We start from the raw sequence: 58,624 nt of genomic DNA, 5'->3' as shown, positions 1-58,624 counted from the left end.
AACAACCGGGATAAAAACAAAAGCAAGACAAGAACGGGGGCAATTTTCATTTAATAACTGCTGACCAGGCCTCTTCTGTGGCTGAGGTCCCACTAGCTATATATTTTTTTTTTCTCTTCGAAGTGGCTTCAAAAACAAAATAGTTGCTATATTTGCCTTATTCATTTACCTTAAATTGGCTTTAAGACTGCAGCGCTAACCGAGGTGCAGACAGGAGTCTGTAACTTCATTTTTTGGTCTTTCTTTGCTGACCACACCAACTCAAAATCTGCCGAGGACGCACACCGAGTCATTTAGGCCGCCAGAGACCATGAACTGATCACCTCGTGATTTCCAACAAAAACACTGCAAGTGCCAGGAATTCAAACTGCCCAAAAAATTTCGATACAGTCGTTTGCGGGGACGGGTCGCTTTGGAGCAAGACTTCAAGTAAACGACGTCAGTACCTGCCCAAAGCGACAGAGGTCGGGAAGACAAAGCAGAATTTTCATAATTTAAGCGCAAAGCAAACGAAGGGCATTTACCCTGCCCCACCCAAGGACTGAGGTTTGATTTCGATCACCTGGAGATTTTTTTTTTTTTTCACGGCGCCTTGTCGGCAATAAGTATGCGTAGACGAGGTCTGTGGTTCCCTCACTCACCCACGGTCGATACGACTGCTGCAGCCGAATGAAGCAGTGTCCGGCGCACGGTGCGAACTGTCTTGTGCACACGAGCAGAAAGGAACTGCCTAGCGTTTAGAACAGCCAAAATGAATGATAAAGCACCCGGGCTAACATGTCGGGGGAAAAGCACACACGCAGCAGTTTCTGAACATCAGGCGACACAATCAAATTTCAGGAAGTCGCGCTATCATTCAACGTTGACACGAAGTTGCAGTTAAGACCAGTTTGGATGATTGACCCAGTCGATGTCCAGATGATACAGAGACGATCACACCTTATCCAGAGGCAACAAACTACAAACACCCAAGCCAGACATTACCATACCCACGACCGAAGCTACTAGCAGTGTTGCCAGATGGTCCCACCAAAAAACCGCCAAATAGTTGGAAGGTATAGCCCAAATATAGCCAAAGAAATAAAATAAATATAGCCCAAGATAGCCAAGAGTAAAAATAACGATTTGTAAGCCTTTTATTGACAATTCTTCATACGCGTAAAAAACAACACGTTACATTCTCCTTTTCAACCCTCAGACGCGCCACTTTTTGTGTACATTAAGTCTAGGGGTGTCGCGAACCGGCCGCGGTTCGAGTTCGACCAGGTTCGACTTTTTCGAACTTTTAGTGGAAAGTTCGTCGAACCTTGTATTGAGGTTCGACTCGTGTGCGCATGCGCGACAGGCTGGCCAGTTGGCTTCGGATTGGATGGTAATGGCTAAGAGATGAATTAAGTGCAGCGCTGATCGGCTATTTCAGTCAATACAGTACTAAAATTTAAGTTATTAAGTTCTTCAGTGAATAGAATTAGTTTCTTTTAATTGCAGCTGTTAACAGAATAAAATAACCCTTTACATAAAAAAAGAAATTCTCCAAACCTAGACATGCTTGTATCAAGGTCTGGCCACTCTGTCCACAAAGTCGAACCGGTCGAATCTGGTGAAAAGGTCGAAGGTTCGTCGAACCGGTTCGACCCAGTCGAACCCCGAAAGTTCGACCAAAAAATCTGGTTCGACAAAAGTTCGCGACACCCCTAATTAAGTCCCCTGATAAAAAGAAAAAAAAGCTTCAGAAGGATGAAAATTTCTGCAACAATGACCCATCTAGAGCACTATATAGCTCCTACGGAGCAGAGTAGCGCAATCCTTTGAACCCCGTGTTTTGCCGACAACATGGCCGACAGAGCGGCTCGGCGCGAGTCACGTGGTACTCAGGGTTCCAGGAGGCGGCCCGCCCTATGGGAGAATACATGGAGATCGACATAACACGGCTGATTAAAAAACTAATGGCGAGTTCACATTTTTCAAAACTAGCCTGTCGTGAAGTTAGTAAAGCGCTAAACACTTTATCAAAGTTTTCATAATATCAGATGCGTGTGCAAATTTTGAGAAGGCAATTTCCAAGGCAATGGCGTTTGAAGCAGACGATTTTTGCTCGCAGCGGAGATGGGCTTTTCGGGTTGGCCGGAGCGGGTCACGTGAATGGTGTGACGTCGCCGTGTCGTCTGCTGCATGATGCCGCTCAGGCAATTTTTTAAAAAAAGTTACGTCCTTGTATGGTACAAAACTTATCGCATATTATTCTAAAATGTTTCATTATTATGTCAAAAATGATTTCCATTCCGCACATCCCCACAAAACTGCAGAAACAGCGATTTTCCCACGTTCTCCATGCATTTCTGACCGCAGTTGGAACCTCCGGGCGTTCGCCGCAAGTCGCCGCGAGACGGCGTTCTAGATTGCGCTACTCTGCTCCGAAGGAGCTATATAGTGCTCTAGACCCATCCTTCGTACGTTTTCAGAAGTGGAAAACATACATGGACAGCTGTATTGTGACGCCCGGGAGATATGATCATACAGTAAAAGAACATAACGCAGAAGCAGAACAGTCAGAACTGGGAGTTTCAAACCAGAACCTCCTATATCTAAGGTTCTTACCAATAACTAGAGGTGTCGCGAACCGGCCGAGGTTCGAGTTCGACCAGGTTCGACTTTTTCGAACTTTCAGTGGAAAATTCGACGAACCTTGTATTGAGGTTCGACTCGTGTGCGCATGCGCGACAGGCTGGCCAGTTGGCTTCGGATTGGATGGTAATGGCTAAGGGATAAATTAAGGGCAGCGCTGATTGGTTATTTCACTTAAAGGGACCATGAAATGACTTTTTTACTTTTTCCAGATAACTTTTACATTAAACCGTCAATGTTCACTGAATGCCGAACAGGCATCCGTTTTCGTCTCGGTTTATTAACTTTTACACAAAAAATTATTGAAATATCGACTTTTTCATTCTCTCCAACTGACCGCAAAAGAAGCCGTGACGTAGACCGTTTCCGGAACTGGAAGTTCTCTCGGCAGTAGGAGAATGGGAAACCAACGCTTCTTTTTGCGCCTGTAGGTCGTGCGGCTGCGGATGTGACGTATTTTCGTGACGTCGCGCCGCTTCTTCGCTCCTTCCGGGCGCGCACAAAAAAGTTGGTTGATTTCAACTTCTTTCTCAACGCGCACAAAAACGCGCGGTGACGTATAGGGCGCTCCTGTGTCCCGGCCAATCGGTGGAGGGCAAGCTAGTTCCGGCTCCGCGTTTCTCGCCGTCTGGCTGCCCTCTCCTCCCCCCCCCCCCCCCCCCCCCCCCTTTTATTCTCTTCCAACATGACAACGCGATCTCTCTCTCTCTCTTTCTCTCGCCGTCTGGCCGGCCAGTCTGTCGCAGTTGCAGTTTGCTTGTGCGCGCTCGCCCCAAGTTTCGCCCGTCCAAACCAAAGCGCACGGTTCTGACTCAGAAAGCGCGCCCGGAAACAGCAAAAACGCCACGAAATGCGTCACATCCGCAGCCGCACGACCTACAGGCGCAAAAAAAAAGCGTTGGTTTGGATCGCGCTTTAGCGGCAACGAGTTGGGGTGCGCCGGTAGGTTTTACTGCGCTGATGTCACCGACGTATTTCCTGAATCGGCGCCTCTCATCGCCGCATCGCAGCTGAGCGAAATTCAATGAGATACGTTGCGCTACAGCGACAGCATGGGACTAGTCCCATACGCCGGTATGCCTGTTGGGAAGTGCAGCGAGTCTTGTCACCACCCCGTCATTGTTGGCAGAAGGGCCGGCCCGTGTCAGTCGTTTGCAAAGCGACGTAGATGGCGTTTTTCGCGGCCTCGGAGATATGCAGGAGCGAGCCGACGTTAAAAAAGATACGTTTGAACTACGAGTGTCAGCAAGAGCCACGTAAATACCTGTTTACACTCGGAGCGGACGCGCGCGCTTGATGGAAGTCTTGTATTCGCGCTGTTGGTAAGCGCTTCGGGACCGTTCTTTTACGATTGCAACTCGATACTGACGCGACACTCGGCAAAGAAAGGTTGGACCGGGGTCGACAGTGACGTGCAGTCTGTCAGAATAAAAATGGCATACCAATAACAAAGTGTACATACCGTGTTACGAAGGCAATCCATACGGCGTTTATTTCAGCTCTATATCACACAAAACAAGAAGATAGAATCGACGAGAGTCCCTTTTCGACGAGTGTTCGTCAACGCTGCCTCGGAAAACAAGGGGAAGAGATTGACCTCCTCACCTCTTAATCTAGAATTGAGGTCAGTGATCAAACTATAATACGGGAAGGGTCCACAAGGGTCGCGCGGGCATATTCCATTTAGCACGCCAGCGGGTCGTAGGCAGACGGTCTTGCGACGAAGCAACGCAGCGCCGAGTCGGAATGCCTGCTAGGCCTATACGCTTCGTCGGAGTCGGTGAATCCAGCGTTCTTGTTCGTCGTGGTCTGTTTTAAGTACTGTTTTCTTGCTGCTTGAAGTCGGCACGCGCGGGAAGAACACGTAGAAGAATAAACGTTCAGTCAGTCAGAGTTTTGAGAGGAAGGAAAACAAAGAAAATAAATGTTCGTCGGTCGCCGTCACCCAAGTAACTGGCGGCCCTGCCCTACTGCGCACGCGCAGTAGTTGCAGTAGTTGCTTCGTTTACCACACGATAGATGGCGCTTGGCTCTCAGCATTATCAAATTTGGCAATTTTCGCCACACATCTCTAATTATGCTACAAAATGTGGATCTGAATATTATTTAACAAAACTTTTAGGAAACATTCGCCGGCTATTTATTGTTTACGATCGCGGTGCTGGTGAGGTAGGCTCTTACCCAATAGGCGATGTGGATTTGGCTGACGTGCACCGATTCTGCGTATGCATCGTAGTGAACAGGCGAAGGAAGGAAGGCGCAAAAGAGTCCAGTTTTCTTTTAAAAGTTCTATAGCAAATAATTTTTTTGGGCTCCCTATTTTTGTGTTTTTGTGTTTCTTTTCACACCTTTTACGACGTGCGGTGGATGAAACTCGATTTTAAAATCATTTCATGGTCCCTTTAATACAGTACAAAAAAAATTAAATTATTAACCTCTTCAGTGATTAGAATTAGTTCCTTTTAATTGCAACTGTTTATAAAATAAAATAACTTTTTTCTTAAAAAAACATTCTCCAAACCTAGGCATGCTTGTATCAAGGTCTGGCCACACTGTCCACAAAGTCGAACCGGTCGAATCTGGGGAAAAGTTCGAAGGTTCGTCGAACCGGTTCGACCCAGTCGAACCCCGAAAGGTCGACCTTAAAATCTGGTTCGACAAAAGTTCGCGACACCCCTACCAATAACCCACCCGTCTATTTTTCTTTGTGTAAAATATGGGCGTCCACCGTTCCGGTTCACGCTACTTTTGATTGTGTTTCTTTTCTTAAAGTGGGCGGTGCCTAAGAATTTTAACAATGGGCACCAAAGCTGCGTTTGGAGAGTTCAGTCTAGTCCGGGTAGAAGACGCGCTACCAGGCCTGTGGTAATAGCGCAATTTGTTTGTTTGATTTGTTCCACTGCGCTGTGAGGAGACCGCTTGAACTCTGCTAGCACTGCTTCTCTGCGCATTGTGAAAACCCCGAAGTTTGTAGAAGTTTGAAGCCATTCTCCTTCCTCTCTCTCCTCTCGACTAGCCAAAAAAGAAACATTTCTTTTTCGAGACTGATTAAAAGTTCGAAAATTAACTAGTCGAACCTCAAAGTTCGACGTCGAACCTGAGGTTCGACAAGAGTTCGCTGCACCTTTAAAAATAGCCCAAAAATAGCCACATAGCCAACCACGAAATTTTGACGCCAACTAGAAAAAAATGTAGCCCAATTTGGCTATATATAGCCCAATCTGGCAACACTGGCTACTAGGAGTTCCACTGGATTGGATTGGATGATAATGACTTCACTTATACTGGTATCCCTGGTGGGATAGTTTTTGCTCTCAAAGTAATATTCAGTGCTTTATAATACTTATATAAAATTCCAGTAAAAATTGGATTCTTTATGGTTTACATTCGTGTCACAAAAAAACGTTGTTTTTGTTGTATGTACGGTATGCATGACGGTTTCAGTTTCGGTTTCTTTGTGACGTCTGCGGAAAAAAGCGCACCAGGAATGCGACGGGAAACGTTTTGAGCGGATGGTTCAATTTCTAACGGTCTCGCCATTAAAAGGGATGTGCAACGATATTCAGTTGGAATGTTTTTAAAAAACGTGCACCACGCAGTGATACATGACCGAACGCCGCTACGATGCTCATCCGGATCGAAACGGGCAGGGGTGGGATTGAGACCAAGATCCTTGGGTTCTGCAGCGCGAGCTATCACTCCACTTACTAGCCCTCTCGGCCACCGACCCCTGCCCGTCACGTCTGCGCTACCGGCGGTCGCCCTCTGTACGGAGGCGACTCTGCGCGTAACAACGTCGGAAGCTGAGCGCTCGTTCTTTTCAGTACGACGGTTCAAAAACATACCTGAGAGCGTCCACTTCGAATGAGCGACTGCTCGGTCTAGTGCGTTTGAATGTTCACCGCGACATTGAAGTTCAAGTGGTGGACATCCTGGATATTCTTTGCCGTGAACGCAGGCGGCTGTATCTTAAAATGTAGGCGCTTGGCATAAATAAAATGATTCAGAGAGCCTGTAAATTGCTTTCTGACATAACTATAGTCACAGATACTCTTTTATTCGCGGCAATTTCCAGTCGAAAGGACGTCTGATCAGTACACAAGGTGTGCGTGAGCGCAGCCCCTCTCGTTGCTTACAGCGCCGTTGTGTTTACAATTTATTTAATATTCCTTACATCACTGACATTGTTTTACATTATCACAATGTGTGCGCTTTACTATGTTTATTTTAGTTTGATTTAATCATGTATTTCACTGAGCATAGTCCGCCAAATGTTTCCAAATATTCGTCTTTTTTTATATATGAGATCAAGTTCCGCATCCCGTCAAATGAACATGAATGAAGTGATATTGACTATTTCATTTATTCTAGCATTTTCTACCTCACAAACATTCTTGTTGGAGATAGTTTGCGCTCCTCCTTTGCTCCGTGCAAGACATTTGACTTTTTTTTTTTTTTTTGGGGGGGGGGGGGGGGACTGCTCAACCCCCCCCGAACCCCCCCCCCCCCCCCCCCCCCCTCTGCCTACGCCACTGCATGCCAGTATTATAAACGAGCAGGCCTGAACACTTGCTTTAGCTTGAATAACTCCTCCAGACTCCAATGTTCTGTGCACTGCAGACCGCGGTCAAACGCTTGTGCCCCAGTTCTACCGGAACCGCTGGGTGATAAGACTGCAGGGAACGTTCTTTTGAGTTACCAAATGAAAGCGTGATTGTAGCAAGTTCCATTAAGGACTCTCAGGAGCGTCAGGGCAAAATACGATTCGACTGCGCTTTGGCAAGAAATGTCGGCGAGGGCATGTGTTTTCCGACTTATGGCGTATCCCATTTCAAAGATATTAGTGATAAGGAACCTACACAGAATCACGCGCTACTCTGGGATTGTGTGTTTATGCACATTTAAACCCCAGCAATTTAGAAAAAAAAAAGTGATTCTTTACAAGTAGATGTATTTTTGAACATGGCAGATTGGACATAGCAGATTGAATCGATTTGTCCGATCACTGATAACAGTATGGAAGAAATTACTGTGAGTGTAAAATACATTTTAATTAACACGTTTTCATTGCTGCGATTCCCGACGTACTAGAACGGAAGCAACCAGTTAAAAAGTTTTGTAGCGTCAGCTACACTGGCCGAGGTTGAGCAGTTTCGCGTGGCTCTCATAATGAGCCGTGCTCAATATGCGGAGCGCGCGGCGCCGCCGCCGCCGCGGCCGCCTCGCCGGTCTGCGGATTCCAGAGTGACATCATAGCCGCGGCAGACGCACTGGCGCAACACCACCTAGATGGAAAGCCGGAGCGCTTCCCTCTCTCCCTTCAAGGAGCGTCGGCATGAGTAGGCTGAACTGGTAGTGCGCTTCTCCGCAAGGCTCCCCTTGACAGTTGGCTTCTTTGCAATGCACGTTCTCTTTTACTTTTCCTTTCCCTCTACGCCTGACGCCCCGTCAAGCGTAGAGGAAAAAAGAAAAAAAAAAGAAAAACGCCACGGCGTCGCGTTTTTTTTTTTTTTTTTCTCTCCCAACGGTTGTTTGTCGCGTTCCTTTCTTCGACGGCTTTTTTTACTTACTCCTGCGGGTTGGGTCACGTGACAATAAGGCTGGAGGAATCAACTAGAACAACTCTGGAAGCAAGTAGGTTTTTGGACGCCGAGGGTCAGAGGTTCAACTCTCGAGTGAGATCGAGCACATTTTGGAATGTGCTCTCGCGGCCTCGTGTGTGGACGTGAAAGCTGCCTTTCGGTTGTCGGTGCCTGGTCGGTGCTGTCATTCGGTACAGATGTTGTTTTTCCGCGCTTTGACGGAAAACTGGATGTGAAAGTGTCCATATCTGAGTTTCTACAAAGATGACTACGAAAGCGTGGACTATACAGCGAATCGATGGGACGATCTCGCTCCTTGACGGCATGGCAGGGTGAGAACTTTTTAATTTTTATCATCGTGGTTTCGTTTTTTTGTTTTTACTTTTCGCTGAATGCATTCTTGGGAGTGATTTGGTTGTGGCCTGGAAGCAACATATTCAAATGCTGGCGCTACTTGCAGGTGCAGAATTAAATAAAAATGACGATTTATGAGCTCAGGTTGGAATGTTTTCGCAAGCTACGCAAGTGATAGGTTATCGCGGTTGCAACCAGCACATCAATTAAAAAACAACAACAACAGGAGTACATTGTGTCGTTTCTGCGTATCCTCATCGGAGCGCAGAAATGATCCGCTACAGCTAACTAGTAAGACCTATATTTCAGCGGGTCTCTGAGCTGTAGTTTGGAGTGCACGCAAGCCGGAGTATGGTTCATTGATCAGTTTACTTATCCATACACCAGGGGGGCTATGTTGCGCTTTTTGCACTCCCAGGCAGAGGTCGGCATTTTAGGTCGCCCTCACTCCCCCTCACCCTCACAGCCACACTCACCTAAGCCCCTCACTCACCCTCACCCTCACAGCTACACTCACCTTGAGCCCCTCACTCACCCTCACCCTCACACTCACCTTCAGCCCTTCACTCACCCTCACTGAACCTCACGGCCCTCACGCACTCACCGCCCTCACGGCCCTCACGCCCCTCACTCACTCATGGCCCTCACGAAACTCACCGCCCTCACGCCACTCACCGCCCTCACGGCCCTCACGCACTCATAGCCCTCACGCCACTCACCGCCCTCACGGCCCTCACCGCCCTCACGGCCCTCACGCCACTCACCGCCCTCACGGCCCTCACCGCCCTCACGGCCCTCACCGCCCTCACGGCCCTCATGCCACTCACCGCCCTTACGGCCCTCACCGCCCTCACGGCCCTCACGCCACTCACCGGCGTCACCGCCCTCACGCCACTCACCGCCCATTAACAATACTAATGCACCTTTCTGAAACAGTTTATTTCCAAAAACCGATCGATTTCAAACCAGAACCAAGTCTTTCGGTGTCATCATCACCGGCACGAGGTATCACGTGAAAATTTTGCGTCCCTGAGTGGATGCAGCCGCTTCGAACGTATTCGAATTGCTCCGAGTTGCTTGGTTATTTCGAGCCGGACCCGATCTCAGCAATTGTGTCGATCTAGGGAAAGCTAGAGAACAACCCGTCATTAACACCAAAATTGCTGAGAAAGATGCTCGATCTGAAGGGGGCCTCTCGCACTCACCGCCCTCACGCACTCATGGCCCTCACACCACCTCAAGCACTCGCCGCCCTCACGGCCCTCACGCCACTCACCGCCCTCACGCCCCTCACGAACTCATGGCCCTCATACCCCTCACCGCCCTCATGGCCCTCACGGCCCTCACAGCCCTCACCGCCCTCACCGCCCTCACGGCCCTCACCGCCCTCACCGCCCTCACCGCCCTCACCGCCCTCACGGCCCTCACTCACCCTCATACTCATGAATTTTCCTGGTTCAGAAACTCACTCACCCTCACCTCACCTGTGAGGATGATGGTGAGTGAGGGTGAGTGAGGGCCCTCATGAGTGAGGTTTGCCGAGGTATGCTCCCAGGAGACTAGGGAGAGGGAAGTGACGTCAACGACACAGCAAACGCAGATTGGGTGTTGACATCGTTTTCTTCTGTCAACATCCAATCTGCATTTGCTTTGTCGTTGACGTCACTTCCCTTTTCCAAGTCTCCTGGGAGTGCAAAAAGCGCAACATAGCACCCCAGAGCCATATACTAACGATTTAGCTGGAGCCGCTTCAGGCTCCCCAAAGAATCCCACCACACACCAGGAAGCTCTATTAATTATTATTAATTTCTCTACCTGGTTCTATGTGCTCGTGCAATAAGCATTGTTATTATTATTATTACTAATATAGCGCATTCGGCACATCAAATTCAAGAATAATTTTGATGTTTGTGATCCAAAATACCAGATCGAAACACTGCCGGTGTTTTCTGTCAAATACGGAACCACTTCAGCTTAAAGAAGAGCATTCTTTCTTCTTTTTTTCTTTCTTTTTATAACCATTTTTGATTACATTACCTTTCTTTAGATTAATATGATTTCCTCCTTTTTCGTTCTATTTCCTGCAGAAGCGGTCACACATCCCGGATACTGCTTTGACGAACTCTGGCTACTGTACGGCCTCCATGGGACAAGCTGAAAACTGACACCTTAGAAGAGTACTTTGGAGTGTATAGGCAACTGGCTTGCTTCTAATATCAGGTGTCTACAAGGCACATTTGCGAAGATGAAAACAGAATACTGCTGTGGAGCACAATGTCAACAGTCACTACAGCTAGCAATGGAATCTAGAAAGACATTCCCAAGCGAGCGGATACTTGACGCCCTACCTGCAACGTGGTATACCTGCAATGTGGCCCTGGGCTGTAAAAAAAATAAGGCACAGCCTCCCGGCCTTGGGCTATGTGGCCAGCTGTGCACTCTACACCACCTTGAAAAACCTAAGGGGCGAAAAATGCAAGGCCGCATCGACAACACGAAACAAGTTGGCTACAGTTTGCTTGCACAAGAAGACAGAGCTGGTGTAAATGCTGTAGCGAAATGAATGTTTGCATTAACGCCAAGAATGCCAAACAGAAGAAATGAAAAGCTGAAACTCGATCAAAGACACTCGCTGCCAACCGTCACGGATGTCAAGAAGCGAACTCGGACCAAGGAAGAGTATGTCTGACGCCTGTGATGATGAACCCATCGTGAGTTCGAGCTGAAGCATGTGTTGGACTGCAGTGAAAACTTTCAACTGAGAAACCTTTGTTGCAAGATACACTAAGAGGTCAAGCCTAAACAAATTAGTTCGTGTCCGGCCAGCAACATCCTTGCGCTTCATCCTCATGCAAAGGCAACTGCTTCCTGAAGTCGGTCGATCTGTGTGTGTGTGTGTGTGTGCAGATAATCGGTGTCCTTGTAGCAGTCTGTTGGGTATCTTGTGGTGCTACAACGTAAATGCCAACATGCTGCACAGATATTGTGTGTCTCGGTGTCACATAATCTACAGCATCTAAGATGCATGTGTATAAATGGTTTTGAAGACGGATATTTTCAGAACTTATGGATACCAGGAGGCTCGTTTCGCAGTGTTCAAAGGTGACCAATTTCTTCTTTATGACTCTTCTGCATTGTAAATGCAAGCAACTTTGAATATGATGCTCCCATGCCCACTTCTGTTTGTGTACAAAACTTGTTTTTAGCTGTTCTAAATGTGTCGTTTCACAGACTCGGTACTGTCGAAGTACATCTGCATATGGGGCAACGCTCGGGTATTGCGGCACTTTTTTTTTTCAAATATAAAGTTTTCACATTATGACATTGCCAAGAAATAGGTCACAGGTGTTTTTTGATGTAGTAACCAGATAGGTTGCTTGCTGCAAAACAAGTACTATATTTGAACAGGCAGAGTGCTTTGAATTGCTGAACCTATGCAGGTTGATCACAGGTCTAAGAAAAGTTTGCCAAAATGTGTGGAATACATTTTTCAAAATATGTGCAATACATTTTTCAAACCAGCACATCACAATTTTAGAATGTTATTACTTTTATACTTGTCTGGCAATTTGGGTCGCGTTGCTGTTGCATCAGATGTCCCTAAGGGTAGTGTACTCGGGCCTCTATTGTTTCTAATATATATCAATGACCTACCATTATCAATTAAATCGACAATTAGACTGTTTGCTAATGCACGAGTTATTTACCGGAAAATTAATACACCTATATTAATCACAAGACGATTTAGATACAATATCATCATGGTGTTCCCTATGGCAGATGAACATTAACACATATAAATGCAAAGAATTGTCCATAATTAAGTCCTCCACTAAAACACTAACCCAGTACTCGTTACTTTCCAAACCACTAGAAGACTCACTGTCGTACAAGTATTTGGGCGCGTATTTCACAGACTCATTATCATGGATTGAGCAAGTAACAAATAGCGCACTAAAAACACTTAATTTGTGAAAAAGCCATTTGTACGAGAAAATTCTTGTGTTCAATAAACGCATGAATCATGCAAGATATATGATAACCATATAAGAACTATATAAGATATATAAGAAACTTCTTACAAATTTCTTATATTATTCTAATCTACTTCTTATAGGGCTCTTATATGTTCTTATATATCTTGCATGATTCATACGTGTTTATTGGACACAGAAGTTTCTCATACAAATGAGATTTTTAGTAGGGATCTAGCTCTTATTAAAGCAAAACTACTCGCATACAAAACATTTATCCTCCCACCATTAGAATATGCGAGCATAATTTGGAATCCACACCTAAGTTACCTATAATCTAGAGGCTCGAATCTTCAGAACAAAGCAGACAGATTTATATGTAGTGATTATTCATTCGAAACTAGTGTCTCCGCTTTAAAAGCTAGCATAAATCTTCCTAATCTAGAAAGAAGACGAAAAATAGTCTGATTGTGTGTTTTTTTTTTTCCAAGATGTATTTTACTCAGATTATAATTTTCAATCTACTTAGTGCTGGGCTGCCAATTTCATATCATCCATGTTAGATAATTCCTTCAAGATTGAACCATTTCAGTGCCATAATTACACTTTTTTCTTCCTTAGTACCTTGCAACACTGACTAGAACAAACTACCTGACCATATTGTAACTGAGAGATATCCCTTTTCATTGAAAAAGTGCATCAATTTGTGTAACTGAACTTTGATTTGTAAAACTGCATCATAACAATAACATGCTAATAAGCGGTTTTGTGTGTGTGTGTGTGTGTGACATTTTCTTTTTGTTGGTGTCTCTTTTATGTTCAATTACTATTGTGTCTTTTATTTATTTGAATTCCCCCTGATGTAATGCGTCTTTGGATGCCTTTGAGGTGAATAAAATTAAATGACATGAATGCCTCTGCATCATTTATTCAATTGTGACTTTAGTTCATTTTATCTGGTCCTACTACCTCGAATATTGCCATTTCATAGGAATTCCTTTTTTATACAACTCCCATGTCGTTCAGAGATAATTACACCACCCAGTTTATCGCTTAAAAAATAACACATCTGTCTCAAGATATCACTTTCTTGTATTTCACTACAATAATTTTAGGTTATATTAATTTTCCTGCGTTCTAAAATTGGTTCTTTAAATCACTCGGCGTTCACAGCTCTCATGTTAGCTCATAAAAAATAAATAGTGCGAAAACCCGCGTTTCTACGACGTAAAAGCTACGCGCGAAGCCTTCAGCTCAGCTCTATAGCGCGGCGCTCGTCAGCCTGCTGCCGTGGCGTCACCGGAGGCGTGTGCTGGCCTTCTCCTCTAGGTGGTGTTGACTGGCGCCGCCGCATGCCCAGCTGTGCGCCTCCGTTGCGTAGTAGACAAGTCTGACGTTGCACCGGAGCCGCTTGATAGCGCCTCTCAATTTGTGCGCATCAGCTCGCGCTACGTATATCCTGGCATAGCCGAGCTAAGCCACCGCAATTTTTTCAGTAAGACATTTTTTTTCTAGTTTTGACTTTATTGCAATAGGGCCTTACGTTTCACGTCTTCTTTCCTTTCTCTTGCGTTCTGCTTTTGTTGCAATGACGTCACGGAGCTAATAAACAGAATGGAAGGTAGAAATGAAACTCAGCGCTCCGATTTTCCCAGAAGGGCACTTCCCTTTGCTTGTGTTCAGTCTTAGATAAAGCTTCGTTTTACAAATTTTTGATTTATATACAAAACAAATGCACATCAAATGCCTCAAATAATAGACAAACTCTAAATAAAAAGAAATATTGTTTCGGGAATAGTTTTGTGAGAAAGCCTGGTTGGCTTAGATCATCAAAGTAAAACTGATCTGATTCAAGATCACAATTAAAACCTAGCTTTGAATCACCGATTTTTATTCTTCACCTTTACTGAAGGTTATTTCGAAAACTACAACATTGATAAAGGAAAGGTAGGGGGAATTTCCTTTAACATTTGGTTGGACATCTGGCACGTCACCCTTTATCATTCGCAGTGTTCTTCCATTCGTGCGCCATTTTGGTGCCACCAAATACCGGCTTTTCCACTGCATCATGCGCTATCGAAAGGCGACGTTAGAGCGCACGTGACTTACCTAGCAGTGTGCCATTCTTTGTGGTGGCGTAGCTAGGCCATCCTTAGGTCTTTTGTAACCCCTCCCTCCTTCCCCCCCCCCCCCCCTCCAATTGACTCCCCGAGGTCGCAACCAGTAAAGCGGGGGGTGCCGGGTGCCGCCAGAGGTGCCTGACGTTAGGACAGAATAAAGGCATAACGGTGCCTTCATGCTGTGACTTCCTAGGTTCTTGTTCAAATTCCAGGTTCGAGACGTGATGGCGGGGCGAGTCTCGTGAAAAAGGTGGACCTCCGTAACTGTTGCAGTCTGTTCTTATCATTTCTTAATCTAGACCTCAGAGGACCTCGCCTCCCGTCACAACAGAAATCTGTAAGAATCGGCAAGCGAGCCCCTCCAATCCTGATGCGCCCTTGACGTTTTGCAAATCCGAAAGACAACGTTCTGGAGGCGTGACCGTGCAGTACCTTATTCACCGTGGTGCAATTGACATGGCTGGTATGCTGTCTTCTATGCAGAACCTGATTGTGGTTCTCCTTTGGAAAGAGAGCTATCATAGAGAGAAAGGTGATATTGATGCCGTATTATTAGGTCGCAGCAGCTATAGAATTGAACTAAGTGATGCATGGAGTTCCAATGAAAAACAACGCAAGGACAGAGTAAAACTGGACAAATGCAGGTTTGTATCTTTTTGGCACTTCCATTCTCTCCTTGTGTTTGTTAATTTATTCAGTAAGCAAAAAAAAAAAAAATACACAGCGACAAAGTAAAAGAACTGAAGATATGCAGGGTTGTATTTGTCTGGCACTTTCACTTTCTCCTTGTGTTTATTTATTTAGTTACCTTCAGGTCCAAAAACATTACAGAGTACTGTGGTAAGGCACATAAGAATAAAAATAAAAACAAAGACCATGGCAACATAACAAGAACAAAGAACAACTGTACAACACTTTACCAAAAACAACTCAGACCCATCAGCTCAAAAACTCGAGTTAACAAAGATTTGGCTCTAGCCAAGTGATTCCACGTTACAGAAGAGCTGTGAATAAAAAGAGCATGACAAATGTTTTGTTTGACAGGACTAAATGGTATGATGGTAATCAATGCATACTGAAATTAATGGTCTTGATAGAAGCCACTTGTTCAGAATTTAGTAGTTACCTCACAAAACACAGACAATGCATTGCTCTGCAAAGTGAAAAAACAATAATGATAAGCATACCTTAACCATACTTGAACAAAACAAAAGGTGTCAATAATTGGAAACTATAAAACAAGATCTGTGATTTTGCATATAAGATTTTACAATTTCAATTCCAAGCATAAATGTTTGCTTGTCATAGTTCTTTCTTAACTCGTCTTAGCACATTCCTATGCTGGAAGGAGGTTTATGCCACAAATGAAAGATTACTAAGGAATACTAAGACAATATTTACTTTCTTTTTTTTCATGAACACAAACCTCTGCTGATCTGCTGTGTAGCATGCAAAACAAACACAAAAGGTTACATCAAGATACAAAAAGCTAATGAAAGATAAAAACTAATGCAAGAAATACAACACAAATGCATAATAAGCATACTTACAAGGATAATCATTTACATAGGTGAATGAATTTTAGATGGCAGAGCTTGGTTCACATAATCAAATAATATTGTTATTTCAATTACATTATGATGAAGGAGTTGTTGTGAGAGCTGGTTGAAGACCACCTACTGCACAAATATATATCTGGTTTTAAAATATTTTATGGAAACTTTCTGGTTTCATCTCATGCTCTACATTTGCTTCAGCACGTGCCCAGCTGCTTGAGTGCAGTGTCACGAAATGTGTTCAGCCAGAAGTATCCAGGAATGGTAGAAAATAAAGCACTCTGGGGCATGGCAGAACAAAAATGCACCTACCGTATTTCCTAGTGCAAGTCACTTTTTGTTTTTAAAAAATTTCCGTCAGTGCATTTTTACAAGGATGCAACTTATATGGAATATTTTCTAAAACTAGGGGCCTCAACTATGAAAAATTGCCACAGTGGTCATATTTCTCATACGATTTGTTGACATATGCGGGCTTTTCAATTCATCTTTGCCGTGCCAATCAAGCATTACAGGACTAACATTTTGTAACAGTAAAACACTCCCAGTCAATGTGAAGCTATTAATTTACAATTCTTTATTTATTTTTTTCTCCCCTTCACTACTGCAGCTTGGTCTAAAGTAAAAACAATGTTTACAAACTTCCAAAATTATTTTTGTTGCTGAAAAAAGTTATAACAATAAAATCTAATGTGCCTTATGATTTTCATACAGATAGTCTGTTTGAGAATTTTAAAGTGTTAAAAATGTCTGACCTCAATGAATACAAATTATGACAGAGTTTAAAACTAGAAACAAAAAAAAACACTATAGATTACTCTCAAACCTTGCGGTATTGACACCAAATCAACTCGTCTACTTTACTAGACACATGGAATATTGAATTGTCATTCCTTGTCATACTAAATATGGTACTCAAATGCTACATTATATTATGCCTAAACTGTTAAACTTCCTTATAGAAAAAAAACATGGCTTAGAGATTATCTTTTACAAGGCCCTGCGATTGTTTTTTCTGTACTAGCAACTTCGGCAACTCACTTCAACTTTTTGTGTATGCTAGTGATCTCTGTTAGATAACATGTATTCCCGTATTTTTCTTATTTCGTGTTTGAAACAGCAGTGCATGTATTTGATATTGTTACCATGTAATAATTTTTTTTTTTTTTAGCTGCTAAGCCAATGTATAGTGCTAAGGGCTAGTCAAGCCTCCACTGAGGTTCTTACCCTTTGCTCCACCATTAAACGTGGGAATAAACATTATTATTATTATTGTCATACAAATATAAGGTGTGACTTGTACAAAGGTGCGGCCTATATACCAAAGTTTGAATGTAAACAGCCGTTTATAGCTCAGCGTGACTAATGCACAGATGTGATTTACATATTGGAAAATATGGTATATGCTCATTACAATGGTGACTTAATGGTTCTCTATTAGTGATGGTTCCCTTTGCAGTTCTGACTTTTATAGTGTTAAAAGGCAGCCAGTACTGGCAGGTAATAGATGATTTATGAAACAATCAGTTACAGGTGGTCCAACCAAGATGGTCTTGAATAAAAGGGTAAAACGACACTACAAATAAGCCAAGCTACACTTCCCTTTACTACATGACGGATGTCCCTCACGGATGATGCTCCTTTTGATGAGCATTTAAATAAGCTTGCTGCACAAATTTTTCGCCACACTGCTTGCAATGGAATGGTGGGTCTCCACCGTGAAGTACCTCGTGACACCTCAACTGGCGCCGCCGGATAAACGCGGCCCCACACGTTCCGCACTTGTATGGTTTTTCACGCGTGTGGACTCTTATGTGACGCTTCAAGTCACTGCTTGCCACAAATGCCATGTGGCAAGTCTGGCACTTAAACGGCCTTTCCCCCGTATGAAGCCTCACGTGAGCCTGCAGGCTATTTTTGTGTGAAAATGCCTTCTGGCAAGTCTGGCACCTGAACGGCTTTTCACCTGTGTGAATTCTCTCGTGAACCTGCAGGTTACCCTTCAGTGCAAACACTCTGTGGCAGATGCGGCAGCTGAAGGGCTTCTCGCCCGTGTGCGTTCTTTCATGCTTCTTGATGCCCGCACTTTGACAGCTGGAGAAAGGGCAGAACCGGCACTCATACTTCTTCTCGTGGTGCGGGTGTGCCATCGGCTGCCCCACGGTGAACGAATCATTCTCAGAAGCGTGTTTGCCCTTGACGTCTTCACAGCCAGGAGCCTCTTCTTTGACTTTAATGGCTTTCGTGACAGACACTGCGAGAAACAAGACATTGTCTTCAACAGGCGTTTCTTTTACCAAGAGTAGCAGCTTGAAGACCAAAGTCTATTTGAGTGTCAACACAGGTGTAGTGGGAGGTGGTTGTTCACTAAATGGGTGCCACACTCCACAAAAAACATTGTTCTTAGTGCCTGGATAGGACACATCTGTCACAAAATAGACTTCGAAAAAACAAACAAAAACATTTAGCATATATTTATTTTACCAGACTCATTTTTGAGTTAGGTGCTTTTGTTTCAGGGTCAACGCCTCGAAAGCAAACCACGTTACAAAATTGTTCCGAACTCCAAATGTGTCTTGCAACATCAATACTGCATTTATATATTTTCAGGAAAAGTACATTTCCTGATGTACATACTCAATCCGGGTACTTAAGAATTGTTTTGTGTGAGTTCAGCATCTCTTTAAAGGGGCACTGACAGGTCAAAATCATATAGTTTTTTTATTATCCAAAATGATAGAAAACGATGCCTGGACATTACCCTCTAATTCGAAACTTGGGAACTCAGCACTTGTGAAGTAAAGAAACAATTCCCAAAATCCAAATTTGAGGTTCCCGCACGATCCACGCCAGTGCAGTAACATCAAAGATTATGTCGCCCTGCAACTCGAGTTTCTCTCACGCCCGAGTCATGTTCGTCCTTGTCCCGTGATCAACCGCTTTGTGCGTGCCGCCCCTCGCTGTGAGCAGACAACGCTTCACTTTCGAGTTTGAAGTTTCAGCAATCTCAAATTCTTTGAAACCGTATGAGCTCGAAGAGAACGCACAGTCGACTTTTGTGAGTGACTTTAGGGGCCACATTGCGCCGGTGCTGCGTAAAAGGCTGCCACAGCGGAGTCGCGACCAAAGCTACAGTACACAGACACCAAATCCAGTTGTTTTGATCGTTTGACGATTTTCTTTTCGAAGTCTGAGAGATCGTCAAACACCTAAAAAAAGATAACTTTGTCCGATGCCCCGACTCGCGGATCATTCTCAGTGCTACATACGTTGAGCGCCGCCATGTTTTCTGACAGAGGAGAAAAAGACGTGGGGCGACATCACTCAAGACTCTGATTATCGGTATTTCAAAAAGATGGGCCACAGCGCGTTTGCAATTGCGTTAAAAAACATGTTTTATGAATGCCGTTGATAAATATTGTGGAAATGTCGCTTACAGAGCTTCTACATTTCATAATCAATTATGCCACGAATAAAAAAAAGCGAGGAGGTGAAAAGCGAGAGAGAAGGGCGCACAATAAATTTTTTTTGCTTTCCGGTATTTTTTTTTTGCATGTCTGACTACAACCTGCATTGTTTTTGACAACAAAATTCAAATACGACCTTTGTCAGTGCCCCTCTAAGGTCAGCAGATTCCATACATAGATTGCTTTAGGTGTGTAACATCTTCTCCACACTAAGGCTAAATAAAAGTCAGTAAATATGGGGGTTTTATGTGCCAAACCGACGGGCATCTGGCACGCCCCAGCGGAGGACTGAGGATTAATTTGGATCACCAGGGGATCTTTTGAGGTGCAACCGAAAGCTCGGTTACACGGCGCCTCCTCTGCAATAAGCCTCCGTCAGATTGCGGGCACCTCGGCTGGGATTCAAACCCGCCACATGGGGATCCGTAGGCCAGCGCTCTCTCCGAGGCGGCTCTAAGACTAATTAAAACTCAGGCTAGCTTTTCTATTTCATGCTTGATGAATACTCAAAATCAGCAATTCCTATACCCACTCCCCCGTCGTCTAACTAGTAAGCTGGCAATGAAATAGTGCTTGCAGCCTCACTGAAACATGTTATACACAACTAAAACATATTGGTGGATCCTGTGTTGAAAGTGACAGGCCTCTCTGCTAAAAGAAAATGCAACGATTTTAATGCAGCACTTTCAAACTGGCTTCATACACATGAACACTGCTCTAGCGGACTGGGTCTAGTTGGCAGTTGGGTTTCAGGGAGAAAACAGTTGTGTGTAATTTTCCATGCTCTGGCCACACACAATCCTAATGCTGTCACATTGGTGGCAAGAGGGATGGTTGCGAAGAACTAGTCGTGCCAAAAGTTGGCTGGTGGAGATGCCCTCCCTATTGTATGGATTCCGTAGGGGTGTATTCCCTAGATTTTCTTTAAGACAGCGGCAACAGATTTTAGCACAAGGTTTAAAAGAGGCTGAATAGACAAGCATGGTAGATCTGAATGCAACGACACAGAACACTGTCCACATTTAAGGCCATTTTCAGCAAACCAAGCCCAGGGCAATGTCCAAGAATATGTAACAGAGCAAAAAGCGCTCCAGTGATAGTCAGGTCCCACCTATTACAGAACATTTAAACCCAAAAGTGGTAAAGCCGGAAAAGCCTGAACAGAACAAATAGCATCATCACTGAATATACAGAACCATTTTGTACACTGGCAACACAAAATGAAAAGAAAAAAAAAATGATTGGAGGCAATGTAAAAAAGCTTGGCATATTTTCTGTTAGAGGGACTGGTGTAGTATGGCTGTACCCCTTAATATAATAAAAAAATGACAGCCCGGATGAAAATTCCAATTAAACATATTTGGAATTCCAACTGGTTTTAACTGGAACCAATCGGTTTTAGTGGGTTCCAACTGGAAACATGCTGGCCAAGGGGTCTCACCAACTGGAATTATTTCTCTATAGTGAGTGACAGGTCAAGAACAAAGTGGAAGCTCCACCCGCCCCTTTCCACTTTAGTGGAGCAAACGGTAAAGAGGAGGTCGCCTCCTCTTCAGGGTTCGCTCTACTAAAGTGGAAAGAAGTGGGAGCTTTTACTTTGTTCTTGACCTGTCACTGAGTATAGCTGAAACCTAAGTGGGTTCCAAATGGTGGTCCGTTGGTTCCAATTGGCAGTGACCAATTGGTTGTCCAAAAACCCAATTGGTACCAATAGAAAATTCCACTTGGAACCTAATGGGAATGTTCAACTAGAAGGGTACTATCTGAGGTTGCTGAAAAAAGCTGCAGTCCTTTAGGAAAAGTCCTTAAGGGGAAGTTATTTAGGGGAAGTCCTTTAGAGGGCTACTGCACAACAGTGGTTTTGTTTGCAGAGATGTGACATTGGTGGATTGGATCAGGTGGGTCAGCTATTTGGGGTGGAGAAAACGGACAATAAACTGGACACAACTGGCCAAAGCACGGCAGCATCCAATGTAATCCAAGTATGTCGTATCTATGTGAATAAACATTCTATGTGAAAAATCAAGCCGCCGGAAGTTGGCTTGACTGGTGGGCGGTCCGTTCTATGAAGTAGCAATGTGCGGATTCGCTGCAATTGGTCCAGGACAATGGAAGAGAGATTGACCTGCAAATAAAAATTGGGAATTTATTAATGTGTCACTATGTTCAGGATGTCTAGAAGCTACAACAGGAGAAAAAAAAAGCAGGCTACAATTGCGGCAAAGAGGAAAGCAACTTGCCACATGGTACTTCTATAAACAAAAGTACAAATCGAGAAATTTTCCCGTATCAGCCAAACCAATGTAAACTTGTGCCCCATGAAATCACCTGGAATGCATGCCAGGTCACTCATGGTTTGTTTGCGGATGCAAGTTGCCCTGTTAGAGACATATTTTACAAGTGCCTTCTTTGGGGGCTTACTGTGCACAACCACTAGCGTATTGCTACGTAAGGTTGTTAAGGAAACATGCACCAGGGGAAATTTTTCTTTCTTTTATTACAATACAGTGCAGTCCACTTATAACGATATTGAGAAAACCGCAAAATCCAATCGTTATAGCCGATTATCGTTATATCTGGACCGACAAAAAAAAAACACAAAGAGAAGTTACTTACGGGCGATGAGTGAATCAGGTCGTACAACGCGAGCCGAGGCAAAGAAAACCGAAGGCTTTATTAAAAGGTACGAAAATGACTATAAAATAATTTAAGCATGCTTAAAAAAGTCGGAAATTTGCGCTTGCTTGAGCTGAAGTTTGACAATTGCCGTGTGCATTGCTTCCAGTTGTTGCGCGTACGCTGGCGGCAGTCCTTTTGCGTGCACAAAACCGACCAGCGACTGGATGGAGAGCAGGGCATTTTGTGAAGACATTGGAGGCGGGGTGTTCTCGTCGCCGCCGTCGTCGTCACTACTTTCGCAGTCGCTCGATGTGATTTTTCGTCGCGATTGCTGTTCCTCGGCAATGGCCTCATCAGTAGACTCCTCGCATGAAGCGGCAGCGTTGTCCGCGTTCAAAAAGTCTCCCAAGAGAGCTCCGCCGATGTTCTCCTCGGAAGCTGCTATGTGGTCCCAAAGTTCACCCACATCGGCAGGTTCGATGAGCAAGTCATTTGTCTCTTCCGAGACCGTGGCGTTGTGGCGCACAAAGCCTGCCTTTTTAAAACAGTTCTTGAGTGTAACCTGCTTCACCTCATACCACGCACCATGCACGAACCGCACCGCTTCTAACAAGCTCACCTTCAGGTCAGGAGGTCCGCCGGCGTATTGAGACAATCCTGAGCAGTCTAGTTTCATGATGAGCCATTCCAGCATGCGACGTCTGTAGAGGGCCTTGAAATTGGCGATTACGCCGGCATCCATGGGCTGCAGACCTGCCGTGGTGTTCGGAGGCAGAAACATTACCTCAACGGACGTTAGCTTCGGGCTGACGTTGTGTGCGCTGCAGTTGTCGAGGAGCAGCACCACTTTCCTCTTCTGCTTCTCCATAGCGCCGTCAAACTCGAGGAGCCATTCCTCAAAGAGATCTCGCGTCATCCACGCTTTCTTGTTATTTCGATAGCGGACTGGAATGCATTGATTCCTAAAGCAGTGAGGCCTTTTCGATTTCCCGATCACAAAGGGCTTGAGACGCTCGGTACCGTCCATGTTTGCGCACACAAACACCGTCACCCGGACCTTGCTATGTTTGCCACCAACGCACGGGTCACCTTTCAGCGCGTGCGTCTTTGTAGGCAGCATCTCATAAAAGAGTGCTGTTTCATCGCCGTTGAAAATGTCACTTTCTTGGAAGCGCTCCAACAGCTCGGGTAATTTCGTCGCCAGCCATTCGTCTTTCGCATTTACGTCCAGCGAGGCAGCCTCCCCGACGACGTTTTTATAAACGATGCCGTGGCGATCCTTGAACCGCTGAATCCATCCTCCGCCGGGTTCGAAGTTTTCCCGTCCCAGAAGGGAAGCAAATTTCTTCGCCTTTGCGGCAAGAATAGGTCCACTTATGGGCACGTTCCGGTTGCGAGTGGTCAAGAACCACTGGTACAGGGAGTCTTCAACGTCGCCGTACAAAGGATCCCTAACCCGCTTTCGCTGGTCGTCGTGACCGCTGGTGCCAGCCTTCTTCAAGACATCTCCAGCCTTGATGATTGTAGAAATCGTTGATTGAGACAGCTCGTATCTTTTTGCGAGGCTACCAACCTTGAATCCTTGTCGGAAATCCCGGTGAATTCGCTGCTTCACCTCCAGAGATATCGCTTTGCGCTTAGTCGGCGCCATTTTTACCTCACGAACGTACGAACGTGCGGAAACGGGGGAAAACTAGGAAGCGTTGCGCGGCGGCGGCCAAGCAAGCTCTTTCTCTCCTCCCTTCAGCGATTGCGATGACGATAGCACTTAGTTCCGAAGGATGAGGCTGAACTTTTTAAATCGGGCGGCGCCTCGCGTCACCTAGCGGATCTTTCCACGCCGACCGGTTTTTGATATTTTTACTAGTTTTCATGTCGTTCGCTTCAAGTATTTTAATTTTTCTCAAATTTCCAGGCAAATTTTTCGTGATAAGCACCTTCCGGGCGGCCAGAATTCTATCGTTGTATCCGATATGTCGCCGATAATTCTATCGTTATATATGGTTTATTTTTACATAGGGGCGATGGGAGAATTGACAAATCTAAAAAATTTGATCGCTATAAGCGATATATCGTTATATCTGGTATCGTTATAAGTGGATTACACTGTATTGAAATAAACTTTTTACAGTTTATGGTGCTTAATCTTCTCTTTGTAAATCTGGAGTTAGATTTGATATAGCTCATTATTTTAGGTTCTCGATGCAATGTACATGCAGAAAAAAAAACATGCTCTTGTGCCCATGTGAAGCATGGCAACACACTTAGAAAAGCCTAGTAAAATAAACTAATTCACTCCTTTTAAAATACTGAGTGCAATGAACAACAAAATTAATGTGTGCAACACTTCTTTAATTTAAAACTTATTTAAAATTGCAGAAATGCCATTTCAAGGAGCTAACAAATGTTTCCCAAAGTTTTCACAAATATAAAACATGCATTTTAACCAGAACCAGATAGTTTCGTTCTACTTATTCTAAAGTACACTTGAGATAGGACAATCGATCCTTTCCGGAATTGTGAAATGATGCATAGATTATGCGCAGCCGGCATTAGTTGGTCACATCGCTTTCAGCGTGGAGTCCGCGATTGATTCCAAGTTTGCGCCGAACACTGACGCAGCACTCGTGCGGAGTGTATTTCGATCCGAGTACACTTTGAATGCTGATGAAGCGCTCGGGTCCAATGCGTGCTCACATTGCATGACCAACTAATGGCGGTCGCACATAATCTATACATTTTTCAAAATAGGTCTATATTAAGAGCAGAAATTCTTGAGCAAAAAGTGTGAAGGTGCCCCAAAATTACATGAAAACATAAAAAGAAAATGGGTTTGAATGTCACCACAGAGCAGGGGTGGCCCAAATGTGACGCTGCTGCATAATATTGATTGGGAAGTCTTCTACACTATAATGAATTGCCTGGCAAAAATGTAAATAAACTTTTTTGGGGGTGTCAGTGTCCCTTTAATTTGTAATTTTGAATTAAAATAGGAATGGTCATGGCCCTAAACAAGACAACTTGAACATATTAGGTTTTATCACAGTGAAATTATGTTTGTCCCCATGTACACTCTTCACAAATTTTATGAAGCTTTTGGCGGTGATGCTTAAACTCCAAGTTGAGGAGGATGGTGCATAAACTTTGAATTATGTATATTTTGAGAATAGGCCTTACATGAAATTGCTTGGTGGTCTGACAACACTGAAAGCGTCGCCATTTTAATGTTGGCAAGCGTCATCAGTACCGAAGCACGGTGGAGGCATCGGAGACAATAGTACGGGCAGCGTGTGATGGCGCAGCAGATGCGTTTTCTGCCTTCTGATCGGGGAATATGTACGAACAGTTTAAAGAACCTACTGCAACTGTATGAAGAAATTCTCAAAGGCCTGTGCACGCTGCTGTACCATCCCACACTGCCCGTAGGGTTGTTTCCAATGTCTCCACCGTGCTTCGGTACCGACGACGCTCACCAACATTAAAATGGCAATGCTGTCAGTGTTGTCAGACCACCAAGCAATTTTGTATAAGGTCTATTGATAACTTCCTAATGCCACAGACCATTATGTTCCTGTGCACTGATCATATTAAGAATTACTAGGGAATCTTTAAGTAAAAGCTTAATTTGCAATAAAACATAATATACCAAAATTATGGCTCGCTTGTATGAGGTCCAGCAACATACAATCTGTTTGCCAAAATAGCCCGGCAAAAGGGATGCAATCATGTTTCATGTTTACAATCACTTCGAAACTAGCCACCATACAATAGTAGTTCTCTTTGCCGAGGTCTGTACAAACACCACCGGGAAGCAATGTATAAGGCAGTTTCCCAAGTTTCTGGGGCTGGGCTTATTTGTCAATGTTTATGGGTAGAAGGCACACGGTCATCTGTCCATTGTATTAAGAGATAATCCCCCCATACTGAAGTGCGGGATCCTCCAAGTAGGTCACGCAGTAGCTAGCTGTACATACTGGTATTGCGAGCAAAGTGTGTCCTGCTCGGCGATTCGGGAAAAATTGTGTTCGCTGAGCAGTGTGCTAACGTTAAGTTCTGGAATCAGATGGGCAGAAGTCCTATGAATATCTACAACACATTGAGGGAGGCTTACATTCAAAAGACTTCGAATGGCCTCAGCAACTGAGGGATGGCAGGGGAGAGGTCGAAGACCATAAGCGTAGCGGGCAGCCAGTTGCTTCCGGCTTCAGACTTTATAAAAACACAAGAATGGTCTTCTTAGCATACCCACCGTAACTCACATGACCTCTCTTCTCTAACATTTAACTGTTTCCCAACGTTGGCTGCAAACATCAAAATTGTTGGATATGAAGCACAGAAAAAGCCAAAAACACATCACTGGTTGAACTGAAAGACATCGTAAAGAATGGGTCTCAGAAATGCTTGGACATTATCTACACCCTCTGGGAGTAATCTGTTTTTACAGTAAAGGGGGGGGGGGGGGGGGGGGGGATATTTTGAAGGTGTTTGTTTTCCAGTTTCGTATCTCTGACAATCTGGACTTACGGGCCCAATCCAAGAACTTTTGGATCCTAGATCGTAGATGCCGAAATACAACTTCTAATTCTCCGACACAAAACCTGAATTAAACCAAGTCATCCAAAAAAAAAAAAAGCCATGAACTAAATATGTTTAAGAAAAAAAACTTTCTTTTTTGTTGCATGCAATGACAACACAGAGCATATTTAAAGGGTAACTGCAAAAGAAAAAAAAAAGTGTTTTTTTAAACAGCCTTACTGGGACAAGCATGTCTCAAAACGAACCTTCCGCGAAAGAAAAATTTTTTTTAGCAATATTTACGCCACAGGACGCAATTTAGTCGCAGTCACAACCTCTCCACATTTGAAACTCCTGCTCTTTCGACGCGTGCGGAGCAGCCACTCCGCAGGGGCGGATTTAGAGAGGGGGTCCGGATGTCCTGACCCCCCTCTTGATTCCTGCATGTGTAAAATTTAGGGCGTGAAACGAGGGAAAGGGGGAGGTGTTTCCTAAACAAATGGTACGCCGACCAACACCTGTTCCCCCCCCCCTCAGGAAATTCCTGCATCCGGCCCTGCCACTCCGTGACGTATAATACCAACTTTTTGTGGCGCGTGATTTAAAACGGACGAAATAGCCGCAAACTAAAATCAGTTCCGTGCAATAAATATTGCCCTAAAAAAGTTTGTTTTTGTCGGAGAAATTGTTTTGTGACATGCTTGTCTCAATTAGGTTGTTTAAAAACACACTTTTTTTTCTATGCAGTTACCCTTTAAGGGCAATTAGCAGTTTGCCTCGCATCTCCATTATTACAAATAACAGAAACAAAAAAAAACAAAACAAAACAAAACATGATTTTATGATTAAAGAAACACATATTCTAATACTTCGTACAACCAAACAAATAACTGTTAGGGGTGGCTCGGAGACAGTCTCTACAAACCCCACCATGATTGCAACTTCTCCAGAGTAAGACAGAGTCAGCACACCAACGTCGTTACCTCCAGAGCAAGAATCCTCACCAAGACTTGCTTCATTCCGGAGACGGTAGTGGTCGTGCTCTACAAGTGGTTAATGGACTTTCCATTTTTCATGCAAGGGAGAAACTCTATTTTTCGCATTACTTTGGAGCATCAAAAAAGAAAGGCCGGGGCCCCTCTGAAAAACAGGAATAAAGAGCAGTCTGCATAGTTGCACCAGAACTCCCATCAAAACAACCAGGTACAAAGACAGGCTCGAAACAACCGGAATGAAAACAAAAGCAAGACAAGGACAGGGCCTCTTCTGTGGCTTAGGTCCCACTAGCTATATATATATATTTTATCTTCGAAGTGGCTTCAAAACAAAGTAGTTGCTACATTTACCTTATTCATTCATCTTAAATTGGCTTTAATACTGCAGTGCTAACCCAGGCGCAGACAGGGGTCTGTAATTTAATTTTTTAGTCTTTCTTTCCTGACCACACCAACTCAAAATCTGCCGATGATGCACACTGAGGCTTCCAGAGACCATGAACTGATCACTTCGTGATTTCCAACAGAAACACTGCAAGTGCCAGGAATTCAAACTGCCCAAAAAATTTCGAAACAGTCGTTTACGGGGACGGGTCGCCTTGTAGCAAGACTTCAAGGAAACGACGCCAGTACCTGCCCAAAGCGACAGAGGTCGGCAAGACAAAGTAGAATTTTCATAATTTAAGTGCAAAACAAACGAAGGGCATTTACCCTGCCCCAGTTAAGGACTGAGGATTGATGTCGATCACCTGGAGATTTTTTTTTTTTTTTTCACGGCGCCTTGTCGGCAATAAGTATGCGTAGACGAGGCCTGTGGTTCCCTCACTCACCCACGGTCGATACGACTGTTGCAGCCGAATGAAGCAGAGTCCGGCGCACGGTGCGAACTGTCTTGTGCACACGAGCAGAAAGGAACTGCCTAGCGTTTAGAACAGCCAAATTGAATGATAAAGCACCCGGGCCAACATGTCGGGGGAAAAGCACACACGCAGCAGTTTCTGAACATCAGGCGACACACTCAAATTTCGGGAAGTCGCGCTATCATTCAACGTTGACACGAAGTTGCAGTTAAGACCAGTTTGGATGATTGACCCAGTCGATGTCCAGATGATACAGAGACGATCAAACCTTATCCAGAGGAGGCAACAAACACCAACACCCAAGACCGAAGCCACCAGAAGTTCCACTGGATTGGATTGGATGATAATGACTTCACTTATACTGGTATCCCTGGTGGGCAACGTTGCTGGTGGGATAGTTTTTGCTATTAAATTAATATTCAGTGCTTTATAATCCTTATATAAAATTCCAGTAAAAAATTGGATTCTTTATGGTTTACATTGGTGTTACAAAAAAACGTTGTTTTTGTTGTATGTACGGTATGCATGACGGCTTCAGTTTCGGTTTCTTTGTGACGTCCGCGGAAAAAAGCGCACCAGGAATGCGACGGGAAACGTTTTGAGCGGATGGTTCAATTTCTAACGGACTCGCCATTAAAAGGGCTGTGCAACAATATTCAGTTGGAATGTTTTTATACTCTACACGAGCTTACTGGCACTAGTGGGACTCCATGACACTCGCACGCAACGCCACTGGCCAAGATACTCCTTTGTTGCGGTGTAATTTCCGAGACAAAAGCGAGCGAAGCTTAAGATGAGTTTAAAAAAAAATGGGTTGTATGTATGTTTATACAGCCTAAAACTTGGTCTGCCTCAATGGGCGACTTGTCTCCCAGCTGTAGATGAGAAATTTAGCAAGTGCAGTACAATTGCTAGCCTGGAGTCTTTAACGTGCACCACGCAGTGATATATGACCGAATGCCGCTACGATGCTCATCCAGATCGAAACCGGCAGGGGTGGAGATTGAGCCCAGGATCCCTGGGTTCTGCACCGCGAGCTATCACTCCACTTACTAGCCCTCTCGCCACCGACCCGTGCCCGTCACGTCTGCGCTACCGGCGGTGGCCCTCTGTACGGAGGCGACTCTGCGCGTAACAACGTCGGAAGCTGAGCGCTCGTTCTTTTCAGTACGACGGTTCAAAAACATACCTGAGAGCGTCCACTTCGAATGAGCGACTGCTCGGTCTAGTGCGTTTGAATGTTCACCGCGACATTGAAGTTCAAGTGGTGGACATCCTGGATATTCTTTGCCGTGAACGCAGGCGGCTGTATCTTAAAATTTTGGCGCTTGGCATAAATAAAATGATTAAGAGAGCCTGTAAATTGCTTTCTGACATAACTAGTCACAGATACTCTTTTATTCGCGGCAATTTCCAGTCGAAAGGACGTCTGATCAGTACACAAGGTGTGCGTGAGCGCAGCCCCACTCGTTGCTTACAGCGCCATTGTGTTTACAATTTATTTAATATTCCTTACATCACTGACATTGTTTTACATTATCACAATGTGTGCGCTTTACTATGTTTACTTTAGTTTGATTTAATCATGTATTTCACTGAGCATAGTCCGCCAAATGTTTCCAAATATTCGTCTTTTTTATATATGAGATCAAGTTCCGTATCCCATCAAATGAACATGAATGAAGTGATATTGACCATTTTATTTATTCTAGCATTTTTTACCTCACAAACATTCCTGTTGGAGATAGTTTGCGCTCCTCCTTTACTCCGTGCAAGACATTTGACATTTTTTTTTCTTTTTTTTTTGGGGGGGGGGGGGGGGGGAGCTGCTCAACCCCCCCGAACCCCCCCCCCCCCCCCCCCCCCTCCCCTCTGCCTACGCCACTGCATGCCAATATTATAAACGAGCGCGTCCGAACACTTGCTTTAGCTTCAATAACTCCTCCAGACTCCAATGTTCTGTGCACTGCAGACCGCGGTCAAACGCTTGTGCCCCAGTTCTACCGGAACCGCTGGGTGATAAGACTGCAGGGAACGTTCTTTTGAGTTAGCAAATGAAAGCGTGATTGTAGCAAGTTCCATTAAGGACTCTCAGGAGCGTCAGGGCAAAATACGATTCGACTGCGCTTTGGCAAGAAATGTCGGCGAGGGCATGTGTTTTCTGACTTATGGTGTATCCCATTTCAAAGATATTAGTGATAAGGAACCTACACAGAATCACGCGCTACTCTGGGATTGTGTGTGTATGCACATCTAAACCACAACAATTTAGAAAAAAGAAGTGATTCCTTACAAGTAGATGTATTTCTGAACATGGCAGATTGGACATAGCAGATTGAATCATTTGTCTGATCACTGAAAACAGTATGGAAGAAATTACTGTGAGTGTAAAATAATTTTAATCAACAAGTTTTCATTGCTACGATTCCCGACATACTAGAACGAAAGCAACAAGTGAAAAAGTTTTGTAGCGTTAGCTACACTGGCCGAGGTTGAGCAGTTTCGCGTGGCTCTCATAATGAGCCGTGCTCATTATGCGGAGCGCGCGGCGCCGCCGCCACCGCGCCCGCCTCGCCGGTCTGCGGATTCCAGAGGAGTGACATCATAGCCGCGGCAGACGCACTGGCGCCGCCGCATGCCCAGCTGTGCGCCTCCGTTGCGCAGTAGCCAAGTCTGACGTTGCACCGGGGCCGCTTGATAGCGCCTCTCATTTCGTGCGCATCAGCTCGAGCTAAGCCTAAGCCACCGCAATTTTTTCAGTAAGAAATTTTTTTTTCTAGTTTTGACTTTATTGCAATAGGGCCTTACGTTTCACGTCTTTTTTCCTTTCTCTTGCGTTCTGCTTTTGTTGCAATGACGTCACGGAGCTAATAAACAGAATGGAAGCTTAGAAATGAAACTCAGCGGTCCAATTTTCCCAGAAGGGCACTTATTTTTGCTTCTGTTCTCTCTTATATAAAGCTTCCTCGTTTTACATTTCTTTGATTTATATACAAAACAAATTCACATCAAATGCCTCAAATAATAGACAAACTCTAAATAAAAAGAAATATTGTTTCGGGAATAGTTTTGTGAGAAAGCCTGGTTGGCTTAGATCATCAAAGTAAAACTGGTCTGATTCAAGATTACGATTAAAGCCTAACTTTGAATCACTGATTTTTATTCTTCACCTTTACTGAAGGTTATTTCGAAAACTACAACATTGATAAAAGGAAAGGTAGGGGGACTCGTGGTGAAGTAATGTGAAATTATACAATATCCTTTCACATTTGGTTGGACACCTGGTGCGTCACCCTTTATTATTCGCAGTGTTCTTCCATTCGTGCGCCATTTTGGTGCCACCAAATAGCGGCTCTTCCACTGCATCATGCGCTATAGGCTCCTTGCACTGACGTCACATCGCACACATTTGAACACCAAGTGAAAGGAGGAGAGGGAAGCTTCTTTTGTAAGAATTTTGAGTGACAGGTTAATCTTCTATAATCTTCTGGGAGGAGAATGGCGACGCCTGTGCAAATCCCGGAGGCAGAAAGGAGGATCCTGATAAGAGGAGAGCTCCTTCTTCCCCTCTTCTCTGGAGGGCAACAGAAATGACGTCCTGTGCAAGCCACGTATCGAAAGGCGACGTTGGAACGCACGTGACTTACCTAGCAGTGTGTCATTCTTTGTGGTGGCGTAGCTGGGCCATCCTTCATCCAAAGCTCTTAGGTCTTTTGTAGCCCCCCCGCCCTAATTGACTCCCCGAGGTCGCAACCAGTAAAGCGGGGGGTGCCAGGTGACGCCAGAGGTGCCTGACGTTAGGACAGAATAAAGGCATAAAAAACGGTGCCTTCAAGCTGTGACTTCCTAGGTCCTTGTTCAAATTCCAGATTCGAGACATGATGGCGGGGCGAGTCTCGTGAAAAAGGTGGACCTCCGTAACTGTTGCAGTCTGTTCTTATCATTTCTTAATCTAGACCTCAGAGGACTTCGCCTCCCATCACAACAGAAATCTGTGAGAATCGGCAAGCAAGCCCCTCCAACTGTGATGCGCCCTTGACGTTTTGCAAATCCGAAAGACAACGTTCTGGAGGCGTGACCGTGCAGTACCTTATTCACCGTGGTGCAATTGACATGGCTGGTATGCTGTCTTCTATGCAGAACCTGATTGTGGTTCTCCTTTGGAAAGAGAGCTATCATAGAGAGAAAGGTGATATTGATGCCGTATTATTAGGTCGCAGCAGCTATAGAATTGAACTAAGTGATGCATGGAGTTCCAATGAAAAACAATGCAAGGACAGAGTAAAACTGGACAAATGCAGGTTTGTATCTTTTTGGCACTTCCATTCTCTCCTTGTGTTTGTTAATTTATTCAGTAAGCAAAAAAAAAAAAAAATACACAGCGACGAAGTAAAAGAACTGAAGATATGCAGGGTTGTATTTGTCTGGCACTTTCACTCTCTCCTTGTGTTTATTTATTTAGTTACCTTCAGGTCCAAAAACATTACAGAGTACTGTGGTAAGGCACATAAGAATAAAAATAAAAACAAAGACCATGGCAACATAACAAAAAGAAAGAACAACTGTACAACACTTTACCAAAAACAACTCAGACCCAGCAGCTCAAAAACTCGAGTTAACAAAGATTTGGCTCCGACCAGGTGATTCCATGTTACAGAAGAGCTGTGAATAAAAAGAGCATGACAAATGTTTTGTTTGACAGGACTGAACAACATGTTTGTGATGGTATGATGGTAATCAATGCATACTGAAATTAATGGTCTTGATAGAAGCCACTTGTTCAGAATTTAGTAGTTACCTCACAAAACACAGACAATGTATTGGTCTGCAAAGTGAAAAAAGAATAATGATAAGCATACCTTAACCATACTTGAACAAAACAAAAGGTAACAATAATTGGAAACTATAAAACAAGATGTGTGATTTTGCATATAAGATTTTGCAATTTCAATTCCAAGCATAAATGTTTGCTTGTCATAGTTCTTTCTTAACTCGTCTTAGCACATTCCTATGCTGGAAGGAGGTTTATGCCACAAATGAAAGATTACTAAGGAATACTAAGACAATATTTACTTTCTTTTTTTTTCATGAACACAAACCTCTGCTGATCTGCTGTGTAGCATGCAAAACAAACACAAAAGGTTACATCAAGATACAAAAAGCTAATGAAAGATAAAAACAACTAATGCAAGGAAGACAACATAAATGCATAATAAGCATACTTACAAGGATAATCATTTACATAGGTGAATGAATTTTAGATGACAGAACTTGGTTCACATAATCAAATAGTATTGTTATTTCAATGACATTATAAAGAAGGAATTGCGAGAACTGGTTGAAGACCACCTACTGCACAAATATATATCTGGTTTTAAAATATTTTATGGAAACTTTCTGGTTTCATCTCAGCTCTACATTTGCTTCAGCACGTGCCCAGCTGCTTGAGTGCAGTGTCACGAAATGTGTTCAGCCAGAAGTATCCAGGAATGGTGGAAAATAAAGCACTCTGGGGCATGGCAGAACAAAAATGCACCTACCGTATTTCCTAGTGCGAGTCGCTTTTTGTTTTTAAAAAATTTCCGTCAGTGCATTTTATACAAGGATGCAACTTATATGGAATATTTTCTAAAACTAGGGGCCTAACTATGAAAAATTGCCACAGTGGTTGTATTCCTCATTCAATTCGTTGACGAGAATATTGAAACTTGCTCTCACTTGCACGTATATTGCAGTCATAGCACACATATGCGGGCTTTTCAATTCATCTTTGCAGTGCCAATCAAGCATTATAGGACTAACATTTTGTAACAGTAAAACACTCCCAGTCAATGTGAAGCTATTAATTTACAATTCTTTATTTTTTTTTTCTCCCCTTCACTACTGCAGCCTGGTCCGAAGTAAAACAATGTTTACAAACTTCCAAAATTATTTTTGTTACTGAAAAAAGTTATAACAATAAAATCTAATGTGCCTTATGATTTTCATACAGATAGTCTGTTTGAGAATTTTAAAGTGTTAAAAATGTCTGACCTCAATGAATACAAATTATGACCGAATTTAAAACTAGAAATAAAAAAAACACTATAGATTACTCTCAAACCTTGCGGTATTGACACCAAATCAACTCGTCTACTTTACTAGACATATGAAATATTGAAGTGTCGTTCCTTGTCATACTAAATATGGTACTCAATTGCTACATTATATTATACCTAAACTGTTAAACTTCCTTATAGAAAAAAAACATGGCTTAGAGATTATCTTTTACAAGGCCCTGCGATTGTTTTTTCTGTACTAGCAACTTCGGCAACTCATTTCAACTTTTTGTGTATGCTAGTGATCTCTGTTAGATAACATGTATTCTTCCCGTATTATTCTTATTTCTTGTTTGAAACATCAGTGCATGTATTTGATATTGTTACCATGTAATAATTTTTTTTTTTTAGCTGCTAAGCCAATGTATGGTGCTAAGGGCTAGTCAAGCCTCCACTGAGGTTCTTACCCTTTGCTCCACCATTAAACGTGGGAATAAACATTATTATTATTATTGTCATACAAATATAAGGTGTGACTTGTATAAAGGTGCGGCCTATATACCAAAGTTTGAATGTAAACAGCCGTTTATAGCTCAGCGTGACTAATGCACAGATGTGATTTACATTTTGGAAAATATGGTATATGCTCATTACAATGGTGACTTAATGGTTCTCTATTAGTGATGGTTCCCTTTGCAGTTCTGACTTTTATAGTGTTAAAAGGCAGCCAGTACTGGCAGGTAATAGATGATTTATGAAACAATCAGTTACAGGTGGTCCAACCAAGATGGTCTTGAATAAAAGGGTAAAACGACACTACAAATAAGCCAAGCTACACTTCCCTTTACTACATGACGGATGTCCCTCACGGATGATGCTCCTTTTGATGAGCATTTAAATAAGCTTGCTGCACAAATTTTTCGCCACACTGCTTGCAATGGAATGGTGGGTCTCCACCGTGAAGTACCTCGTGACACCTCAACTGGCGCCGCCGGATAAACGCGGCCCCACACGTTCCGCACTTGTATGGTTTTTCACGCGTGTGGACTCTTATGTGACGCTTCAAGTCACTGCTTGCCACAAATGCCATGTGGCAAGTCTGACACTTAAATGGCCTTTCCCCCGTATGAAGCCTCACGTGAGCCTGCAGGCTATTTTTGTGTGAAAATGCCTTCTGGCAAGTCTGGCACCTGAACGGCTTTTCACCTGTGTGAATTCTCTCGTGAACCTGCAGGTTACCCTTCAGTGCAAACACTCTGTGGCAGATGCGGCAGCTGAAGGGCTTCTCGCCCGTGTGCGTTCTTTCATGCTTCTTGATGCCCGCACTTTGACAGCTGGAGAAAGGGCAGAACCGGCACTCATACTTCTTCTCGTGGTGCGGGTGTGCGATCGGCTGCCCCACGGTGAACGAATCATTCTCAGAAGCGTGTTTGCCCTCGACGTCTTCACAGCCAGGAGCCTCTTCTTTGACTTTAATGGCTTTCGTGACAGACACTGCGAGAAACAAGACATTGTCTTCAACAGGAGTTTCTTTTACCAAGAGTAGCAGCTTGAAGACCAAAGTCTATTTGAGTGTCAACACAGGTGTAGTGGGAGGTGGTTGTTCACTAAATGGGTGCCACACTCCACAAAAAACATTGTTCTTAGTGCCTGGATAGGACACATCTGTCACAAAATAGACTTCGAAAAAACAAACAAAAACATTTAGCATATATTTATTTTACCAGACTCATTTTTGAGTTAGGTGCTTTTGTTTCAGGGTCAACGCCTCGAAAGCAAACCACGTTACAAAATTGTTCCGAACTCCAAATGTGTCTTGCAACATCAATACTGCATTTATATATTTTCAGGAAAAGTACATTTCCTGATGTACATACCCAATCCGGGCACTTAAGAATTGTTTTGTGTGAGTTCAGCATCTCTTTAAAGGGGCACTGACAGGTCAAAATCATATAGTTTTTTTATTATCCAAAATGATAGAAAACGATGCCTGGACATTACCCTCTAATTCGAAACTTGGGAACTTAGTATTTGTGAAGAAACAATTCCCAAAATCCAAATTTGAGGTTCCCGCACGATCCACGCCAGTGCAGTAACATCAAAGATTATGTCGCCCTGCAACTCGAGTTTCTCTCACGCCCGTGTCATGTTCGTCCACGTCCCGTGATCAACCGTTTTGTGCGTGCCACTCCTCGCTGTGAGCAGACAACGCTTCACTTTCGAGTTTGAAGTTTCAGCGATCTCAAATTCTTTGAAACCGTATGAGCTCAAAGAGAACGCACAGTCGGCTTTTGTGAGCGATGTGAGGGGCCGCACTGCGCCGGTGCTGCGTAAAAGGCTGCCACAGCGGAGTCGCGACCGAAGCTAGAGTACACAGACACCAAATCCAGTTGTTTTGACCGTTTGACGATTTTCTTTTCGAAGTCTGAGAGATCGTCAAACACCTAAAAAAGAGAACTTTGTCCGACGCCCCGACTCGCGGATCATTCTCAGTGCTACATACGTTGAGCGCCGCCATGTTTTCTGACAGGAGAAAAGACCGGGGGCGACATCACTCAAGACTCTGATTATCGGTATTGCAAAAAGATGGGCCACAGCGCGTTTGCAATTGCGTTAAAAAACATGTTTTACAAATTCCGTTAATAAATATTGTGGAAATGTGACTTGCAGAGTTTCTAAATTTCATAATCGATTACTCCACGAATTAAAAGAAGCGAGGAGGTGAAGAGCGAGAAAGAAGGGCGCATGTTAACATTTTTTTTGCTTTCCGGAATTTTTTTGCATGTCTGACTACAACCTGCATTGTTTTTGACAACAAAATTCAAATACGACCTTTGTCAGTGCCCCTCTAAGGTCAGCAGATTCCATACATAGATTGCTTTAGGCGTACATAACAATCTATGTATGGCTTTAGCCATACATAGATTGTTTAGCAAACCAAGACAATGGCAATGTCCAAGAATATGTAACAGAGAAAAAAGCTCTCCAGTGATAGTCAGGTCCCACCTATTACAGAACATTTACACCCAAAAGTGGTAAAGCCGGAGAAGCATGAACAGAACAAATACCATCATCACTGAATATACAGAACCATTTTGTACACTAGCAACACAAAATGAAGAGAAAAAAGATGATTGGAGGCAATGTAAAAAAGCTTGGCATATTTTCTGTTAGAGGGACTGGTGTAGTATGGCTGTACCCCTTAATATGATAAAAAAATGACAGCCCGGATGAAAATTCCGATTAAACATATTTGGAATTCTAACTGGTTTTAACTGGAACCAATTTGTTTTAGTGGGTTCCAACAGGAAGCACGCTGGCCAAGGGGTCTCACCAACTGTAATTATTTCTCTATAGTCAGTGACAGGCCAAGAACAAAGCGGAAGCTCCACCCGCCCCTTTCCACTTCAGCGGAGCAAACGGTAAAGAGGAGGTCGCCTCCTCTTCAGGGTTCGCTCTACTAGAGTGGAAAGAAGTGGGAGCTTTACCTTTGTTCTTGACCTGTCACCGAGTATAGCTGAAACCTAAGTGGGTTCCAAATGGTGGTCCGTTGGTTCCAATTGGCAGTGACCAATGGGTTGTCCAAAAACCCAATTGGCACCAATAGAAAATTCCACTTGGAAGCTAATGGGAATGTTCAACTAGAAGGGTACTATCTGAGGTTGCTGAAAAAAGCTGCAGTCCTTTAGGAAAAGTCCTTAAGGGGAAGTCCTTTAGAGGGCTACTGCACAACAGTGGTTTTGTTTGCAGAGATGTGACATCGGTGGATTGGATCAGGTGGGTCAGCTATTTGGGGTGGGGAAAACGGACAATATACTGGACACAACTGGCCAAAGCACGGCAACATCCAATCTAATCCAAGTATGTCGTATCTATGTGAAAAATCAAGCCGCCGGAAGTTGGCTTGACTGGTGGGCGGTCCGTTCTATGAAGTAGCAATGTGCGGATTCGCTGCAATTGGTCCGGGACAATGCAAGAGAGATTGACCTGCAAATAAAAATTGGGAATTTATTAATATGTCACTATGTTCACGATGTCTACAAGCTACAACAGGGGGAAAAAAAGCAGGCTACAATTGCGACAAAGAGGAAAGCAACTTGCCACATGGTACTTCTATAAACAAAAGTACAAATCGAGAAATTTTCCCGTATCAGCCAAACCAATATAAACTTGTGCCCCATGAAATCACTTGGAATGCATGCCAGGTCACTCATGGTTTGTTTGCAGATGCAAGTTGCCCTCTTAGAGACATATTTTTGAAGTGCCTTCTTTGGGGGCTTACTGTGCACAACCACTAGCGTATTGCTACGTAAGGTTGTTAAGGAAACATGCGTCAGGGGAAATTTTTCGTTTTTTTATTACAATATTGAAATAAAATTACACACACCACAGCGCACTATAGCAAACAACACTCACACCTTACACACGAAAAATAAAGCAAAATTCAAACAAACCGCGCTGACTGACTCTTTTTATATAACTTTGTCTTCTTCAACCTCTAGCACCACCGAATTTCCCAAATCCCGCGCACCAATCTCCTAGATGCCTAAAAATGTTTTCTCTTTTTCTGTCAGGTGTAAAGATGGTGTACTTATACAGTTGTTATAGTTCCTGGCGATATGTTCTGCTTCGATAATTTCTCGAGTTAATTGGTTTCTGTTCCTACCTAAAATTGTACAGGATGGCAAGTGAACGTCGCACCCACAATCCCGGCAGTGTATGCCTAGATGCCCCGAGTTGGCTCTGGAGCTGTTGCTGTTGTGTTCCCGGAGCCTATCATTAAGGCATCGTCCGGTCTGACCTATGTACACTTTCCCGCACGAAAGGGGAAATGAGTACACCACTTCATCGGCACACTCAACGAACCTGTTGTGATGGTTTTTAGTGCAGCATACTGTTCGGTGGAAATCAGGTGAGTTGACTTGTTTACACAAGTTGCCAAGCTTATTGGGAGCAGTAAAGACGACATTGATGTTGAACTTGTTGGCGATTTTCTTGATGCCATGGGAGAACCTGTTAAAGTATGGAAGCACGACAGGTCTCGTAGATCTTTCTCTGGCTCTTGGTGTGATATATGATCTCATATTTTTTGTTTTCAAGATGCTCTCAGCAATCAATGTTAATAATGACGTGGGATATCCGGCGGATGTTAATCTGGAAATTTGGGCATCGAAGCTTATTGAAATAGAATGCTCGCAAGATTTTTGGTGTGTGTAATCATGTGTAACCAACTCGCCCAAGCTGCTACGTTGAAATAAAATTTTTACAGCTTATGGTGCTTAATCTTCTCTTTATAAATTTGGAGTTAGGTTTGATATAGCTCATTATTTTAGGTTCTCGATGCAATGTACAAGCAGAAAAAAAACATGTTCTTGTGCACATGTGAAGCATGGCAACACACTTAGAAAAGCCTAGTAAAATAAACTAATTCACTCCTTTTAAAATACTGAGTGCAATGAACAACAAAAATAATGTGTGCAACACTTCTTTAATTTAAAACTTATTAAAAATTGCAGAAATGCCATTTCAAGGAGCTAACAAATGTTTCCCAAAGTTTTCATAAATATAAAACATGCATTTTAACCAGAACCAGATAGTTTCGTTCTACTTATTCTAAAGTACACTTGAGATAGGACAATAGAACCTTTCCAGAATTGTGAAATGATGCATAGATTATGCGCAGCCGGCATTAGTTGGTCACATCGCTTTCGGCGTGGAGCGCGATTGATTCCAAGTTTGCGCCAAACACTGACGCAGCACTCGTGCGGAGTGTATTTCGATCCGAGTACACTTTGAATGCTGATGAAGTGCTCGGGTCCAATGCGTGCTCACATTGCATGACCAACTAATGGCGGTCGCACATAATCTATACATTTTTTCGAAATAGGTCTATATTAAGAGCAGAAATTCTTGAGCAGAAAGTATGAAGGTGCCCCAAAATTACATAAAAACATAAAAAGAAAATGGGTTTGAATGTCACCACAGAGCAGGGGTGGCCAAAATGTGACGCTGCTGCATAATATTGATTGGGAAGTCTTCTACACTATAATGAATTGCCTGGCAAAAAGGTAAAAAACTTCTTAGGGGTGTCAGTGTCTCTTTAATTTGTAATTTTGAATTAAAATAGGAATGGTCATGGCCCTAAACAAGACAACTTGAACATATTAGGTTTTATCACAGTGAAATTATGTTTGTCCCCATGTACACTCTTCACAGATTTTATGAAGCTTTTGGCAGTGATGCTTAAACTCCAAGTTGAGGAGGATGGTGCATAAACTTTGAATTATTTATATTTTGAGGATAGGCCTTACGTGAAATTGCTTGGTGGTCTGACAACACTGAAAGCGTCGCCATTTTAATGTTGGCAAGCGTCATCAGTACCGAAGCACAATGGAGGCATCGGAGACAACAATATGGGCAGTGTGTGATGGCGCAGCAGATGCGTTTTCTGCCTTCTGATCGGGGAATATGGACGAACAGTTTAAAGAACCTACCGCAACTGTATGAAGAAACTCTCAGAGGCCCGTGCACGCTGCTGTACCATCCCACACTGCCTGTAGGGCTGTTTCTAATGTTTCCACCGTGCTTCGGTACCGACGACGCTCACCAACATTAAAACGGCAATGCTGTCAGTGTTGTCAGACCACCAAGCAATTTTGTATAAGGTCTATTGATAACTTCCTAATGCCAGAGACCATTATGTTCCTGTGCACTGATCATATTAAGAATTACTAGAGAATCTTTAAGTAAAAGCTTAATTTGCAATAAAACATAATATACCAAAATTAGGCCTCGCTTGTATGAGGTCCAGCAACATACAATCTGTTTGCCAAAATAGCCCGGCAAAAGGAATGCAACCATGTTTCATGTTTACAATCACTTCGGAACTAGCCGGCAGACAATAGTAGTTCTGTTTGCCGAGGTCTGTACAAACACCACCCGGAAGCAATGTATAAGGTAGTTTCCTAAGTTTCTGGGGCTGGGCTTATTTGTGAATGTTCATGTGCAGAAGACACAGTGATTTATACATTGTATTAAGAAATAATCCCCCCATACAGAAGTGCAGACTCCTCCAAGTACATCACACAGTAGCTATGGTAGATACTGGTATTGCGAGCAAAGTGTGTTCTGCTCGGCGATTCGGTAAAAATTGTGTTCGCTGAGCAGTGTGCAAACGTTAAGTTCTGGAATCAGATGGGCAGAAGCCCTATGGATATCTACAACACATTGAGGGAGGCTTACAGTCAAAAGCCTTCGAATGGCCTCAACGGCTGAGGGATGACAGGGGAGAGGTCAAGACCATAAGCGTAGCGGGCAGCCAGTTGCTCCCGGCTTCAGACTTTCTAAAAAAAAACAAGAATGGTCTTCTTATCATGACCTCTCGTCCCTAACTTTTAACTGTTTCCCAACATTGCCTGCAAACATAAAAATTTTTGGATTTCAAGCACAGAAAAAGCCAAAAACACATCACTGGTTGAACTGAAAGACATTGTAAAGAATGGGTCTCAGAAATGCTTGGACATTATCTACACCCTCTGGGAGGAATCTGTTTTTACAGGGAAGGGGGGGGGGGGGGGGGGGGGTATTGTGAAAGGTGCATGTTTTCCAGTTTTGTATCTCTGACAATCTGGACCTACGGGCCCAGTCCAAGAACTTTTGGATCCTACATCGTAGATGCCGAAACACAACTTCTAATTCTCCGACACAAGACCTGAATAGACCGATCTCACCAGGAGTTGCGCGACGCCACCGCTGCCGCAATGCATTTTGGTACCTGTAGTTCTCCCCACGGTTCTCTCCCGTTTTCCGGCCGCGTCAATGCACATTGTACGCCGCCCGGCGCTTAAAAATGTTTGGGTTAGCACGAGACTTATACCCGGGTGTTTGCTCATGATTTTCAGTGGGTGGCTTCACCTGTTCTATGCCACGGTGCTACAATAACAACTCCAGGCAAAAAGGCTTCGCATATTATGTCTTCCCGAAAGAAAGCAGCATGGGAAAGAAAGGTAGACAGAGCGGCGGGAAAAATAGCATTTTTCAATTTGTTTCGCGATTTGCTTCATAATTTATATCCACCTATTTATATCAGCTAAAAAGTATAAGATTACAGGGCACCAGACACAGAGCATGCCAAAATGTTCCGTACACTGGAATTTCTCTATGCATCCACTCCGCAGTGGCTTATCCGTTGGTCTATCTCCCCTGCTTTGCTGAGGCCGTTTTTAATACACTTTTTGCTCAATGTATTTTGGTGGTTATAAGTGTTAATGCGACCGCATGTTGCAAGCACAACTGTGCTTCAAAAGATCAAGACAATCACTAAAAAAAATAGCAGCGATTCCCAATATGCATCACTTGAAATAAAACAACTTTTTTCGAAAACAGTTTTCATTTTTTTTTTCATACAAAACGTAAAAACATTACATAATGCAATTTATAAGTGCAACACTCACCGCCAAAAATGTAACAAGCGAACCTTACCTATTTTGTTGCGGCCTATTAGGCTGGCGTTACTGATCCATTCTGCATTAGCACCAATCGAGGTTGCAGAAATAACCTTCCATCGTCGTTTGACTCTTAGCGTTCGGAGCTTGCGGAAACCAAATAAAACTGAATAGAAACCGTACAAGAAAGATCCTCTCCACTCCAAGTGTTCAGCTATCTTGCATGGTTGCTTCTTTTTGACAGATGACAATTGTTGCGGCGCACCAGGCATAGCCTTTCTGTGGATCATTTCTTCTCTGTGTTCAGGCTTCTCCCCGCAGTTCATCTGTACCCTGCTGCACAGGCTGACAAACAGAGTGAAACAACTTTTATAAAACTGTCGCTCACCGAGAAAGTCTATTTAGCTCCTCTTATGTCATTGTTAATTAAACGCGATGCACAGGACTGAGCGATACCAAGCTTAGTTTTTCACCAACATATTTGATGCTGTTCCGCGGTGTTACACAAAGCCGATGGTCCCTCGAATTTTCTTGTTCTTTGCCATTTAACTAGATGTTCAGTTTCTAAGTTAACTGAGACGTCCGAGCAGCCGGAAAACTCTAGTAGTGGCGTCGTTGTTTTTCTCCTGCGGCTGCAGTGGGACCACTGCATGAACGGCAGTGTGCTCACGCATTCACGAAGAAGCAGTTGACGTCGAAGCAGACAACAAAGCTATTCTAAAACGATAAGACGACTGGAACGGCTTTTCTGCGCTTGCTGACAAACTAAGGAATCACAAACAACACAACCTTATGAAGTACAAACGTGCAAGAAAATCCAAGCCGATGCCGGGGTGTTCTAAACGGTTATCTACGATGTATGCGCAGCCCTATGTAGCCGGGAAGCTGGAAAGAGATGACTACAAGCAGCATGGCGGCGGCACCACTTCCGGAATGCGCGCGCCTGCGCAGTTCGCTTGGTGACATCGGTCTATTAAACCAAGGCATTAAACAAAATAAAAAAACAAAAAAACAATGAAGTAAATATGTTTAAGAAAAAAAAAAAAAACTTTCTTTTTTGTTGCATGCAATGACAACACAGAGCATATTTAAGGGCAATTAGCAGTTTGACTCACGTTTCCACTGTTACAAATAACAAAAAAAAAAAAAAAAGATTAAAGAAACACATATTCTAATACTTTGTACAACCAAACAAATAACTGTCAGGGGTGGCTCAGAAACAGCCTCTACAAACCCCGCCATGATTGCAACTTCTCCAGAGTAATATAGAGTCGGCTCCAGAGTAATATAGAGTCGGCACAGCAACGTTGTTAGTTCTAGGGCAAGAATCCTCACCAAGGCTTGCTTCTTTCCAGAGACGGTAGTGGTCGTGCCCTACAAGTGGTTAATGACTTTCCACGTTTCATGCAAGGGAGAAGCTCTATTTATCGCACTACTTTGGAGCATCAACAAAGAAAGGCAGGGTCCCCTCTCTGAAAAACCGGAATAAAGAGCAGTCTGCGTAGTTGCACCAGAACTCCCATCAAAACAACCAGGTACAAAGACAAGCTCGAAACAACCGTAATAAAAACAAAAGCAATGGAGGGGGGCAATTTTCATTCAATAACTGCTGACCAGGCCTCTTCTGTGGCTGAGGTCCCACTAGCTATATATATTTTTTTTTCTCTTCGAAGTGGCTTCAAAAACAAAATAGTTGCTACATTTACCTTATTCCTTTATCTTAAATTGGCTTTAAGACTGCAGTGCTAACCCAGGCGCAGACGGGGGTCTGTAATTTCATTTTTCAGTCTTTCTTTCCTGACCACACCAACTCAAAATCTGCCGATGATGCACACTGAGGCTTCCAGAGACCATGAACTGATCACTTCGTGATTTCCAACAGAAACACTGCAAGTGCCAGGAATTCAAACTGCCCAAAAAATTTCGAAACAGTCGTTTACGGGGACGGGTCGCCTTGTAGCAAGACTTCAAAGAAACGACGTCAGTAATGCCCAAAGCGACAGAGGTTGGTAACACAAAGTAAAATTTTCATAATTTAAGTGCAAAACAAACGAAGGGCATTTACCCTGCCCCAGCCAAGGACTGAGGATTGATTTCGATCACCTGGAGATTTTTTTTTTTTTTTTCACGGCGCCTTGCCGGCAATAAGTATGCGTAGGCGAGGCCTGTGGTTCCCTCACTCACCCACAGTCGATACGACTGTTGCAGCCGAATGAAGCAGAGACCGGCGCGCGGTGCGAACTGTCTTCTGCACAGGAGCAGAAAGGAACTGCCTAGCGTTTAGAACAGCCAAATTGAATGACAAAGCACCCGGGCCAACATGTCGGGGGAAAAGCACACACGCAGCAGTTTCTGAACAGGCGACACATCAAATTTCGGGAAGTCGCGCTATCATTCAACGTTGACACGAAGTTACAGTTGAGACGAGTTTGGATGATTGACCCAGTCGATGTCTAGATGATATAGAGACGATCAAACCTTATCCAGACGAGTCAACAAACACAAACACCCAAGCCGCCCGAGCCGACCGAAGCCACTAGAAGTACTACTGGATTGGGTTGGATGATAATGACTTAACTGATACTGGTATTCCTGGTGGAATGGTTTTCGCTATAAGTTTAATATTCAGTGCTTTATAATATATAAATTTGGAGTAAAAAATTGGTTCTTCACGGTTTACATTCGTGTTACAAAAAAACGTTGTTTTTTATTGTATGTACGCATGATGGCTTCAGTTTCGGTTTCTTTGTGGCGTCTGCGGAAAAAGGCGCACCGGGAATGCGTCGGGGAATGTTTTGAGCGGGCGGCGGAGAAAAGCTCACCGGAGAAAAGCTCACCGGAGAAAAGCTCACCGGAGATAAGCTCACCGGAGAAAAGCTCACCGCAAAACCGGCAGATGCGGAGAAAAGCTCACCGATTTTGTTTTTAACTTAGCGGATTCCGCGCCAAACCTGGCAATTTAACACAATTCGCATTCGTCACCTCATTTGACATATGTCCAGAACATCGTACACCGGTAAAAAAAGACAGCAATTTATTGACAGCTGTCAGTACGCCGTCGGTAGCTCTGTCAGATGAAAAGGTTTTTTCTTTGCGAGCTAATATGAACCGTTTCAGCTCCGAATATTGTGCACTGCCTAATAGAAAAAAAGGCGTTTGTTGATTTAATCAGTGTCCGCTACATGTTTTCTTTCTATTAATTTCACGAACAAACCTTTAGTTGCGAGAACAGCTTCGTCTTGTCGTGTTTGTTGTCTTCACTCAGTCGCCGTCATTTGAGCGGTTTTCATCATGTATAACATTTGCCAACTCGCCCAATTCTCTCCTTTACATAATACGAGTTCTTATATTGTTCACGAGTAACAACAATGCCAGTGTGCGGCTCTGAAGGTCATGAGTGGCTCACCGTAGAAGAAGCACTATCCCACAAAGGCAACGTGCGGATCGCCAGCACGAACGGCTAGAAAACGTACATGTCCGTGGAAGAAAGAAGCCTCGATATCCTACTGACTGTTTTATCCTGTTTTCAAAAGTTAACAAAAGCTTCAAAGAGAATTTCAAGCAGCGTGTTGGTGCGCATCCACTTTCGGATATTCGGCATTTACAATATTGTTTTTTTAGGTTTTAGGCGGACATTAAGTTTTCAACTTTTTCCTGTTCTTCAAGCTCATAAAGCTCTCAGTTAGGCTTTCGTTGCCTAGAGAGCAGGCCACAAAAAACACTCGCCGGCAGTTATTATTTTGGGAGCAGTATACCCAATAAGCTTAACAAATATTACAAAAAATTAGATTTTCTTTTTTACAAAGTTGACGAATTTTAATGATAAATTGATATATGTTACGCATGATCCAACAGCCTTTATATAAATAGAAGAAAAAAAAATCGGTGAGCCTTTCTCCGCATACGCTCAATGGCCGGTGAGCTTTTCTCCGCATCCGCCGGTTTTGCGGTGAGCTTTTCTCCGGTGAGCTTATCTCCGGTGAGCTTTTCTCCGGTGAGCTTTTCTCCGGTGAGCTTTTCTCCGGGATTCGTTTTGAGCGGATGGTTCAATTTCTAATGGTCTCGCCTTTAAAAGGGCTGTGCAACAATATTCAGTTGGAATGTTTTTTTTACTCTACACGAGCTTACTGGCACTAGTGGGACTCCATGATACTGACACGCAACGCCACTGGCCAAGAAACTCCTTTGTTGCGGTGTAATTTCAAAGACAAAAGCGGGCGTTTTCATTCAATCTCTCCTTCGCACAGCCTGATGAGTTAGAAAAATTGGGTTGTATGTATGTTTATACAGCCTAGAACTTGGTCTGCCTCAACGGGCGACTTGTCTTCCAGCTGTAGATGAGAAATTTAGCGAATGCAGTACAACTGCTAACCTGGAGCCTTTACCGTGCACCACGCAGTGATACATGACCGCACGCCGCTACGATGCTCATCCAGATCGAAACCGGCAGGGGTGTAGATTGAGCCCAGGATCCCTGGGTTCTGCAGCGCGAGCTATCGCCCACGTGCTTTGGGCTGGTGTGCGCTAGCCGGGCTAGCCCTCTCGGCCACCGACCCCTGCCCGTCCCGTCTGCGCTACCGGCGGTCGCCCTCTGATCGGAGGCCCTATTCCCAAACGTCTATCGTCTTCTCAAGATCCTAGCGACTCTGCGCGTAACAACGTCGGAAGATGAGCGCTCGCTTTTCACTACGACGGTTCAAAAACATACCTGAGAGCGTCGCATTGATAAAAGAAAAGGTAGGTGGACTTGCAGTGAAGTGATGTGAAATTATACAATTTCCCTTCACATTTGGTAGGACATCTGGTGCGTCACCCTTTATTCTTCTCAGTGTTCTTCCACTCGTGCGCCATTTTGGTGCCACCGAATACCGGCTTTTCCACTGCATCATGCGCTATCGAAAAGCGACGTCAGAGCGCACGTGACTTTCCTAGCAGTGTGTCATTCTTTGTGGTGGCGTAGCTGGGCCATCCTTAAAGGAGCTGTGCAACGATATTCAATTGGAATGTTTTTCTCTCTACACGAGCTTACTGGCACAGCTGGGACTCAAGGATACTCACGCGCAACGCCATTGGCCAAGAAACTCCTTTGTTGCGGTGTAATTTCAAGGACAAAAGAGGTCATTTTCATTCAATCTCTCCTTTGCAAAATTTGATGACGTAACTCGGGGATCGCAGTACACCCAAGTGACGATATTTGAATGCGGTTCATAGATTGGACCCGAGCATTGCGTGGGCACTCGACTTGGGCTCGTGACAATTGCTAGCTCGAGAAGCATTCGGGTTGTGACCCGTGTCCAATCGCTGCAACGACGACAACAGCCGAGTCATAACAATGTCTGGAACTCAGCGCGTGTCCTGTGCTTTGCCAACCCCAGCGCGTGGCTATGATCAACACTGGCGGCATATAATCGGCTCCAGATCACGTGGCCGCTTGTTCTGGCTGCGAGTTGAGGGGGTGAACGCTGCTCGTTTTTCTTAAATTTTTTTCTGGGACTTCTATTGCGTGGGGTGAAAAACGAACGCGCGTTTCATAGGTCATTAACGTTAGGGATCCGTTTTAAGCGGTATTTGTGCACAGTACAAAAATTGTTGCACAGCTCCTTTAATGAAAAGCCCTTAGGTTTTTTGTCACCCCCCCCCCCCCCCCCCCCCTAATTGAGTCCCCGAGATCGCAACCAGTAAAGCGGGGGGTGCCGGGTGCCGCCAGGGATGCCCCCCCCCCCCCCCCCTTCCCCACGTAACTGAGACTCCCGAGGCCCAGGCCTCATCTCCCCCCCCCCCCCCCCCCCAACACACACCCTTTTATTTGCTACGCCAGTGGGACGGTGCAGAGTTTAAAAAGTTACAAAGACCTGTCCCACCAAAAAAAATTGCTTCGCCGTTTGTGTCAGCTAGTGTGTCTACTTGCAAAAGGTGGTGTGCGAGGAAAAGAAGTGTCGCGATGCCTAGGTTCGTTTTGTCTTTCGAACCAAAGGAGAAAAGTTGGAATCGCACGCATGGGCCGCTACGTCGCTTTCCAGGAGTTGCTTTCCAGGAGTTGCATCATAAAAATTGGAACGTTCTTAAACAGTAAAAGTTGATGGCAAATCGAACGAATCAGACAATTGTCCCTTTCATGGGTGCCAGGCTCTCCAAAACCTTATTTATTCATTCTGTCTCTCGTTTCATTTAGATATCAAACTTCACCAAAACAAAAGTTACATTACATACTCACACAGCTTTACTTATAACGAATATATCTATATATTTGTACTACATATATATGCAGATATTTAAATTCAGGGTTTCCAACGTACTTCGGATTTTATTTCGAAATGCTCCAGATCTGACATCTCGTCTCTCCGAAGTCGTCGAGATTTCGCATATAGGAGCTTCAAATATGCTCAAAAATTTGAATTTAGGCAGTCCAAGGAGCTGCAAGGCGCTAAAAAAATATTCAAAAAGCCTGTGTACGGTCCCAGAAGTGTTCCTTGAGAGACGATCGCGGCCCGAGCAGGTTGGCTTCACAGCGCAACAGCACGTCACCGCAGGAAAGAGAAACAGTTCGGCGTCCTCCGGGAAGTGGCGGCATCTCGTGGCGCGCCGTGCACTCTCGGTAAGCGCGGGAAAGTAAAATGGAGGATCCCACCCTCGACTTGGCGATTGACGGGAGAAGTATTATTTTTAATAAATTGTACTTTAATGTTCATTTCAAGGTCACCAAGTGAAAGCATGAAATGCATGTAAAATCTTTTTGCCCCTCCTGTATATAACAGACATCTTGGTCGAAATTTTTATTACGGATATTTTTTTATTGCAGTCGAACTACAACCATGCACCTTATACAACAGAAGGTTTGACTGGGATTCTAAGTTTTTACACAAGTTTCATTTATGATAAAATATGTTTGGGAACAGTTTCCGCGGAAATGCTTGCGCGCGCTTGCGATGAAAGGAGTCCACGCACACTCGTCGCTTCTGAGATTCGTCTTCCTGCGCACTTTTTTCTTCTTCTTTTTTAATAAATGATATAATTGTTAAAAATTGTACACTGTTGGCACACGTGCAAAACAATCAATGAATGCGTGGATGATTTATTAATATTGTTGCTTTCATTGCTGCTCTTTAATAAATAGAATTGTTACAACTAAGAACTTGATATTTTTAACCCGTGCCGCCAGAACTTTGATAAACGGATGGCACACCTGTTCGAGTCGGGACAGAGATAGGCAGCACGAATTATTTGAACTGATAGCCTCCAAATGTTCTGTCTGTGCAGTTTGCTTGTCTTTTTTTTTTTTTTTTACAGTATGAAGTATAATTGCTTTGTGGCTCTGTAGGAATTCAAATTCATATTTCTTTTTTTCTTTCTCGAAGACTACACTAATCTATTAGGCGTTTTGTGCTATCCTCTAAAACACTGCTGTCAAGGTGTATTACACCTCGAGAGAGACGTGTAATACACCTTGAGGGAGATAGAGAGAGAGAAGTGTTGAAAAGAAAGGAAGCCTGGAACCTATTCGATGTGCAACGGGATGTGTGCATATATGTATGGTGTTCCTGGTGTTCGTGTTTTCGTGACGTCAGTTTTGTAATTAATGTGTTGTGTGCGTAAGTATCGGTGTGCCCGTATGGTTGTTCCTGGGCATTACATAAAATTTATTCATGATTATTATAATTATTATTACGAAGACCAATAAGTTGTTTCTAGGCATTAATAAACACTGAACTGATAGATGGAGGTCATCCACATATTATTATTATTATTATTGCGACCGTTATGGAACGAGGCCCTACCAATATCGAATACCGTTTCTTTCTTGTGATGCCGGCAGGGCACGCATTCGCGATGAATAGAAGCAGGAGGGGGAAGGCTGCCTTCATCGTTGCTGCCTCCAGCGGCATTCATCAGAAGCTAATCCGCATGCCAGTGACACCTGGTGGCCCCGTCCGGAATTAATTGTCGCCTTTCCACTCCATCCTGGGCTTCTTCATTATGGGAGTCGACTGCATCTCCCCTCCTACTCCGCCGGTACCTTCTCCGCCAGCGCCCTCTCGGAACAAGGAAGGGAGGTATTCGCCGCAACGGAGCGACCGCGCTCCCTCACAGCCCGTAGATAAACTACGCACTATATTGATCCTTCGGCGGTTTCCTCCCTAATAAATTTTGTCACCGCAGTGGCCCTGGCGAGCAATATCAGATATTTTTAGGTCGCGTTTTTGCTGTGCGTAGCGTTGTGTCCTCTCAAACGCTCTGTTAGTGCGCGTGAACCATAGACAGATGCTGAGGCATGTATTCTCCCCCACGCCCCTCCACACACAAACACACACACAACAAACGCCAACACCGCCCCCGCTCCCCCCCCCCCCCCCAAAAAAAAAAAAAGAAAAAAAAAAGAAACCGGCCTTAACATTCCCTCAAACACCCCTACACATTCCCACTTCTACATAAAGAGCGACCCCCCCCCCCCCCCCCCTCTCTTCCTTTTCTCCCCTTTGCTTTGTTTTCTTCATCAGAGAAAACAAATTTTTTTCTAATTTTTACTCCTGGGGAGTTATGTCCTCGTACTTTCTAATAATGAGCCCACCACCTTAGGGCATCTCAGTAGTAAATCATAGCGCGGGACAAGTTGAGAAGCCAACATATGTAGTCACTTCGAAGGACCAACGAACCATCGTGAGAAAATAGCCACAATCTCAAATCGAGGCTAGCGAGAGAATATAGATTTGTGAATCTTTCGAAAACTCGGAGCGTACCTGACGGCGAGGTGCGCGGAAAAATTTACCATTAAACTTCGGCTTCCATTGGCACCTTCGGTGCATCATCACGTAGCGACCGAATGCACTGCTTGCAGCTGTAGCCAGAGTGGGGGAGCTTATGAAGCTTCAGCCCCCGCCCCCCCCCCCCCCCCCCCCTCCCTTCTCCCCCTCCGTACCCCAAGTCATAGACATCCCAGCCACCTCAGCCCCTCCGAAAACAATTCTTGGCTACCGCTACTGGGTTGCAGGAACCTACTGCACAAAAACAACCGAAACTCTTCCTGATATCAACAGATATATGCCGCCCAAATTTTATACTAATTGGAAATGAAGTATCTACAAATCCTGAGGTCGGCTGCGACAGAGATCACGCCGAATGGTCACAGCAGAGGTCCCCTAGCTGCTTCTCGGTAACCCTTTTAGGCAAGCTTTACAGTGCTGCAAGACTGCGTCTGAACGGCGGCCCTGTTAAGAATGTCGTTAAATAGAACAAGCCTGAAAAATCATATTATCAAAGATCTTTCAGTGCGTGGAACTCTCGCATAGTTTCTCCGGAGCTCATGTCAATTTTCGAATAGTATCCCGGTAAACGACACTATTTCTCGCACACACGCTCGGGGATCGCAAGAAAGGAAATGTTTTTCAACGTGGTTCAGCCTAACAAAACATATAATAAATATATAATAAGAAACAAAATACAAGGAAATCACACCATCCGAAGATCCTTTGGGTTACGTGACGCCACGCGGTTGCTATGGGTAACAGCCACTGAGTGTTGCGAAATCAAGTGTGCAGTTTCCTCCTCTTCCGAAAATGATCAACCTTCTTTGTTGTCGGCTCTTCTAGCCCCACTTGCTTGTTTGAGCAAGTGCTTATGGACCTCGACAGGAAATTTCATCGAAGCCACAACGCTCATCCGAGCAGTCATATGTCATCGAATTGAAGACATCAATATGGAAAGTCTCCAATTGGAGGCAGAAGAGCTCGTGCAAAAGGCACAAAGAAATGAAGTGGGAATGGAGGGTGACAATGGGGCCAGCAGAAAAAACCTCCACAGACTTGCTTTATCGTACAAAGAAAAAGTTGTAAACAACACGCAGAAAATATATTATGACGAGTTTCTAGAGCTGGGGGGGGGGGGGGGGGGGGGGGGGCGAGATTTCACGTAATTTTCTTACCTAGAGAGGTAAATCCAGATTTCAGAAAAATATTAGAGATGTGCATGACGAGCGAGGAGGACATGGCCAGCGAACACAAGATCTAACGAGATTTCATGGCGGCCAGGCTTCGCAGAAAGAACTGCTGGCACTTGCGTGCGGAATCGAGAGGAGAGCCATGTTTCCTGTCTTGTCTGCTCAAAGAACATCTTGCTTCTTCCTGTTGGAACGGTTGGTGTTGAGAGAACGTTCTCATGCAACCACGAACACGAAGGACCCTTTAACTCAGAAAGGTCTCATCTGACTCCCGCCCATGTAGATTCCCTAATGGAAGTTGTCGTGTACATGCCTCAACATTCCCAACATTAGAGACGCCACGGATGAGGAGACAAACAAGTATACTGTCAGTTTATCAACAAACCTTACGATATCTAGGGAAAAAAAAAACTACGCCTTGCTTTGTAAAAGTTTCTTTTTGTACTCGGATTGCACTAAGATGCTTTTTTATGTTCTGTGTATCTACGTGCGACCGTTGCGGGAACTATATTACATGCAGTACCACAACAAAGGCAAGTAAAAATAACCATGACAGAGCTGTACTGGGAGAAAGGGGAACGTTTGGTGTAGAGGACGGTGATATGTGGTGATCACGGACAAATAATGCAAAAACTGTTTGTAAAACATCGTTTTTAAATATTGCCGCGCGCAGGGCTGAGAAAGCAACGCTCGGTCACGGACCCCCAGAAAGTTCTCGTCTATTCATGTACCGCACGTAACTTCTATCATTTATTCCTGCTTTTGTTTTCTAGAAAGTGCGTGTTCATTCTCGCCCCGATCACGCGACACTCGAGCCGCTTTCACCGAATCTTCGAGATAGTGACACACTCTAGATAAGAGGCCGCCCGCTACCTTGTCGAGTCAGTTTCGCTTCAGCGTTCGACTCTGCTGCCACGCCGACTTCGACGCCCGCGACGCTCTATTATTATCTTTTGTACTCTTTTATTTTTGGCACAAGTTCGCCACATTAAACGTTTATTTCTTCCTGTTTATTTGTTATTTTTGGTCACCACCCGTGACATTTTGGTGGAGGTGCGGGGTACCGCATGCCCGTGCAGCGTTCCCCTCCAAGGGCCCGCAGCACAAGTCCGATTCCCGGCTTGGTGAGAAGACCATTCACCGCGGAACCTGAACCTCGGACCAGCCGCCGCATAAAGGGAGAAGATCCTGAGTACGGTCTGCTGCCGGACAAGCCGAGGCCCAAGACGACGGCGATGGCCAACCAGTCGGAGATCCCGGCCGCTTCTGCCGTCGTATACTTGCCCGTCGCACCCCGGACTCCGACGCCTTTCACCGGGGAGATCCACGAGGACGTTGAAGATTGGCTACAACGTTACGAAAGAGTGGCCCGCCATAACCGATGGACACCGGAGCAGTGCCTTCAGAACGTCTACTTTGCTCTGGAAGGCACGGCACGCACCTGGTTCGAGAACCACGAAGCGTCCATTGCGTCGTGGGAAGAATTCCAGGCCGAGCTGCGACGGACCTTTGCCAACCAGCACCGACGGCAGCGTGCCGAAGAACTCCTGCGAGCGAGAACCCAAGGGCCGACCGAGAGCGTCACAAGCTTCGTCGAAGACGTTCTCCACCTCATGAATCGCGCCGACCCAATCGCTCCTGAAGAGAAAAAGCTGCGAGTCTTGATGCGCGGCGTCAAGGAGAACATCTTCGGTGGCCTTGTGCGGAGCCCGCCTACCACCGTCGAAGCTTTCATCGCCGAAGCAACCAACATCGAGCGCGCGCTTCAGGCACGTGCTTCCCACTTCCAGCGACATCCAGGCGTCGCTGCACCCGCACCGCTTAACGGCGAAAACACTCCGGATACACCGGACATCCGGGAAATGATCCGAGAGGTTGTCCGGGAGGAACTGCGAAAGTTGCTGCCAACTACCAACCGTCCGCCGGCCCTTACCATCGCCGAGGCTGTCCGAGAAGAAGTGCATCGGGCGCTCCAACCAGAGGTTCCCGTCACCACGGTGGCACCGGAGGAACCCATGTTGAGCTACGCCGCGATGGCCCGACGACCGCCGCAAGCCCCCCGCCAAGCCACGTCGCCACCCCGAAGAGACGCCCCAACGCCGCATTACCCCCGACGACAGGAAGATCAAGGGCACGTTCACCCAGAGCAACCTGCGCCGAGGAAGACAGACGTCTGGAGGACGGCCGACCGACGCCCGCTGTGTTACCACTGCGGGGAAGCTGACCATGTGTACCGCCGATGCCCATACCGACGACTCGGGCTGCGCGGATTCCACCCAAACGACCCGCGCCCCCGGTATGGTGAACGCCCTCGGGAGATCGACGAGTATCTGCGACGACCCCAGTCCCCCGAGCCTGCGTCCCGCCGAGAGTTCCGATCGCCTTCACCACGACGTCCAGCTTCGCCGATGCACCGACCCCGACGTGAAAGCCTGTCGCCCCTCGCTCCACGCCGGGGAAACTAGGCGCGGCAACCCCTGGAGGTGGAGTTGCCGAAGACGACCGACGCCAAGATCCTCCACGAACGTCGGAGGGCCCCCACTCGAACGCTACCGGAGACCGAAACGACGCTCCTGAAACGGTGTCCAACAACCTAAACGTCATCATCGACGGCCACGACGCATCGGCACTGGTGGACACCGGAGCAGACTACTCAGTCTTGAGTGGGAGGCTCTCCCGCCACCTTCGAAAAGTCACGACGCCGTGGGATGGACCGCAGATACGAACCGCCGGAGGACACCTCATCACGCCTGTTGGAAGGTGCACCGCTCGCGTCGAAATTCACGGCGAGACGTGTCCTGTGAAATTCGTCATTCTACAAGACTGTTCCAGAGACGTCATTCTCGGCATGGACTTTTTGTGTGAATACGGCGCCGTCATCGACCTTGGAGAAAACAGATTGACGCTGCGGACACCTGTTCCGCCTTCAGAGAAACTCCAAACTGCGTCAGCCGCCGTCCGAGTCGCTGCCGACCACGTGAATCTGCCGCCGCGATCAAGTGTTGTCGTACCGGTCGTGACCGATGCAGCTACCCGTAGCGAAGTTCTTCTGGAAGGCAACCTCCAGTTGCTCCTGGGAAGAGGAATAGGCGTCGCACGAGGAGTAGCCGAACTTCAGGATGGCCGCACTGTGGTCCTCGTGACGAACTTCCGGAATGAAACGCAACACCTCACAAAAGGTGCAGCCGTTGGCCACGTCGAGGATCTCCGAAACTCCGCCGAAATCGCCGCCATTACTGATGAATCCTCGCCACCTCAGCAAGACGGTACGTCGCCAGCGCAACTCGACATCGACCCTAAGCTTCCGGACCCGAAACGACGGCAGCTGATTAACCTCCTCGCCGAATACCGTGACTGCTTTGCGACGTCGTCGAAGGTACGCCAAACAGCCGTTGCGAAGCACCGCATCATTACCGAGGACGACGCGCGCCCTGTGCATAGATCACCGTACAGAGTCTCCGTTAAAGAAAGGGAGGTGATCCAGGAGCAAGTTCAAGAGATGCTGAACGACGACATAATCCAGCCATCAAGCAGTCCGTGGGCCTCTCCAGTCGTACTGGTTAAGAAGAAGGACGGAACGCTTCGGTTCTGCGTGGACTACCGGCAGCTGAACGCGGTGACGAAGAAAGACGTCTACCCACTCCCCCGAATCGACGACACGTTAGACCGGCTGCGCCACTCTCGATACTTCTCATCGATGGACCTGAAGAGCGGCTACTGGCAGATCGAAGTCGACGAACGGGACCGAGAGAAGACAGCTTTCGTCACGCCAGATGGGCTGTACGAATTCAAGGTGATGCCCTTCGGACTGTGCACGGCTCCAGCAACTTTCCAGCGTGTTATGGACACCGTACTGGCAGGACTGAAGTGGCAGAGCTGTCTGGTCTACCTCGATGACGTCGTGGTGTTTTCCAGCGACTTCGACGAGCACTTACGACGACTCCGAGCTGTTCTTCAAGCCATACGGACCGCTGGACTCACCCTCAAACCGTCAAAGTGTCGGTTCGCCTATGACGAACTGAAGTTTCTAGGTCACGTGGTTAGCAACGAAGGCGTGCGCCCAGACCCTGAGAAGACTCGCGCCGTCGCGTCATTTCCAGCGCCGACAGACAAAAAGGCCGTGCGAAGATTCCTTGGACTTTGCGCCTACTATCGCCGCTTCGTTCGGGATTTCGCACGGATTTCCGCACCGCTCACAAACCTCACGAAGGACGCCGAGAGGTTCAAATGGGCCGAGGAACAGCAGCAGGCATTCGACGAGCTGAAGCGACGACTCCAGACGCCTCCGGTTCTTGGACATTTCGATCAGGATGCGGACACCGAGATTCACACTGACGCAAGTAACGCAGGACTTGGCGCGGTACTAGTTCAAGTACAAGAAGGCACCGAACGAGTCATCGCCTACGCAAGTCGGACACTATCCAAGGCAGAGAGAAATTACTCCACGACTGAGAAAGAATGCCTTGCAGTCGTCTGGGCAATCACGAAGTTTCGTCCGTACTTGTACGGAAGCCCGTTCCGCGTAGTCACGGACCACCACTCGCTCTGCTGGCTTGCGAACCTCAAGGACCCGTCAGGACGCCTCGCTCGATGGAGCCTCCGGCTACAAGAGTTCAACATGACTGTGGTTTACAAGTCAGGACGCAAGCACAGCGACGCTGACTGCCTGTCCAGGGCCCCTGTCGAAACACCTTCCGGCAGCAGCGACGACGAGGATGACGAGTGCTTTCTAGGGGCAGTGAACACCGATGACATGGCACGACGTCAACGAGACGATCCGGAGCTGCGAGCCTTAATCGAGCACCTAGAAGGGCGCGGCGGTACCGTACCCCGTGTTTTCTCACGAGCCGTGTCGACCTTCGCCATTCGACAAGGTGTACTCTACAAAGAGAACTTCGGGGACAACAACTCGCCGTGGCTGCTGGTAATCCCGACCGACCTTCGAGGGGACATCTTTCAAGCATGTCACGACGACCCGACATCCGGACACCTTGGATACAGCCGGACACTGGCCCGTATTCGTGAAAAGTATTACTGGCCCAAGCTCCCCAAGACCGTCCACCTGTACACACGATCATGCCACGAGTGCCAGCGACGCAAGAAACCTCCGACGAGGCCGGCCGGACTCCTGCAGCCTATTTCTCCTCCAACTGCACCCTTCCAGCAGATAGGAATGGATCTACTTGGTCCTTTTCCGCCTTCGACGTCGGGGAACCGCTGGATCATCGTCGCCACAGATTATCTCACACGGTACGCCGAAACGAAAGCTCTTCCTTCGGGGACTGCTGTGGAAGTTGCCAAGTTTTTCATTGAGTCCATCGTCCTCCGGCACGGCGCTCCAGAAGTTCTGATTACAGATCGCGGATCATCGTTCATGGCACAACTGACCCAAGAAATCCTCCGACTCAGTCATACCAGCCATCGTCGTACAACTGCGTACCACCCACAGACCAACGGGCTGACGGAGCGACTCAACAAGACAATCGCCGATATGATCTCTATGTACGTCGACGTAGAGCACAAGACGTGGGACGAGGTGCTGCC

The 58,624-nt window shown here is 45.2% G+C and overlaps 3 protein-coding genes and 1 long non-coding RNA gene across 4 annotated transcripts; all 4 read right to left on the bottom strand.

Annotated features, from left to right (window-relative positions):
• Window positions 1–15,257: 15,257 nt before the first annotated feature.
• Window positions 15,258–28,812, bottom strand: LOC115332918 (gastrula zinc finger protein XlCGF49.1; the record flags this gene model as incomplete). Its single annotated transcript, XM_040206738.3, has 2 exons — window positions 15,258–18,465; window positions 28,638–28,812. Coding segments are annotated over 2 exons (804 nt in total), but the record flags the coding sequence as incomplete, so codon positions are not given.
• On the bottom strand, window positions 22,327–24,394 carry LOC115317247 (tigger transposable element-derived protein 6-like). The gene is made up of 2 exons (XM_029976841.2): window positions 23,304–24,394; window positions 22,327–22,691 (listed from the first exon to the last, which is right to left on the bottom strand). Exons 1-2 carry the CDS (start codon window positions 23,946–23,948, stop codon window positions 22,386–22,388), a joined length of 951 nt encoding a protein of 316 aa, XP_029832701.2. The 5' UTR covers window positions 23,949–24,394; the 3' UTR covers window positions 22,327–22,385.
• Window positions 28,813–34,084: 5,272 nt separating the features above from the next.
• On the bottom strand, window positions 34,085–37,779 carry LOC120837410 (gastrula zinc finger protein XlCGF49.1-like). Its single transcript, XM_040206739.2, has 2 exons — window positions 37,774–37,779; window positions 34,085–36,254 (listed from the first exon to the last, which is right to left on the bottom strand). Exons 1-2 carry the CDS (start codon window positions 37,777–37,779, stop codon window positions 35,571–35,573), a joined length of 690 nt encoding a protein of 229 aa, XP_040062673.1. The 3' UTR covers window positions 34,085–35,570.
• A 694-nt stretch (window positions 37,780–38,473) lies between these two features.
• On the bottom strand, window positions 38,474–45,481 carry LOC120837407. Its single transcript, XR_005714892.3, has 3 exons — window positions 45,334–45,481; window positions 41,948–42,048; window positions 38,474–38,692 (listed from the first exon to the last, which is right to left on the bottom strand). It is a non-coding gene; the product is annotated as an uncharacterized LOC120837407 (long non-coding RNA).
• Window positions 45,482–58,624: the final 13,143 nt, after the last annotated feature.

Source organism: Ixodes scapularis, unplaced genomic scaffold (genome assembly GCF_016920785.2).
Source record: "Ixodes scapularis isolate PalLabHiFi unplaced genomic scaffold, ASM1692078v2 PGA_scaffold7__128_contigs__length_106722199, whole genome shotgun sequence".
NCBI lineage: Eukaryota > Metazoa > Arthropoda > Arachnida > Ixodida > Ixodidae > Ixodes > Ixodes scapularis.
The sequence above is the reverse complement of the archived record's forward strand: the minus strand, read 5'-3'. Positions and strand labels throughout refer to the sequence as shown.

Excerpts from the sequence above, each read along its gene's own strand:
- LOC115317247 (XM_029976841.2), bottom strand. The coding sequence starts at position 23,948 with ATGGCGCCGACTAAGCGCAAAGCGATATCTCTGGAGGTGAAGCAGCGA. Across the intron at positions 22,692-23,303 it reads TGGACGGTACCGAGCGTCTC|AACGCGGACAACGCTGCCGC; the intron begins AAGCCCTTTGTG and ends GGAGACTTTTTG.